The sequence below is a fragment of the Jaculus jaculus genome, chromosome 18 (assembly GCF_020740685.1).
Source record: "Jaculus jaculus isolate mJacJac1 chromosome 18, mJacJac1.mat.Y.cur, whole genome shotgun sequence".
Taxonomy (NCBI): Eukaryota; Metazoa; Chordata; class Mammalia; order Rodentia; family Dipodidae; genus Jaculus; species Jaculus jaculus.
This window is the reverse complement of record NC_059119.1, coordinates 29,589,561-29,661,649: the sequence shown is the minus strand read 5'-3', so window position 1 is coordinate 29,661,649 and position 72,089 is coordinate 29,589,561. Positions and strand designations below refer to the sequence as shown.

At 43.6% G+C, this 72,089-nt stretch overlaps 1 protein-coding gene, 1 non-coding gene and 1 pseudogene across 7 annotated transcripts in view; 2 read left to right on the top strand and 1 right to left on the bottom strand.

Annotated features, from left to right (window-relative positions):
* Washc2c (WASH complex subunit 2C) overlaps window positions 1-23,266 on the bottom strand; it is a 65,720-nt gene extending 42,454 nt beyond the window's left edge. For 3 of the 6 annotated variants that reach the window (XM_045137226.1, XM_045137229.1, XM_045137231.1), the window contains exons 1-13: window positions 23,161-23,266; window positions 22,182-22,346; window positions 14,052-14,114; window positions 12,203-12,376; window positions 9,630-9,723; window positions 8,766-8,827; window positions 7,393-7,440; window positions 5,516-5,548; window positions 4,683-4,787; window positions 3,669-3,750; window positions 2,709-2,765; window positions 862-980; window positions 216-273 (exon numbers count right to left, since the gene is read on the bottom strand). In XM_045137226.1, coding sequence (XP_044993161.1) covers window positions 216-273; window positions 862-980; window positions 2,709-2,765; window positions 3,669-3,750; window positions 4,683-4,787; window positions 5,516-5,548; window positions 7,393-7,440; window positions 8,766-8,827; window positions 9,630-9,723; window positions 12,203-12,376; window positions 14,052-14,114; window positions 22,182-22,346; window positions 23,161-23,265 — 1,165 coding nt within the window. In that variant the 5' untranslated portion in view covers window position 23,266. The remainder of the gene's footprint in view (window positions 1-215; window positions 274-861; window positions 981-2,708; window positions 2,766-3,668; window positions 3,751-4,682; window positions 4,788-5,515; window positions 5,549-7,392; window positions 7,441-8,765; window positions 8,828-9,629; window positions 9,724-12,202; window positions 12,377-14,051; window positions 14,115-22,181; window positions 22,347-23,160) is intronic. The other 3 variants (XM_045137228.1, XM_045137232.1, XM_045137227.1) reach the window with 2 other exon arrangements.
* Window positions 17,415-17,518, top strand: LOC123455849. Its single transcript, XR_006634164.1, has one exon. It is a non-coding gene; the product is annotated as a U6 spliceosomal RNA (small nuclear RNA).
* A 14,346-nt stretch (window positions 23,267-37,612) lies between the features above and the next one.
* LOC101617799 lies at window positions 37,613-66,652 on the top strand (annotated as a pseudogene).
* Window positions 66,653-72,089: the final 5,437 nt, after the last annotated feature.

Sequence of the window (72,089 nt, the reverse complement as noted above, 5' to 3'; positions counted from 1 at the left end):
ACATTCTCATGAACTCTCTCCTAAGAAAGAGTAAAATGTGATGTAGGCTTGCAGACGGGACTGCTGTTCATCCCTACGACAGGACCTGGCAAAGAGGCCTACTTTTAGCAATTACAAGGCAACACAGCTTTCAGCCTGACAAAGGCTTTGGCAGCTCTGTCTCCTAGCGGAGCCTCCAAGGAAGAAAGGAGTGGGTTCCAATCTCAACAACCTACCTGGACCAACAGTGCCTTGTGCTTGACGGTCCTGGGGAGCTTCCCTGAAGAGGTCACTCTGTGTGTGATGAGACATACAACAAAGAATTTTAACAATTAAGAGGGAGAGACCTGCATTTGAAGATTTCCGAAAAGTATCCCATAGTTTAAACCTACATATTTACTGTTTCACCAGAAAATCAGTTACAAGTGCAGACTTAGCAAAATGGAATTTCACATCTTATGAACCTTTCCAGGAATTAAACGCAGAGACAGAACATGACAATATACAAGGGAAGTTATCCGATGTTAATACTCATGGTCTAGTTGCCTAATGAAGAGTATCAGGAAATACTAGTTCTCACTCTGTGACTGAGTTAAACATGTCCCCAAATAGAAAAGAAGTGACTGTTACAAGAAGCTACTTTTCTCTAAGAATACATCTATTTCTTCTTTAAAACTGATGACATAGCCAGGTGTGGTGGTGTACACCTTTAATCCCAGCACTGGGGAGGCAGAGGTAGTCACAACACTATGAGTTCGAGGCCACCATGAGACTACACAGTGAATTCCAGGTCAGTCTGGACTAGAGTGAGAACCTACCTCAACTCCTCCGCCGCCCCCCCAAAAACTGACAATACAGACACACAGCACGCCTCCAACCCACCTCTTCATCTTCATCATCAAAAAGGCCCTGCCCTCCACTGAACAGGCCACCTCTGGAGCCAAATGGAGAGAAATCTTCATCCGTCAACTTGGGGGGAGCGAATAAGATGTCTTCTTCATCTAGCAAACAGAAAGCAGTATCGTGCAGATCATGAACAGTGGGCATGGGGCCAGGCGCGGTGGCGCACGCCTTTAATCCCAGCACTCGGGAGGCAGAGGTAGGAGGATCACCATGGGTTCGAGGCCACCCTGAGACTACATAGTGAATTCCAGGTCAGCCGGGCTACAGTGAGACCCTGCATCAAAAATAAGTAAGTAGGGCTGGAGAGATGGCTTAGTGGTTAAGCACTTGCCTGTTAAGCCTGAGGACCCCAGTTTGAAGCTCGATTCCCCAGGACCTACGTTAGCCAGATGCACAAGGGGCACACGCGTCTAGAGTTCGTTTGCAGTGGCTGGAGGCCCTGGCGCGCCCATTCTCTCTCTCTCTCTCTCTCTCTCTCTCTCTCTCTCCCCCTCCCTCCCTCCCTCCCTCCCTCCCTCTTTCTCTCTCTCTCTCTCTCTCTCTCTCTGCCTCTTTCTCTCTCTGTTGCTCTCAAATAAATAAAAATAAACAAAAACATTAAAAATAAGTAAATAAATCAAAGAACAGGCACAGGGCTGAAGAAGACGGCTCAGTGTGACGGGGTGCACGCTGTGCAAGCACGAGGACCCGCGTGAAGCCCAGCGCCCACCTAACAAGCCAGGCGTGCAGACAGAAACTTCACAGGGGCTCCCCTGGTCACCCAGGCGGACCAAACAGGGAGCTCCAGGTTCAATAAGAGACTCTGTCTCGTGAAAAAGGTGGAAGAGTGAAAAATAACACCCGACTTCTCCCTCTGGCATCTGCATGACTGCACACCAGACCCTGCCCTCTCACGCACACCACACGTACCATGCTCTCTCACATGCACACCACGCGGACCGCGCCCTCTCACGCACACCACACGTACCATGCTCTCTCACACGCACACCACGCGGACCGCGCCCTCTCACGCACACCACACGTACCATGCTCTCTCACGCACACCAAATAAACAAACAGAATTGGCCTGGGACCAGGCACTGAGGAGGCACATGCCAGGCACTCAGGAGGCTGAGGCAGGAGGATCCCATATGTGGCCAACATGGGCTACATAAGGTGTTAAAAGACCAGTTTGGACAAGATATCAAGACTTCGTCTCAAGAATCTAAGGCAGAAGGGTGGGGAGAGAACAGATGGGTTTGGAGCCAGTTCCTGGGACCTGCCTGTAACACCATATGAAATGTTGACCTAGAATTTATATCACCACAGGTAACTGGGAGTATTTGAGGGAAGCTTGATGAATTGAAGATAAAGATCCCACTGAGTGGTTCTCTTAAGTATTTCAGAACCTCACAAGGATCTCTGGGCTCTCATTTTCAAGTCAGCAATGTCTGGGGAGGATAGTGATTCCTTAAATCACACCCTCATACTTCATTTATTAAACAGGCAAAGACAGGGCTCAAGTGCTACATCCAAACCTAGAGAAGGATGGACAAGCCAAACAACAGACCTACAGACATGATCTTTATGGAAAATTTTAGCAATTCCTAGAACCTATGCCTCTAGAAAGTTCTAGACAGGCAATGCCCACCAATATACTAGTGATTTAAAGTGTATAGGCACTTTTATTCCATATCCAACTTTCCTCCATACTAGCACCTTAAAATATGCTTTAGACACGTTAAGAACTGAATGGAGACAAAGCTTACTTGCTAGCATCGGAAGGGACACTGTGTGAATTACCTAAACACGCCCAAGTCAAGGCTGCTAACAAGGGAAAGACCTACCATCGGAAGGTGTTTTCCTGTCCTTCTTCTCTTTCACTGTCTTCCGGGCTTTCGTATCTGCCAAAGACAAGGCGTGAAGAATACCTCATAGTCTGAACAACAGTCCACCCTTATCACACAGCTACTGAACTCTAAATGTTCGCATCCCTGTCACTCAGGCTACAGGCGGGACATTCAGCATTACATGTCAGTGCCACGGGAGCACCTAGCTTCCTGCTTTACCGTGGGAGTGGCTGTATGAGGCAGACAGGTAACACTTAGATACCAGGCCATATGCATACAAGGACTGTACTTAATGAGGAAGTTATTTGTCTTTCTATCTTCACAAATAACCAGTATGTCCTGGATAGTACAGTTTTATTATTTTGGGGGGGAGGGGTGTTTCTGAGGTAGGTTTTCACTCTAGCTCAGATTGACCTGGAATTCACTATGTACTCTTAGGGTGGCCTCGAACTCACAGCGATCCTCCTACCTCTGCCTCTCAGAGTGCTAGGATTAAAGGCATGCGCCACCATGCCCAGCTGCACTTTTATTAGCCAGAATACAGGATTACACATCAAGCCATAGTGAATTCCAGGTCAGCCTGGACCACAATGAGACTCTACCTCGGAAAAAAACAAAAAAAGAAAAACCATCAAGCCATGAATTCCTAGTCTGATGTCCAGGGTTCTCTGTGGTATCCACATTTAATTCAGGTAAAATGTTACACAGATGTGCACATGTGAACTTCTCCTGTGGAGTGCACAGTGTCTGGTTATCAAAGGAGTCAAATCCCCCTCCCACAAGAAAAGGAACTATGATGAAAGCCTACTGTAATGTAGCAATTAGGGAACTCCATGTTGGCCATGGTAAAGGAGAAGGAAGGAGAGAAGATAGGAGGGAAATGTTATTTTACCCTTGGTTGAGCTAGAAAAAAACTGCATGTCACTAACACCCCATTAGCTTGCTTCAAGGACTCACCTGTCTGCTCCTCTTCAGGCCGGCTTGAGGCATCACCTTTGATTCGAGCCACCAGTTCATCAGCAAAAGATGTAGGCCTTTTCTACAGGCAGAAGAGACCAAAAGAATCCTTGTCTTACAACAAACTAGTAGTACACATTGCTTCTAGACACCTAGTAAAACTATGTCACCAGTAACAAAGAAGTTGCACTGAGAATCTTCATTAAATGAATTTAAATACATGTATCCTATAGAGGTAGGTCAAGGAATAGGAACTTATAAGATGTTCCCTCAAAAGAAGATACTCTTGAGCCAGGCATGGTGGCACACGCCTTTAATCCCAGCACTCGGGAGCCACAGGTAGGAGGATTGCCGAGAGTTCGAGGCCACCCTGAGACTACATAGTGAATTCCAGGTCAGCCTGAGCCAGAGTGAGACCCTACCTCGAGGAAGAAAAAAAAAAAAAAAAAAAAAAAGGAAAAAGAAAAAAGAAAAAGAAGATACTCTTGGGCTGGAGAGATAGCTTAGAGGTTAAGGCGGTGGCTGGTAAAATCAAAGGACTCAGGTCCAATTCCCCAGGGTCCACGTAAAGCCAGATGCATAAGGCGGCACATGCATCCAGAGTTCGTTCGCAGTGGCTGGAGGCCCTGGCATGCCTAGTCTCTCCCCATCTATCTCCCCTCTCTCAAATAAATAAATAAAATACTTTTTAAAAGAAGATACTCTTATTCCCTTATTTTTTTTAACATGTTAATACTTGAAGAAGTAGATGAGAAAACATGCATAAGTGCATGGAGGGAGAGGGAGAAATTGGTCATAGAAAGTCTGCAACTGAATATATTCTTTATAATTTGACTTTAAAAACTGTAACACTGAAAGAAGAAAGTGTGAAGCAATTCGGGACATTCACCATCACGCCAATAACATTATAAACATCCCATCAATCAAATGACCAATATGACGTAGAGTGAGATGGTCAGAAATGCAGAGGACAGTCCAAGAGGGAACTGGAAGCCGCTGCTTCAGCACGCTTACAGGCTTAGCGCTTTCTTCGGCGCCCTCAAGACCCTCCTCCTTCTCAGAGTCGGCAAAAAGGTCCCCATCCTCATCCTCTTCTTCATCACTCATTTGTGTGGTGTGCTGAGGGTGGAAAACAGAATGACTAGGTGCAAGGACTCAAGCTGAAAAGAGGCACTGTCACGGCCCTTTGAGTCTCCCCTTTCAAACAGCAAACCACAATTAGAAAGGAGGACAGAAACGAGCAAGTGCTGAGGCATTGGTGAGCTGCCTCACTCCACAGGATACCTCAAACCTAAAGACAGGCTCTACTTCTTAGCAAGGAGGTGACACCAGAACGCTCGTCACTATGGGGTGTACACGAGTCTTATCCCAGCAAGTTAAAAGAAGGACACTGTAACAACTGGACAGCCAGCCAAACAGTGCAGAATGAAAACTCCATGATACTGTGCCCTGGCCTCCACCTCCCTGCAAAGCATCTGCATGGAAACAGATATATTTGCAAAAGCAAAGAAAAAGCTGTGGAAAGAGACACTACCAGATCACGACATCAATCACCATGGGAGAATCTGCACAGCAGATGAGAACTGCAGGGCTCCAACTCAGTCTTGTTTGTTAAGTTCTCTTTTTCCTTCACTCAATAGTTTGCATGTTAAAAGTATTCTATTATCTAATTTAATCCTTTTAACTCTGAGGTTAGCTGTGGCAGGCAAAACTAGTCTCTCTTTAACAATAAAAATAGATTAGTACCCCGGTGCTTTTAACCACTATATTGTAATTGTACTGTAATACAGATAATACTGTATTGTAATACTCTCTGTAACAGAGACAGATTTAGCTGCATTACAGACCTTGACAGTTGATTCCACATAAGGAAAAACCTGCTAAAGAAAAATTATAAAAATTAAAAAAACAATTATATTCATGAAAACAAACAAGAAAAAACAAATACCCAAGAAAAAATTTTTTTAAAAAAATTCTTCATTTGATAGATGAAAGCTTTGTGAAAAAAATATTTCCATTTGAAATGGAAATGCAAATTGGGAATATTTCAATACACCATAGTACACATCTACTGAGGCAAAAATTTAGTTTAGACCACTATCCCAGTGCTGATGAAGTCGTAGGAAAATCAATATAAGTAACCTGAAACTTTGAATATCCATCATACAGTAGTATCAGAAGCCATTAATGAAATTCCACATCACCTCAATCTCCTATCTCTTAAAGTATTGCAGTATCACATACCAGCATTCTTAAAAACAAGTAAGACTTAACATGCGTAAGGCCCTAGGTTCAATCCTTGGTACTGTAAAACCAAAATAATAATAGAAAAAAGAACTACAAACTAAAATAAAAATACAGAAGTCCATAAGACAAATTATAAAAACTAGTTAAGTAAAATACAGGCTGGGAGATTGCTCAGTGGTTAGAGATATTTGCTTATAAAGCCTGCCAGCCCAGGTTCAATTCCTTAGTACCCATGTAAAGCCAGACACACAAAGAGGTGCATTCATCTGCAGTTCATGTGCAGTAGAGAGTCCCAGGCATGCCCATACACACGCGTGCTCTCGCTCTCTCTCATATACACACAAATAAATAAAAATATTTTAAGTAAGAAAAACACTATTAGCATGAAAGTGCCTAAAAATGTCTATTATAAAAAGAAAATGCCATTTGAGTGAGATGCAAAAATAAAGATAACTAGTCGAATAGTAAGATGGTTTTCATTTTATCAGTATTCATTAATGTTTCTGCTATAGTGTCTCAAATTTTTAAATGGGGGGGGGGAGAGTCATGGATGTGGTGGTTTGAATGTAAATGTCCCCCATAGCTTCAAGTGTTTGTGATTAAACTTCCCACTTTAGTCCCCTGCTGGAGGAGGTGTGTTACTCAGCATGGATCTGACTCTAACCCACTGTGTGTTCACAGCCAGTGTGTGCCTGCTGGTCTCTCTCGGCTGCACATGTGCAATGATATGAGCTGGTTGCCTTGCTCCACTACGTGAAGCTTCCCTCAAAAGTGTAAGTCTGACACAAACACTTTCCTCCCACAGACTGCTTCTGGTCAGGTGTTTTGTCCCAGCAAAGAAAAAATAACTGTTACAATGTGCAACTGTTACAGTTGTTTGGGTGATTTAGTATTTTTGTTGGGGCCCTGTCTCCTAATTTTGCTTTAAAAAAAAAAATCAAGATCATTTATAAAGCAAAATTGGGAAAAAAATAATACACAAAGGAGAAAATTTAGCCTAAATACATGGCATGCTTAAAGAAAACTAGTTATAAACATGAAAAAAAAAATCCTTAATACGTCTTTCAAAAGTAATTGTTGGGCTGTAGAGTTGGTTTAGCCATTAAGGCATTTGCCTGTGAAGCCTAAGGGCCCAGGTTCAATTCCCCAGTACCCACATAAGCTAGTTGCACAAAGTGGTGCATGTGTCTGGAGTTCTTCTGCAGTGGCTGGAGGCCCTGGCACACCCATTCTTGTATTCTCTCTCTCTCCTCTCCCTCCCTCTCTCCCTTCTTCGTTCCATCTCAAATAAATAAAGATTAAAAAAAAATTCAAACTAATCTTAGGGGCTTTGGGATATGGCTGTGGTAGAACATTTGCTTACATGCATGAAGCCATAGGCCCACCTACTCAAACTGGGGGTGGACCAAGAATTTTAGTGTATGTATGCCATCAATTAAAGTTTAAAAGTAAATTCACTTCAATACACAAGCCTTACCTGGTGTTGATCATTGTCACTATGATTGGCAAAATCTTCATCTGAATCCTGTGGGTGAAATAGCTTTGCTGTTAACATAGACAAGACTTCAGGTCTGTCTCTGAAGCAAGCTGACTCACACCAAGCGGAGCAAAAACTCTGAAACTTGGTCTCCTATCATGACCACTAGTCACCTTTAGCGTCAAGGTGCGATGAGGGGATGATTAGCAATACAAAAGAGCTGTCTAACTCACATAGCTTTTGCGGTTCATCCCAACAGCTCTAAAGATTTGTTCATGTCATTTGCACTTTTTCACTCTAACCTTCAGATTTAAAGAAACAGCAGCACATTTAATCCAACTAATAAAAAGTCGGTTTCTTATTTTGTAGTTTGATTCTGATCTCTGTCTTCCCTCTATGTAGGATAACTGCATCATCAGGCTCAGGAGGGGAACACCAGCATTTGCTACCAGCAATTTGGTAAGGAGCGCTTCAACGACTGACGGCTCTAACGGGCTTACTCAGGGCAAGTTTATTTCGTACTGCCATGGTTTTGTTTGCAGGGCTGGAGGAAGGAGGACTGGAGAGAAGAGCTGCACAGAGGGGAACAGTTCTGAAATGAGAACCAGGCAAAATAGTCTCCCCCAGGGCTGGAGAGATGGCTTAGCAGTTAGGCGCTTGCCTGTGAAGCCTAAGGACCCCAGTTCAAGGCTCGGTTCCCCAGGTCCCACGTTAGCCAGAGGCACAAGGGGGCGCACGCATCTGGAGTTCGTTTGCAGAGGCTGGAAGCCCTGGCGTGCCCATTCTCTCTCTCTCCCTCTCTCTCTCTATCTCTATCTGTCTTTCTCTCTGTGTCTGTCGCTCTCAAATAAATAAATAAAAAATTTAAAAAAAAAATAGTCTCCCCCAAAAAACTCATACTCAAGGACTCTCCTTCAAGAAGTCTCCACCTTTTGCAATAATGAATATTCCATTCAAGGGGGAGCAGTGACACTAATACAGAAAGTGGATGCTTTTAGGATCCTCTGGTCTAGAAGATTAAAAGAAAAGAAAGAGAAAAAGAAAAAAAAAAAAAAAAGAATTTCACTGCAGCTTGGTTTAGGAAGTTCTTCACACACAACGACGAAGTTTCAGCAGAGATCTGCCACAGCACCTAAGTGGCCCTCTCCTGAAAACACACTGGGAAGAAAGGCAATGGCAAAGGAAGCCAAAGCCAGCTCCCTTGCTCCTACCTATTCACACGACGGAAAGGAACTGCAGTCTCCAGAAAAACCCTGCACCTCTGTTAAGAGTCTCATGAAAGCAGACCGCTAATCCATGCAGGTGTTACTTAGCCTGCTGAGCACATCCCATGTTTCCTGCTCACTGTGGCCTGGTCACCCCACAGTCCTTACCTCCTCTCCTTTCTCTTCTTCACTGTCCACAATACTGCCACGGTCACTGCCTACGGAGCCTTCTGTCGTGAAGAGGTTAAGAGTGAGCACCAAATTTACCAAATGACCTTAGCTCCTTCTCAAAGCCACAAACCACCACCAGAGACTGCAATAAAGCCACCTATTCCTAATGGAATTCAAAGCATTTTTATAATGTATACAAAGCACCTCCCCACAAAATTGAAAAAAAAAAATTCTCATAAACTGGCCTGTATTCTTCTAGCATGTCATGGAAAGTTTAAAAAAATTTGTATTAGACTAAAAAAATCAGAGATTTTTACCAGAGAAGGCAGACACAATAAAGGACATGAATGGAGTTAAAACCTTAATGTGACAAAAGATTAGATAGTGAGTCGTATTACATTCTATAAAGCATCTTTACTTTAATCATTTTACGGTGGCCACATAACAAAATGTCCTTGTTCTTAGAAAATAAGCCAGGACTTTAAAATATTAGAACTCACGATGTCTCAAACAGGCTCAAAAAAATCATACAGAGTGACCAAAACAAGGAGTGAAATGCTAACAGGGTGAAGAGCTTATGTGAGCTCTTTGTACTATTCTTACAGTGTCAAGTCACACAAAAATCTAAGACATGGATAGTGCTGGGAAGGTGGCTTAGTTAAAGTGCTCGCCACACAAGCACAAGGACTTGAATTAGGATTGCCAGCACTCACGTAAAAATGCCAGGCATGGTGACGGGCACCTGTAATCCTCAAGCCTCCACATGCATCCACACACACGCGCACCCCCAAATACATACAAAAATGCAAAATAAAAACATTACACTAAGAAAACTGAATTAAGATATCTTTTAATATTTACCTTCACTGGACAGTTCTCCAAGCCCCACGTCTTCCTGTTCCATAAAGAGCTTCGACCCGATGAGATAGGGTAGAGGACGATCAATGTAGAGATCCTTCCAGGAAGGAAAGGGAGTATGCATTACACACGGGGTTAAAAATAAAGTCAAGTACTCTACTGGACATCCTCTTCCACCTGACTACCCGATAAACTACATACTTAAAGGAGAGAATGCAAAACGTGGCAGGAAAAAACTAAAAACCACTGAACTTACAAGCATGTGCCATCAAACCTGGTTTTACGTAGTGCTGGGGACTGCACACAGGCTAGGCAGGCACTCTCATCACTGAGTGTGGCGGTTTGAGTCAGGTGTCCCCCATAAACTTAGGTGTTCTGAATGCTAGGCTCCCCAGCTGATGGCAATTGGAAATTAAAGCCTCCTGGAGTCAGTGTATTGTTGGGGATGGGCTTAGGCAGTTTCCCCATACCAGTGTTTGGCACACTTTCCTGTTGCTATTGTCCACCTTATGTTGGCCAGGGGGTGATGTCCACCCTCTGCTCATGCCATCATTTTCCTCTGCCATTAGGGAGCTTCCCCTTGAGTCTATAAGCTAAAATAAACCCTTTTTTCCATAAGCTACTCTTGGTCACGTAATTTCTGCCAGCAATGAGAACCTGACTGGAACACTGAGTAAGGGCTAGAGATGTGACTTAGCTGGTATAGTACTTGCCTAACATGCACACAGCCCTGAGTTTGATCTCCAGCACTGCATAAACTGGGGATGGTGGTGAACGTCTGTATGTGAGTGGAACAGAAGTTCAAGGTTATCCTCTGCTACATAAAGAGTTTGAGGTCAGCCTAAGCTACATGAGGCACTGGTTCAAAGCCTCTTCAAAAAAAAAAAAAAAATCACTGGGCTGGAGAGATGGCTTAGCAATTAAGGAGCTTACCTGTGAAGCCTAAGAACACAGGTTCGATTCTCCAGTACCCACGTAAGTCAGATGCACATGGTGGCATATGTGTCTGGAGCTCATTTGCAGTGGTTAGAGGCCCTGGCACATCCATTCATTCATTTATTCATTCTCCTCTTTACCTCTGCCTTTTCCTCTCTCAAATAAATAAAATATTTTTTAAAAGTCACTTCAGGGCTGAAGAGAGGGCTTAGTGGTTAAGGTGCTTGCCTGTGATACCTAAGGACCCTCCAAATCCCATATAAGCCAGATGCACAAGGTGATGCAAATGCACAAGGGCACACATATGCATGAGGTGGCACACATGTCTGGCATTCAACTTCAGTGGCTGGAGGCCCTGACTCGCCAATTCTCTCTCTCATTCAGTTGCTCTCTCTCATTAAAAAAACTGACAAAAATAAAATAAAAGTTCATAGGTTTTAGGTGTTCTCACCACAAAGTAAGTATGAAGGCATATACAAGTTAGCTTAAGTTAAGTTATTCCACAATGTATACATACTTCAAAACATGTACAAGATAAATATATACAAAGTTTTGTCAATTAAAAAATTAAAGATAAAGCTGGGCATGGTGATGCACAACTTTAATCCCAGCACTTGGGAGGCAGAAATAGGTGGGCTGTTGTGAGTTCAAGGCCACCCTGAGACTATAAGTGAATTCCAGGTCAGCCTGTACTAGAGCAAGACCCTACTTTGAAAAACCAAAGTAAAATAAAATAAAAATGAGGGTCCAGTTTAAAAACCAAACTGGTCGAGGAATAAGGGTAATTTGGGGGGAATAATATCAAAATGCATTCTGTGTGTATATATATGTGTGGGTGTGTGTAAAAATGTGCAAAGTGGAAAACTTTTTGGTGTTTATTTTTATTTATTTATTTGAAAGTGACAGACAGAGAAAGAGGCAGATAGAGAGAAAGAGAGAGAATGGGTGCACCAGGGCCTCCAGCCACTACATACGAACTCCAGACACATGCGCTCCCTTGTACATCTGGCTAATGTGGGTCCTGGGGAGTTGAGCCTCGAACCAGGGTCCTTAGGCTTCACAGGCAAGTGCTTAACCAATAAGCCATCTCTCCAGCCTCCCCAAAATTTTTGAAATGAATTTTTAAAAACCTCTAAACTCAACTCAACTCGAGAGATGGCTGAGCAGTTGAGAGTGTGATCACTGAGGCCTGTAACCCCAGCCCTGCAGGGAGCAGAGATCGGAGCATTGCTGGGGCTAATGAAGCCACCAAAAGCTCCAGAATCAGGAAAGCAGCAGATGAGCCTTGGAGGGGACGCTCAATGTTTTCCTCTGGTCATACACATGGGTCACATCTGCACGTACATGTGCGTGCACCACACACACACACACAAGGCGCTCGAGTCCAATCTCACCTTCCCCTACCACCTCGGCTCTAGTCAGCTCTGCCGAACAGTACTGACCCAGGGCTTGTGGTCAGCTGGTCTGACGTTTGTGTGTGGTATGACAGTCTATCAGCTGCAGCAAGGGAGCCAGTCTCAGAGAAGATGGAGCACAGACACCTCAAAGTTGTCCTCTGACCTTTATCCACATATGTGCAGTGGCCCACATGTCCCCTTTCCCCCCCACACTACATATCTACCTGAACTGAACACCTTTACCTTTGGCTCGAGGATCAGTTCCACCCGCTCGTTGGCATCTTCTTCCTCAGAGTCCGAGTTCCCAGCTTTGATGTCAAGTTGCTCAAATGCACTGTCCAGGACCTGCAGCCCATAGTTCACAGCCTCCTGAACTTTGGGGATCAGATCTACTTCTTTCTGTTCTTTGGTTTTCTCCTACAAACAGAAAGCCATCCAATATAATACCACCTCAAGAAAATAAGGTGGCTATTCCTCACTGGTTCACAGATTCTTGAGTACTATTAAAATAAAAGTATTTTCCTAAAAACGCTGGGAGTAGGCAGAACTCCAGGTGGTTTCTAATGCCCTTTCCTAACCAGCTTCCTCTTCACAAGTGATAGGTCTTGAGTTGCAACCTTTCCAAATTACTTACACCTTCTGAGTAAGTCAGAGCTGAGGTAAAGTGATGCTCACAGTAAATGTACTGAAATGCCACAACGTTTTAGGAAAAGCCTTTGCCAGAGGACAAAAGTCAATGTGGCCCATAATGTCTTGCCTAGGTTGCAGACTCCAATGTGGACACATCAGGAAGAACGCTTGTACAACTGTCACACGTGATGCCACAGGAAGAGAGGCAGGAACTGCTATTTCTCAGTACTCTGGCCTATTAAGCCTCTAGTGCATAGCCCTCATCCCCTTTCCTTCCTCCAGCCTAACTAACCACCACTACTTTATACAAACCCAGCTCACAGGGCTGGGGATGTAGCCCCATGACAGAGAGCCTGCCTCATTTGCATGAGGCCCTTTATCTAATCCCCAGTACTACAAAAAAAAAAAAATTCATAAAATAGCTAGCACCCCTTCAACTCTGAACCTTAGTTCATGGCATTCTCTCACCAGCATAGCCTCATCCCACTGCCTTTAACCTTGGCCTTCTTTCTCGATCTGGTTTATGTCTCACCCTTGAAGCTTTTCTGTGTTTCTTCCTGTGAAGAATCAGTAGCCATGCAGTCCAGATCTGCTGCAGCTTATGGCCCCACAGACTGAAACCTCTTGGGAGCAACATGCCCTAAGTCGCCAGCTCTCTGCAGTCTAACTAGTCAGTATCTGTTCACTGTACAGTCCACACTCTGTCTTAACACAAGAAACTCGCCATATGCACATACTAAGACCACATTCACCTCAACCATTTTCATCTGAAAGCAGACTTAACAGCCATGAAAGGATGGGGAAACTGGGTCTTCAAGAACCTCATCTCTGTAATATCCTATTCCATGGCCTCTGAGGTAAGAGTGGCTTCTAAAATTTTAAAGGACAAGGAAATAAAAAGAAATAGGAGGGAGAAGCAAGAGAGGAGGAAGGATGGGGAAAGGGAATAGGAAGGAGAAAGGAAAAGGGAGAGAAAGCAACCTGTGTGGTCCGTAAGCTGTATCATTTACTGACTGCTCCTGGGAGGAAACACTTGCTGAGCTTCGGGCTGGGTGTGCTGGTGTGCACCTTTCATCCCAGCACTTGGGAGGAAAAGGTAGCAGGACTTCTATGAGTTCAAGTCCAGCCTGGGACTACAGAGCGAGTTCTAGGTCAGCCTGGGCTAGAGTGAGACCTTACCTCAAAAACCAGTGATGATAGTAATAATAATAATAATAATAATTGCTCAACTTGTTCTATTCTCATGTCAGAATTCAGAAATTTCATCTATATATTACTAGTAGGTGAGACTGAAAAATAAACAAGAGTGTCCAATTGGGCCATGGTCAGGATGAGTATCTCCCACTCCCCAGCACTCACTGGCCCCCTGCCCTTTTCTCCTCGTCCCCCTTCCACCCACATTGTAATTTTCATCACTTCTCTAGCTCAGGAACTAAGCCAAGCCCTGGTTTAATCCGAGTACCTGTTCTGTTTTGTCTGCCTCAGCCTTGAGCACCGGCTCCTCCACTTCTTCATCATACACACGCTAGGAACGGAAACAAATTCATTTTTAAAAGTCAAACATCATTTGAAAGGAATCACAATATAAAAGTTCAATGCACAGTTAGGGGGAAAAAGCATAAATGGTTATCCAGAACACAATTGGGATGACTCCTAGAGGGTCAAGGACAGAGAATAAAAAACAGTGGCCATTAACTTAACAAAGTTAAACTCAAAATGAGACACGGTATCTAGGAAACATGCAGTTCTACCACTGTAGCTGACCAAAGGGCTCCAAAATTAGCAATCTCCCAATTATCACAGTCAAGGCCACTGGCATTGTCAGCTAACAACTAGGTAATATGACCTTTAACAAGTGGAACAATGGATATAATAAAGGTAAATTTACCTTCATCCGGGCTGTTTGAATTGGTGGTAACTTTTTATTATTATCCCACTTAAGTAAAAGCAGATAGGCAAAGTCCACTGAGGACTTGCCCAAGACTGAGCACTTGACTGACCTCTACCACAGGTCAGAAGTCTCTTGCAAGAAAGAGCTATGACTCTAAGAATAAGCGGTGACTTCTTTTTTCTTCTTTTCAAACTCTTTTTTAACTACAGCCATACAACAGGCTTGTTATAAAAGGTCAATATAAATGGGGAGATGTTCTGGAATCAGACAGTGGTGACTATGATTATAAAAGGTTATTGAGTACATTAAAATCCACTGAGCAGGATACTTTCTTTGGGGGGGTGGCTTCGAGTAGGGTCTCACTCTGGCCCAGGCTGACCTGGAATTCACTGTGTAGTCTCAGGGTACCCTCAACTCACAGCTGTTCTCCGACCTCTGCCTCCCAAGTGCTGGGATTAAAGTCATGAACCACCATACCCAGCCATTAGCTTCTTACAAAAGTAAACCTAATTTATTTCATTTTTTAAAAAATTTATTTATTTGACAGACACAGAAAGAAAGAGAAAGCATGGGCATACCAGAGCCTCCTGCTACTGCAAACAAACTCCAGAAGTAAGTGCCACTTTGTCCATCTGACTTTACGTGGGTACTGGGGAAATGAACCCAGGCTGACAGGCTAGGCAAGCAAGCGCCTTTAACCTGTCTTCCCAGTCCCAGTTACATATTTCTTGTAAGAAAGTCTGGGACCTTAGGCTGGAGAGATGGTTCAGTAGCTAAGGCATTTGCCTGCAAAGGCTAACAACCGGAGTTTGATTCCCCAGTACCCACGTAAAACCAGATGGACAAAGTGGCGCATGCATCTGGAGTTCATTTGCGGAGGCTGAAGGCCCTGGCACACCCATTCCTCTATCTCTCTTTCTTCTATCTCTCTCTGCTTGCAATAAATAATTGTTTTTTAAAGAAAGCTTGGAACCTAAAGTTTTCAGATCAGTTTTTTTTCTTTTAGAATTTAGAATATTTCCATAGACCTCACCATAGATAGATATATAGATGCATATGTATGAATATATAGCATGTTTTTAAAAAATAGTTTCCTCCCTATTACCAATTTAATCCTTGGAATAACTCACTGAAGCTTGGTGGACATAATCCTGTACCCTAAGGTCCATATACAAATACAAATAGACATAAGCATATTCAATGTTCTACCACTGCTCCAGTTTTAAGAAAAAATGCCCTTATACTATACTTATCTCTGTGCCCCACTTTTTACAATTCGTGTTCTCATAAACCACTTTCTAGGTCAATGCATATAGATGTGATTGGGTCCTTTTAATTAACACAATAGCTTCACATTAGTGAATGTGAAGATTTTCAGGTTTTTTTCCTATGGAAAACGAAACTGCTCTAAACACACACACACACACACACACACACACACACCCCTGTTGTTTGGTTTTTCAAGGTAGAGTTTCACTCTAGCCCAGGCTGACCTGGAATTCACCATGTAATCTCAGGGTGGCCTCATCTCAGCAATCCTCCTGCCTCTGCCTCCCGAGGGCTGGGGTTAAAGGTGTGCGCCACTAAGCACAGTAACATTTTTAAACACTAGTCCTTTTATCTCTATAGGCTTCTCAGAACCAGAACTCTCAAAGAACAAAAAGTACTGTTTAATCTTAATAGCTATTTCCAGGTTATCATGCAAAAATAGATCCCAACTCCCTGTCGCCCTGAGGATATGTGGCTACTTCCCAAGCCTTTACCAGTAACACTGGCATACAGTACAGAAAGATAACAAAGGGTAAGACTAGAAAGATTCACAATTATAGAGAAACTTGTTTATATTCACATAAATATAATGAGGAAAAGAACAATATATAAGAAAGCTTACCTGTATGTGCTTTCACACAAAGCCAGACATAAAGAAACACAAGGAAACCTTCACCCAAAAGTTTACAGTTAAGAGTTGGAGAGAAGATGGCTTAGTGGTTAAGGCACTTGCCTGTGAAGGCTAAGAACTCATGTTCGAATCTCCAGGTCCCATATAAGCCAGATGCACAGTGATGCAAGAGCACAATGTCGTATATGTGCACAGGGCGCATGCATCTGGAATTCATTTGCAGCTGATGAAGGCCCTAGCACGCCCTTTCTCTCCCTCTCTCTCTCCCTCTCCCTCTCCCTCTCCCTCTCCCTCTCTCAGAAAAAAAAAAAAATTTTTTATTTTTCAAGTATACAGTTGCCAGGCATGGTGGCGCACGCCTTTAATCCTAGCACTTGGGAGGCAGAGGTAGGAGGATCGCCATGAGCTCAAGGCCACCCTGAGAATACAGAGTGAATTCCAGGTCAGCCTGGGCTAGAGTGAGACTCTACCTCAAAAAAAAAAAAAAAAAAAAAAAAGTTTACAGTTAAGAGAAAAGTAAGGCAGCCAGGGGGCAGGGGGCAAGGTGCCTTTGAAGCAAATAGGACAAAATATTAAAATCTATTATTTAATGCTAGTTGCTGCATAGTCTTAGCATTTGTGGTTATTCTCTGTACTTTTCCATATGTATGAAGTACTTCATAAAAACTGACATTAACTGGGAGTGGTGGCACATGCCTTTAATCCCAGCACTAGGGAGGCAGAGTTAGGAGGACCACTATGAGTTCGAGGCCACCCTTAGAATACACAGTGAATTCCAGGTCAGCCTGGGTTAGAGTGAGACCCTACCTCAAAAAAATAAATTAATAAAACAAAACAAAACAAAAAAAAACCCTGACAGTAGCAGACAAAGTATGAATGATATAAGCATATAATGGAGTAAAAATAAAAATTTAAGTTCACAGGCTAGCATGGTGGAGTGCCATGGAGGGAAGGTGCTCAAGGTCATCCTCAGCTAGAAAAGTTCAAAGTCACCTTTGGCTACATGAGACCCTGTCTCAAAAATTAAAATAGGAGTGCTCGCTTCAGCAACACATATACTAAAATTGGAACAATACAGAGATCAGCATGGCCCCTGTGCAAGGATGACACACAAATTTATGAAGCGTTCTATATATATATATATATATTTAATCAAAATAAGCCGGGGGTGGTGATACACGCCTTTAATCCCAGCACTTGGGTGGCAGAGGTAGGAGGAGCGCTGTGAGTTCGAGGCCACCCTGAGACTACATAGTGAATTCCAGGTCAGCCTGAGCTACAGTGAGACCCTACCTCAAAAAAACCAAAAAACTTTATTCAAGAGAAAGGTTTAAAAAAGGAGGAGGGGGGATGATGAAAATGCAGCTTTTCTAGAATAAAATAAAAAAGAATGATGTGACAAAACAAAATTATTTTCACAAAGCTAAAAATATTGAAACAACTGACTTTCCATCAAGGTCTTTCAACAAACCAAAGTCATTAACAATGGCACTTAATATCTGGAAGGCTGCTGTGAGTTCCAGGCCAGTCTAGGCTACAGAATGAGACTGTTTAAAAACAACAACAAAAACAGATCAATGGAGCCCTGAGAACTGGGTCACTTTCTGCTCAGACATTAAGGCACTGGCCACTGTTAATTAGCGGTTCTTCAGAGTCCTCTCCTGAGCTTTGCTAAAAGCCCATACCAATTTTTCTTGCCCTTGCAAGTCCTGATAGTTCTCTCCCTAAAAAGCTCAATTTGTTTAGGTAACTCTCCAGTGTAGTTTGCAAGTGTGTGGCTGTCTCTTAGGCTAACTAATAAAACCCAAAAGTGTTTTGTTTTTCTTCCCAATGAATTACCACAAAACTAAATGGCACCATTCTAACCTGAACTGTACTACATGAGTACCAACGTCAAGAGTTTGAGGAAAACATGGAAGAGGTCAGATAATGCTGCAGGTGTTATCAGCAAGCAGACTGGTCTCAGTTTCATTAAGTATTGGTTGTTCTCTCAGCATCACCAGCTGCTCTGACACCAATGGGAAAGAGGCACCGTGCAGCATTAGAGGAGGTCTGGGAAGCACTTATATTTGGTAGTGGTCCCAGCACATCCAGGCTGTAGACTGAAAGGGAAGAGACATGAAAACTTTACACTGAGGAAAGAGTGAAATGGATGGAAACAGGGAATCCACAAAAGTGGACCAAAATAAAGAATTATCACCAAAACGAAACACAGAAACAAATTTCACAAAACCTAGGCCATGGAAAACTCAAACTCTAAGGAAATTTTACTAGGAAACACAGGACTGGAGAGATGGCTTAGTGGTTAAGGTGCTTGGCTGTGAAGCCCAAGGACCAAGGTCCGACTCTTCAGGTCCTGCTTAAGCAAGATGTACATGGTGAACCAGGCATCTGGAGTTTGCTTGCAGTGGCTAGAGGCCTTGGCATTCTCCCCGCCCCCCCGCCCCGTCTGTCTGTCTCTGTGTCTCTAATCAATACATAATTAAAAATGAATCAGAAAAAAAATATTTAGACAGAAAAAAAGAGATCATCATCTTGGGACTGGGTTTCTTGGTCAGTAAAATGCTTTCTGAGCAAGCATAAGGGCCTGAGTTCAGACTCCCCAGCACCCACATAAAATGCCAGGAATGGAGGCATGCTCCTATGATCCCAGCACTGGGAAAATGGAGACAGGAGGATGTCTGGGGCTTGCTGGCTAGCTTAACTAGCTGAATCAGTGAGTTCAAAGTTCAGTGAGGGACTCAAACTCAACACATAAGAGCCCTACCTGCTGACCAAGAAAGGACCAACTGGCAGAAGATGAAGATGATGAAGAGTTAAATATTATGAAAGATGAAACTTAATTTTAAAAAACTTCACCCTTTCATTTTCATTATAAATGACATGAAATCCAGTATTACCTTACTATAGAACTTGATACTCACTTGACAGGTTAAACTTAATGAAATCCTACTAAGAAACAAGAATTAAAAGAAAATTTAAAAAAATACTAATAAGGTGGAGAACAATAGAGGAAAACACCTGACATTAACCTTTAGCCTCCACATGTACATGCACTCACATACATGTGACCCAGACACATATGAACATGCACATGCATGCACACGTACATCCACACAAAGATGTAAAGTTGGTTACTCAAAAGCAGAAGTTTAAGGTGCCCTCTTCTCCACACTGCAGGTTTGATCCAGTATCAATCTGGAATAGGCACATCAAGTACAAAAGAAAACCCCAGGGTTCGCTGTGCAGTCTAGAGCTACAATGCCCAATGCAGGAAGAGCCAAGTATCTGATCCAGGAAGACACACTGAGAGAAGGAGTAAGAGCAGCGAATCCAATGTGCTGGAAAACTGACGCACTGCAGTCACCAGGGAAGACTAGGCCCTGACTGACTCTTCCGGGGAGGTAACTGCTCACTCAGGTTAGCCAGGCATGCCCTGGGCAGATGATTGAAAAGCTACAGGCTGCACATACCTAATTCAAAGACCTGAAATCCAAACATTTCGTTTTTGAGTGATGATATGACACTCAAAATAGTTCCGTATTTTGAGGTGTTTCACATAAGGTATGCTGGAAATATTACCAAATTTTTTTTTAAATCTGCACTTCTAGTGCCATATGTCCCAAGTAGGGAATGCTCAATCTGTACTGATTATATTTGAAAACATGTTATTTTTCAAACTTACACATTTCCATTCACCACTAAAGAAAATAACTGGCAAAAAGATCTTTAGGATCTCTTTAGAAGTAGCATTTCAGGCCAAAGGAAGGGTAGGACTATTTATAATGCAATCTTCCAGACACAAAATGGTCTGGATACCCATGACCTTGCAGTGCCTGACACTATCTACACAAGATTATCATAATAGGAAAAAAGAGGATGACATCAAAATGAAAGAGAGACTGATCAAGAGGGAGAGTGGATATAGAAAGTGGAGTTGCAAAAGGAAAGTGGAGGGGAAGGGCATTACCATAGTTTATTGTCTATGGAATGTTATGGAAGCTGTCAATTAAAAGAAAAAAAAGGCAAGCTGGGCATGGTGGCACATGCTTTTAATCCCAGCACTTGGGAGGCAGAGGTAGGAGGATCACCATGAGTTTGAGGTCACCCTGAGTGAGATTACATAGTGAATTCCAGGTCCACTCAGGCTAGAGTGAGACCCTACCTTGAATAATAGAAAGAAAGGAAGGAAGGAAGAAAGAGAGAAGTAGCATTTACACCTGAGCTATTAGACTAGGGAAACATGCTACATAACTTGCCTACATGGCATTATGGTATTGTCTTAATAAAAATCATGAATGTTTTATAATCTTGCCATTTTTAAAATTCCTCGTTAGTACTTTAACAATCCCAGAACACAGCTGATTTTTAGTAATTCACTTCACAACTGGGAACAGTATTGCACACCTATAGTCTCAGCAATGCTTCTCAGGAGGCAAAGGTGAGAGGGTCAGCACAAGTTTGAGACCAGCCTGGTCTCCACAGCAAATTCCAGGACCGTCAGAGCTACACAGTAAGTCTCAAAACAAAACAAGCAAACAAACAAACAACAACACTGTCTTTTTGGGGCTGAGAAGATGGCTTGGTGGTTAAAGGTGTTTGTTTGCAAAGCCTGTAGGCCTGGGTTCAATTTCAAACCCACTAATGTAAGAAAGATGCAAAAAGTGGTGCAAGCATTTGGTGTTTCCTTTCCGGTGCCAAGAGGCCCAGGTGCACCCATGCACACACATACACAATAATTTTTGAAAACTGTCTTTTCACGATTAGTTCAGAGAGTCAGACTTCATGTGAGAAACAGACAGGCTAAACAATGTTTCCTTCCCATTCTCATCTCTGAACAGTCTCCCTGTCACTCGCCTGTCTCCAGGTATGCATACTTCCTTTCTATTGTAGAACTGTTTACTAAGATAGAGGTTCCGATTTACCTAGGTATTCCTAGCTATGTAAGCAGAAACACAGTATGTAGACAAAAATCACATATGGCTGAAAAAGCTCAATAACATGTTCACAACTGATTCTCTACCATCGGTTCAGACATCATATGAAAACCTGTTGACAAAATTCAAATTAGACATGTACATCCCTTTACATGTAATGAACCACAACATGACAGATCCAATCAACAACTGTAGCCATAAGCCAGTGCTCAAAGGATCAGATTAGGTATATGGTTGTCCTTACACCTTGTGCATAGGATAGCTTGAGTGTTATACAATTAAGCACAATTGTTCACTACTGCTTAAGCTAAAAAGAAAGGGAAAACTTGAATGAGGAAATTTTACCATTAGGTTTTTTTTTTTAAATGTATTTATTTGAGAGCAACAGACACAGAGAGAAAGACAGATAGAAGGAGAGAGAGAGAATGGGCGCGCCAGGACTTCCAGCCTCTGCAGACGAACTCCAGACGCATGCGCGCCCTTGTGCATCTGGCTAACGTGGGACCTGGGGAACCGAGCCTCCAACCGGGGTCCTTAGGCTTCACAGGCAAGCGCTTAACCGCTAAGCCATCTCTCCAGCCCAGATTTTTTTTTAAGGCTTGAAAACCACAAACCTTACCAATAACAAAAAACAAAAAAAAAAGCAGGGTGTGGTGGGGCACACCTTTAATCCCAGCACTTGGGAGGCAGAGGTAGGATTGCTGAGCGTTCCAGGCCACCCTAAGATGACATAGTAAATTCCAAGTCAGCCTGGGCTAAACTGAGACCCTACCTCCAAAAAATGAAAGTAAATGAAATAAAACTACAATAGCTTTGGCTCCCCAAAGATACTGTATGTAAGTCAGATGTAACTGAACAACTCACATTCTCAATGAACTGGGTATTAGACAGCATGAGGAAGTCATTGAAGACATTGTGCAGGCGACAGTGGGTTGCTTTGGTCTCCCGAATTAGTCCATCCACCTGTTTCTTGATTTCATGTGTCCTAGAGATAGTCTGCTGTGAGAATTCCTGTAGAAACTGCAATAGCTAGTTTGAGAAGAAACATAAAGTACTATCAGTATGACACACGTCCGAGTCCAAGCAAAAGAAAAAGAACCCACGTCCTCTCCTGTGTTGCTAGTGAAAGGGACGATGCTTCTGACAGTAAAGGTCCTACTCGTGAAAGGTTCTATCATGAAAAGTTCTGATTATGGCTGGAGAGCTGGCTTAGCAGTTAAGGCGTTTGCCTGCAAAGCCAAAGGACCCAGGTTCAAGTCCTCAGGCCCCATGTAAGCCAGATGCACAACGTGGCGCATGCGTCTGGAGTTTGTTTACAGCCGCTATTTTCTTTCTTTCTTTCTTTCTTTCCGTTTTTTCGAGGTAGGGTCTCACTCTAGCCCAGGCTGAGCTGGAATTCACTGTGTAGTCTTAGGATGGACTCCAACTCACGGCGATCCTGCCTCTGCCTCTCGAGTGCTGGGATTAAAGGCGTGCACCACCACATTTTCCCTATCTTCCTCTTTCTCAAATAAATAAAATAAATAATATATATATTTTTAAGTTCTGAGCTGTCTAGTTCCCAAGCTTGAGGAGTCCCATTCAAGAATATGCAGGCAGTGGCTTGTCCCCTGCACCACTGAGCCCGGGTCGCAATCGCAATGGCCTCAGTAATGACAGGGCAATGCCCGAGCCCAGCAGAGAGGGATCTATCTGCCCATCCATCAGCATGGCACTGGGCGGGGGCGGGGGTGGGAGCAGGGCATCGCTAGCAGTCCGGGTGGGCAGAGCCGCTCGGGGAAGCTCAGCTGGCGCCTCCCACCCTCCCTGGCCCAGGGCCCCGGGGTGGGGGCCCGCCTCTCACGCCCGCGTCGGCCGCCAGCGACCAGTTCTGGCTGCTGCCACGGATCTCCTCCACCGACCAGGGCCGCTCCCACACGGGCTCGGCGGCGGGCGCCGGGCGGCTCATCTGCGGCGGCAGCGGCGGAGGGCGGACGCGCCGAGCCCCGGGGACCGCGACCGAGGAGGACGCGGAGGCCCGCGCACAGCGCCGTCAGCCCCGCGGAGCAGTGGAGAGCCCGCGACCTCAGCGGACGGCGCGGCCGGAGTCACGTGATTTGGGTCACGTGACGCTGTCCCGCTGGTCACGTGGCAGGCGCCCCACGTGACCTGACCCGCGGCGAGGATGGGAATGGGTGGCCGTGCGCAGGCCGGAAGCGGAAGCGATGGTGAGTGAGGCCCGCACGCCGCCAGCGATGCGGGGGGCGGAGAGAACGTCCTTCTCTGCCCCCTCGGGGATGACCGTCCTTACCCTGTAGCCCATCCCGACTCGTTGAACACGTCCCTGACCCGCGTGTTGAAGGCCTAGCTCGGCCTCAGCTCCTTGCGAAAACTGCCTAAAAGTCTTCACCCTCCCAGGCAAGGCCAAACCACATTTGGACAGGGGGACAAAAAAAGAATCCTCAATTCTTTCAGCTCCCCAGTCGCGCTCAGTGATGTGTCTTCGGATGACACTTCTTTTTTTTTTTTTTTAATTTTATTTATTTGAGAGTGACAGACAGAGAAAGAGGCACATAGAGAGAGAGAGAAAACGGGTGCGCCAGGGCCTCCAGGCACTGCAAACGAACTCCAGACGCGTGCGCCCCCTTGTGCATCTGGATAACGTGGGTCCTGGGGAATCGAGCCTGGAACCTGGGTCCTTAGGCTTCATAGGCAAGTGCTTGCCCCCTAAGTCTTCTCTCCAGCCCAAGTATGGGGTACTTCTTGGCAGTCCACTTGCTGAGTGGCTTTTCTGCCAGACCAACTTTTTTAAAATCACCCCCAAATTGCTCTTATCTTTGTGTTCCTAGGCACCTTGTGTCTAACTGCTCTGAGCTTTCTTCCTAGGAAGAAATGATGTTTGTAAAATACCTAGCAAAGTACTTGGTATATACGTGATATTATCAACCTAGATGTGACCATTTCCCCCAGGCATCTGTCCAACTTTTAATATTTGTTTTGTAGTCGACTCCATTGTCACCTAATTTAAGATGTCTCATTGTCCCAAATGCAGCTGAAGTGACATATCTTCTATATACCGAAAGAATTTAAAGTGTGGTTTGCCATTTTAATTAACCCAGTCTAGAAACTCCCTTACAGATAAGCTGAAAAACAATTTCTAGGTGATTCTAGATCCTGTCAAGTTGACACTACTAACACATCACACCCAAGTAGGAGACATTGTAACTCTCAGGAGTCTTAATTCCTGCAGTGACAACTACTATTAGAGTAACCAGCCCCACAACACTCCCATAGGAGGATTGTTTTATTAACCCATTTGCTTCACTTTTCCAGTAATAAGTCTATAACTTCGGTCCATAGCAAAAAGATTTATTACATTACGATGGAGAGATGGCTCAGTAGATAAAGCACTTTCTATGTAACTCTGAGAACACGAATTCAGCTCTCCAGACCTTGTGTAAAAGCCAGAGCTGTAGTCAGTTTCTGTAATCCCAGCATGCCTATCACAAGAAGGAAGAGTGAGAATTTCCTAAAAGCTCATAAACAGAGCACTCAATAAATTATAAAGCAATTATAATATACATTAACATATATTTAATATTTCCTCACCCTTCATGGTTTACCTTTTCAGTCTGAAATCATTTCAGATTGCAAAAATAGTACAAACATTCCCATGTATCTTTTATATTGTTCCCAAAGATGTTTATATTATACATAAATACAGAACAGTCAAAACTAGTGAGGTGGGCAGGAGAGATGGTTTAGCTGCTAAGGTGCTTGCCCAAGAAGCCTGACAACTCATGTTCCAATCTCCAGGTCCCATATAAGCCAAGCAAACAAGGCAATGCAAACACCCAAGGTCGCAAAGGTCGCACATGCCCACAAGGTGGCATACATGTCTGGCATTCAATTACAGTAGTTAGAGGGCCTGATGCACCAATTGTCTCTCCTCACTCTTGCTCTCACTCTTGTTCCCTCTCATAATAAAAAATGGGGGACAGTGTGTCGGGTTGCCTCACAAAGAAAACCAATGAAGTAAAATTGATCAATAATAGTATCTAGGGCCAAGCATGATGGTGCACACCTTTAATCCCAGTACTCGGGAGGCAGAGGTAGGAGGATCAGCATGAGTTTGAGGCTGCCCTGAGACTACAGAGTGAAGGTCAGCCTGGGCTAGAGTGAAACCTTAAAAACCAAAATAATAATAATAATTTTAAAATTATAGTATCTAACATAGAAACATCATTCAAATGTCATCACTACTCCAAGCTCTTTTATTTTTTTTTCCAAGCTCTTTTATGAACACAGACCACACAGTACATTTGTTATTTCTCCACAGTCTCCTTTAATCTGTGATGAGTCATCCATCTTTCTTTTTTGTTGTTTGTTTGTTTGTGTTTTTTCAAGGCAGGGTCTTCTTTTTCTGTTGTTGTTTTTGGGTGTTTTTTTTTTTTTTTTTTGAGGTAGGGTCTTGCTCTAGCCCAGGCTAACTTGGAATTCACTATATAATCTCAGGGTGGCCTCAAAGTCACAGCAGTTCTCCTGTCTCTGCCTCCTAAATGCTGGGATTAAAGACATGCCACAACACACCCAGCTTCAAAGTAGGGTCTCACTCTTGCCCAGGCTGACCTAGAATTTAGTATGTAGTCTCAGGTGACCTCAAACTCAAGGCAATTCTCCTACCTCTGCCTCCTGAGTGCTGGGATTAAAGGTGTGCACTATCACACCTGTCCTCATCTTTCATTTTTGTTCATGATCTTTTGCTCTTTTGAAGAGTATTAGCAAATATTTTTGTAGAATGTAACTGACTTTGGGTTTTGGGGTTTTTTGTTTGTTTGTTTGTTTGTTTTTGTAGCTATGAGAGATCAGAAACAGTCTCAATGTCCATTGAGATAAAGAAAAGCAGACCCTCATGTTCAGGAGGTAACCTGGAAGTATCAGATTGGCCTGGATACTCTCCTATTGAACATAAATTAATTCATAAAATATGAATATCAGCAAAGCCACATTCTGACCTGTGAGAATGAAGGCAAAATGGGACTTATTTTTATCATTATTTTATTTATTTGAGTGGTAAAAAGAGACAGAGAGAGGCAGATAGAGAGAATGGGCACACCAGGGCCTACAGCCACTGTAGATGAACTCCAGACACATGTGTCACCTTGTGAATCTGGCTTACGTGGGTCCTAGGGAATCAAACCTGGGTCTTTAGGCTTCGTAGGCAAGCACCTTAACCGCTAAGCCATCTCTCCAGCCCAATGGGACTGCTTTTTCTTTTCCCGATGGGACTTCTTATAATCACACTAGAATAGAGATGCAAATGTTATCCCAACCTCAAAAGTGAGAAAATCTTTCTCATGTAGTCATTATGTGTGACTTCTTCCTTCCCAGTCACCACTCTTGTCTTCTTTCCTACATAAGACTGAATGAGACATCCTGTCATGGAACTATCCCACTTCCTGTGTTAGTTAGCTTCCTGTTACTGTAACAAATACTGGGGATCATCAACCTATAGAGAGAAAGGGTTTATTTTTGCTCACAGTTTTGGAGGCTTCAGCCCTTATCATTTGGCCTTTGGCAGGGCAGGGGGGAGGGTGCTGTGCTGAAAAGTACAACTAAGAAGCAAACAGATCCCAAAGTGGCTGGACTCCCAGCGTCCCTTTTGATGCTACAACCCCAATGACTTTAAGAACTTTTACCAGGCTCACTTCTGAAAGTTGCTACCATTTTCCAGTAGTGCCAAGCCTTTAACACATGTACTTTTGGAGAACATTCAAGATCCAGACTTAAACAAAACCCTCTCCAGAAACACCCTGTCTTGGCTGTCTTCTCCTTTGTCTGTGATCTCCTAAAAAGGCCACAGGGTGGCAGCAGAATACCATGAAAAGAGATATGTATCCTTATGTAACTGACACTGACCTTGAAGTTTCTGAAAAAGAAATGATCTTCATTAAGAAAATCACCTCCATTGTAAACTGTGCAGCCAAGGAATTTTCTCGAATGGGACACAGCTGTGTTATCAGTTCTCAAGTCAAGAAACAAGCGTGCCACCAGCACAGGGGCTTCCTCCTGGCCTCATTCAGTCTATTTTCCTGTTACCCACGGGGAATCATCACCCAGCCTTCTAATGTTACAAATTAGTTTCATCTAATTTTGTGCTTTATAGAAATAGAATGAGATGTCCTGATTTGGGTTCCTGTGGGAGCTGACCCCAAGACACAGATTTTCCTGAAGATCATTATTTGGGCAGCACAAGGAGTACGGGGAGGCGGGGGAGCCACAGAGGGGTGTCAGCAACCAACAAAGGGTGTGTTGTGAGCAAGCTACCCCAGGGAGTGACTGGAGCATACTCTCTGGAAGGGAGGCTCTGGCAAGCACCCTCCTAGAATTGTCCCCACGCTGGGTGGGGAAAGGAGCTGGGTTATTTTACAACCCATCATGAGGTGTCCCACTGATGTCGCTTTTTGCTCTACCATCTCCCTCAAGGGCCTGCACCATGTTTAGTTGCCACATCTTCTTAGTCCCCTTTAATATGCCATATTCTACAAATTTGAATTTGTATGTTGATTTTTCCCTGTGTTGGTCTCCTTCCCCCTTGGGCGGGCATGGTGGCGCACACCTTTAATCCCAGCACTCCCAGAGGTAGGAGGATTGCCATGAGTTCGAGGCCACCCTGAGACTCCATAGTGAATTCCAGGTCAGTCTGACCTAGAGTGAAATCCTACCTCAGAGGGGGGAAAAAGGCTGTAGAAATGGCTTAGCAGTTAAGGTGCATGCCTGCAAAACCTAACGACCCAGGTTAGATTCTCCAGGTCCCACATTAGCCAGATACACATCATGGCACATGCACCTGGAGTCAGTTTTCAGTGGCTAGAGGCCCTGGTGCGTCCATTCTCTCTGCCTCTGTCTCTCTGCCTCTAATAAATAAGTAAATAAAAATGATAAAAACATTTAAACAAAGCGCATAACTTTAAAAAAAGAAAAACAAGGAAAGAAAGAAAGAAAGAAAGTAAACATACTGAGGCACACAGAGAGTAAGCATTTGGCTTAAGATCATAGCATATAGATTAATAGAGGAAAGACTTGAACCTAGATCATCTGGCTCCAGTGGGCTAGTTTTCAACCACAAATCCGTGGTGAATTCTTAAAATATTTAACGAGTTAGTTCATGATACAAAGTAATAGTAGCTGCTCTTACCTGGAAAAACTTTTTTTTTCTTTTTTTTCTTTTTTTTCTTTTTTTTCTTTTTATTGATAACTTCCTTAATTATGGACAACAAACTATGGTAATCCCCCCCACACTTTCCCCTTTGAAATTCCACTCTCCATCATATCCCCTCCCCCTCTCAATCAGTCTCTCTTTTATTTGGATGTCATGATCTTTTCCTCTTATGATGGTCTTGTGTAGGTAGTGTCAGGCACTGTGAGGTCATGGATATCCAGGTCATTTTATGTCTGGAGAAGCACACTATAAGGAGTCCTACCCTTTCTTTGGCTCTTACATTCTTTCTGCCACCTTTCCGCAATGGAATCTAAGCCTTGGAAGATGTGATAGAGATGTTTCAGTGCTGAGCACTCCTCTGTCACTTCTCATCACTATGGTGCCTTCTGAGTCATCCCAAGGTCACTGCCATCTGAAAAGAGAAGGTTCTCTAACTAAAAGTGAGAATAGCATTAATATATGGGTATGAACATTAAGAGAAGTGCTTACTGGGCAGTTTGGTGAGCATAATATATGCATTTAGCCAGACACCACCAGACATTACACCCCTAGGGCTCATGACTACCCCTGTTGTAGGTTTTCAGTATAAAGGATGTATTCCCTCCAGTGGAGCCAGCCTCTAGTCCAATTAGAGAGCAGCTGGTTTTTCCCATAACAGACATGCACTATTGCACAGTCTCTTTTGGCCTGGCTGGCCAAATTTAAGGCTTGCAGTGTCCATTGCTGTTTATTTCCACTGGTGACTTCTCGCTCTCCCATGGAGCTGCATGCAGCGTGGCTTTTTCCAGCTTTCTGTCAGCTGGTCTACAGGGAGGAGGTTTTCAGCTCAGCTCCAGCAAGATTTCTCAGTGATTTTGCAGTCCAAGGATGTGTAGTCTTCAGTTGTAGGACCTTGCCATCTATTCCTGGTGGGAAACCAAGAGTTTTGGCAATGACCTATAATGTTTGGGGGGCATCAGGGACCTCCCTGGCCAACAATTTACTAGAAAGTATCTCATCCTTGACACTGAAAATTTTCTAGTAATAATCTATGGCTTCTGGGTGCATCACTGTCCAAAAAAGTAGGTTTTCACATAGCTTATTCATACCCTCTTAGATTTTGATTAACCCTCTACCCACCTTTTCTTTACTTAGTCCCTTCCCCTGACCTCACTTAGGCCTTTCCACTCCCAGTAATCTGTTCTTCTACTTAAATATATACAATGCCATCCTCTTAAGTACCCCCCTCACTTCCCTCCCTTTTTATTCCCTCTCTAGCTTACTGGCCTGTGATACTGAGTTTTATTCCAACTCCACATACAAATCCAAATATTTGTAGCTAGGATCCACATATGAGAGAAAACATGTGGTGCTTGGCTTTCTAGGTGGAGAAACATTTTTTAAAATTTATTTATTTTTACTAGTTTTGCATTTAGCAAATACAGGCAGTTTGGTACCATTATTAGGGTCATCCATGACCCACCCCCTCCTTGTTGAGGTATGTGGGTCATGCATTTTGGAGTTAGCCCACAGTTATTAGTACGATAAATGTCTCTGTATATCATGATCCAACATGTGGCTCTGACATTCTTTCCTCCCCCTCTTCCGCAAAATTTCCCTGAGCCATGTTGGGTTCATTTTTGGTCTGCTTCAGTGATGAGGTGTTGGCCTCTGAGGCTCTGGCTCTCTGATTTGGTAGGAGTTGATTTTTCTCTGTGTTGGTCTCCTTCCCCCTTGTGTTGGTATCCGGTTCATCAGGAAAACAGCACACTTGCTTGTTTCAGCAGTTTTTCTTAGTTTCAGCCTGGGCCCTTTTGAGTTATGATGGGGTGGCTCTCTCCTTAGGATCTACATCTATCTGAAAAAGAGAAGCAGATTCTCTAATGGAGAGTAAGTTAGCACCAGGACAAATGAGATAACCCTTACTTTTTTTGTACAGAATTTAATAGGCCCTCTTGTAGCCCATGATTGATGGGAGCTTGATATTGGAGAGTGGGCTTATGTTTGGATATGGTTCTGACTTGTTTCCCAGCTCCAGCTATGGGTCCCATACCACTGAGGGGATCAGTTAGCCAAATCAAGAGCAGTTGGTTCCCCACCATGGCTGTGTGCCACTATTGCACTTGTATGGGCATCACAACAGGTTATTTGCTGCTGAGTAGGTTAGACCATGAGTTGCTTGGACAGATATTGGTCATTTCCCCCAGTCGCCCATGTAGCATATTCTGGCACTAGACACGCTAACTGTCTGGGGACTGACTCTCTTCTAGCTTCCAGCCATGCCATTCCATTTTACGTGTCAACTGCATATGGTGTCTTCAGCAGTAGGGTCTTACCACTAACCTTTGGTGGGTCATCAAGTACTCTGACAGAAATCTGTCATTCTTTTAGGAAACCTTGTAGGTCTTTCTGATCAAAAGCTCATTGTGGATGATAGCCCCATGCTAGTACTGGGTATTACAGGTCAGTACCCACTAAGAAAATGAGGAAAAAGATAACTAATATACAAGAGTTAGAGAGAAGAGAGAGAGGGAAAGGGAGAAGGAGGGAGGGAAGATGTAGAAGACTTAGGCATAAAAACAGGAGTATAGACCAATGGAATAGACTGGAGGACCCGGACTTTGGGTCAAGCAACTATAGCTACTTGATATTCGACAAAGGCCTGAACAATGTATGCTGGAAAAAAAGATAGCATCTTCAACAAATGGTGCTGGACAAACTGGATAACCATATGCAAGAAACTGAAACTTGATCCACACATTTCACCATGCACTACATTCAAATCCAAATGGATCAAAGACCTCAATATAAGACCAGAAACGCGAATACTACTGGAAGAAAATTTAGGAAGTACTTTCCATGATATAGAAATGGAAAAAGACTTCCTGTACAAAACCCCAGTAGCTCACGATCTTAAACAGTCACTCAACCAATGGGATCACATGAAGCTGAAGAGTTTCTTTACAGACAAGCATACAATAAGCAAAGCCAATAGATTACGCACAGAATGGGAGAAAATATTTGCACGTTATCCAACTGATAGAGGCCTAATCTCTAGAATCTACAAAGAACTCAAAAATATAAACAATAAGACGTCAAACACCCCACTCACAAAATGGGGCAAAGAGATGAACAGGCAGTTCACAGAGGAAGAAATACAAATGGCAAACACACACTTAAGAAAATGTTCATCATCCCTAATCATCAGAGAAATGCAAATTAAAACAACTATGAGATTCCACCTTACCCCAATAAGGATAACAAACATCAAAAAATCAAATGAAAATAAATGCTGGAAAGGATGTGGAGAAGTAAGAACACTCCTCCACTGTTGGTCTGAATGTAGGATGGTACAACCCCTTTGGAAAGCAATATGGAGACTCCTGAAAAAGCTGACTATAGAGATACCAACAGACCCAGTTACTCCCTTACTGGGCATTTACCCTAAAACCTTCAAACTCACAGGCCAGAGAGATTTGCTCAACCATGTTTGTAGCAGCTCAATTCGTAATAGCTAAGAGCTGGAATCAATCCAGATGTCCATCACTAGAAGAATGGATAACTAAGATGTGGCATATCTACACAATGGAATTCTATACAGTAGTAAGAAAAAAATGACACAATGAAATTTGAGGAAAAATGGTTGAACCTGGAAAAGATCATTCTTAGTGAACTTACCCAATCACAGAAAAAAAATTGCCACATAGTCTCACTCATCTACAGCACCTAACCTGAATCTATCCAAGATACCTTACATACCCAGCAAGCATCTCATGGACTAGATACTAGGATGGATGGGGAGGGAGAGGAGGGCATCAGAGGGGTGGGAAACACTAATCTAGACCCAAACAGCAATGGTACCATAAAATTCTACTTCCTAAAAGGCAGACCAGGGCTGGAGAGATGGCTTAGCGGTTAAGCGCTTGCCTGTGAAGCCTAAGGACCCCGGTTCGAGGCTCGGTTCCCCAGGTCCCACGTTAGCCAGATGCACAAGGGGGCGCACACGTCTGGAGTTCGTTTGCAGAGGCTGGAGGCCCTGGCGCACCCATTCTCTCTCTCTCCCTCTATCTGTCTTTCTCTCTGTGTCTGTCACTCTCAAATAAATAAATAAATTAAAAAAAAACATTAAAAAAAAAAGGCAGACCAAATGGCTGAACCTTCACCAGCCCCTTACAGGAAACACCTGAACCACAAGACACTGGACAGGGTAGGATCAAGTCTAACCTAAATCTGGAGAAACATTTTTAAAGACTGTTTTTGAGACAGGATCTCATGTATCCCAGGCTGGCCTCAACCACACTGTGTAGCCAACGATGGCCTTAAATTCTGATTCTCCTGTCTCCAATCTCACAAGTGTGGCATCACACGTGTGTAGTACCATGCCCAGTTTTACAGTGTTCAGTATTGAACCCAGAGCTCCATACAAGCAAGGCAAGTGCTCTGCCAACTGAGTCATATCCCTAATGCTTATGAATTTCAAATGTATTAAAAAATTGTATCAAAGTGGGTCAGCTTTTTTTAGTTGAAAAGTATTTGTTAAGTATTCAATTTTTTTTTAATTTATTAGAGAGAGGGGGCCGAGAAAGAGAGAATGGGTATGCCAGGGCCTCTAGCCACTGAAAACAAACTCCAGAAGCATGCACCACCTTGTGCATCTGCCAGGTTGAAACTTCCCCTAGAAACTGTAAGCTGAAATAAACCCTTTCCTCCCATAAATTGCTTCAGATTGGGTGTTTTGTCCCAGCAGGGAGAAATTAACTACTATAGCCACTTAGCATAACTAAACCTTCACAAATCCCAAAGGACCCAAGTTTGATTCCCCAGAATCCACGTAAGCCAGAGGCATGCCTCTGGAGTTCATTTGCAGCAGCTTGAGACCCTGGCACACCCATTCTCTCTCTCTAGAATGAAAAATTAAAAATTTAAAAATACTCCAGCAAGACATAAACAGATAATAATTGATTTTAAAAAATTGAGTTAATCTTAGTAACATAAGGTTACTTCAAATTTCACAAATCAGTGAAGTTCATTATATCAATAAAGTATAAAAGAAAAAAATTATAAGGAGAGAGAGATTAAAAAAAGAGAAAGTGAGTAGGGATGTGCCAGGGCCTCCAGTGACTACAGAACTCCAGATGCATGCACTGTTTTGTGCATCTGGCTTATGTGGGTACTGAAGAATCAAAACCCACTCATTAAGCTTTTCAGGCAAGTGTCTTAACCACTAAGCCATCTCTCCAGCCCATAAAATATATTTTTTAAATTCTTTCCATAAACTGCATTTCAATGTCTGACTTCTGTCTGTTGTACCAAGGTTTTTATTCCAGGATGTTGAGTAATCTGTAATTACTTGTCAAGACTGACTCCTCTCCTTTCCCTCCTACTGGGAGGCCGAACTCTACAGATTGCCTCAGACTAGTGGTTGTTCCCTGAGTAAAATAGAAAGACAGGATTAAATGATGAGGACATGAAAAGGGAAGGAAGCTCCTTATCCTGGGATCTAGTTTTCCTTTCCTGATGGGTGAGAGTCAAAGAGCTTCAACACAACTGATCAAATCAAGATTGTCTACAATAATGTGTGCTTTCCTAAAGATGGCTCAAGCAAGGATGTCAAAAACACGTGAACTGTGCCTACTTACAGCCAGAATATATTGGTACCCTTGATTTTTTACCATATTAGCCACTAGTCTCATCCCTAAATCTAAATAGTACACCTTGTATAAACACCTTGCAATTTCATTTACAAGGGAAAAATCTTAAGATAAAATTTTTTATAAATTTTAAACATTGATTAAATTTAGAGTATTTCTTAATATTTTTAAATATTGTTGTAAACTTTGTTCTTTTAGAAATGTAACTCAGAAGCTGGAGAGATGGCTTAGCAGTTAAGGCATGTGCCTGCAAAGCTTAAGGACCCAGGTTCAATTCTCCAGGTCCCACATAAGCCAGACTGCACAAAACAGACTCAGGTTCAATTCTCCAGGTCCCACATAAGCCAGACTGTACAAGGTGGCATATATATCTGGAATTCATTTATAGTGGTTAGAGGCCCTGGCATGCCCATTTTCTCTCTTCTCTCTTTCTGTCTCTTTCTCTGTCTCAAATAGAAATAAATAAAAAATAAAAGAAATGTAACTCAAAAAGCCACAGGATCCTATGTGTCACCATTGTAAAGGCAGATGCCCTCACCCGTGTTGTGGGATTGTGGGCTGAGCTCTTCCCTATGTGACTATGTAAGTATTTAATAAACTCACTAACTTTGCCTCATCCTGAAATTCTTTCCTGAGTAGTCACGGGTTCAGCCTTACCTGAGTGGAGATCCCTTGAGTGGACAGGGAACCTCAGGCTTCAGTGGCTGTGCTGGGCTGTGTCTCCTTACAACACAGTCCGCTCACATCCCTGGCTTCCCACTGGGTTTGACTAGTGGGGAAAACAGAAGCGATTATGTAGGAAGGAGAATTGAGGGGTCATTCCATGGCCTCCTTCCTTGCTGGGCTACAGTTTGAGCAATAGAATTCCTTACATTAGTTTATTTTGAGCCTCAGGCTGGGTAATTTATAAGGAGCATAAATGATTTGGTTTGTGGTTTGGGAATCTGGAAAGTCTATGATTAAGGGGCCACATCTGGGGAAGGCTTCCTGCTATATCTCATGGCAGAAAGCACAATACCAAGAGAGGGAAGAAAGCTGGCCAAATTGGGCTTTTATAACAATCCTACTCCTGCACTAATAGCATTAATCATTGCCTAATAAAGTCTTTTTAATTAGTTAGTTAGTTAATTTGTTAGAGAGAAAGAGAGAGGATGGATGCACTAGAGCATCTAGCCACTGCAAACAAACTCCAAAAGCATGCACCACCACGTATGTCTGGCTTATATGGGTTCTGGAGAATTGAACCTGGGACCTTAGGCTTCATAGGCAAGTGCTTTAACTGCTAAGCTATCTCTCCAGCCCATCATCTAATCAACTCCTAAAAGTTTCTATTTCTTTTTTTAAATTTTTTTTGTTTATTTATTTATTTGAGAGTGACAGAGAGAGAAAGAGGGGGAGAGAGAAAATGGGCACGTCAGGGCCTCCAGCCACTGCAAACGAACTCCAGACGCATGCGCCCCCTTGTGCATCTGGATAATGTGGGTCCTGGGGAATCTAGCCTCGCACCAACCAGGGTCCTTAGGCTTCACAGGCAAGCGCTTAACCGCTAAGCCATCTCTCCAGCCCTAAAGTCTATTTCTAACACTATTGTGTTAGAGATCAGGTTTCTATCTACGAGGGACACATTTGAGCCATCACATTTCCTGGCATCTGTTGGGCTTTTCCAGCAGCCCTTTCCCATGACCATAAACAGATTCCATCACCAGATTCAGTTACCCAGACACGAGGATGAGAATGGCTCCTGGTTCCTGTAAGTGTTGGAGAAGATTGTTTGCCTGTAACTGCTTACACCTTTGTAAACAGTCCTTATGCTAAATGTTACACTGGTGCATGGGCTGTCTCTTTTCCAGCATAACTCTGTTTGACCCACATAATGAGGAGGAGGGGGAGGAAGAAGTAGAAAAAAAAGAAAGAGGAGAAAAGGAGAGAGAGAGGAAGAGGGAGAAAGGAGAAAAAGGGTCATATGCCAGCATGGAGGATGGCAATACTATCTCTCACATACCACACACTGCCAGAGTTTCATTATTACCATCTCATGACAACCTTGCAATGAGCATCTCATTCAGTAATTAAATGAGCATCTCATTCAGTAGTTAAATAATTAAATAATGTCTCTGTATCCCTCACGTACTACATAGCAGAGTTGCTGTCTTAAATCCATGTCTTCCTGAGAAACCCACATTTTTTCCACCATATGAGCTGAAGAAATTGTGGAAAACTCATTTCCATCTGTGTTAGGCGTCACATCAAATACTATTGGCAGTGTCAAGTTATACATGAGAAATGTATTTTCAATTTTTTTGTTTGCTTTTTTGAAATAGGTTCTCACTCTAGCCCATGGTGACCTGGAATTCACTATGTAGTCTTAGGGTGGCCTCGAACTCACAGTGATCCTCCTATCTCTGCCTCCCTAGTGTTGGGATTAAAGGCGTGCACCACCACGCCTGGCTTTTCAATTTTTAAATTTTATTAACTTTTTAACATATTTTTACATTTAGAAATCTACTTAGGAGATGCAACTGTTACGAATCTGGAATGTCTCTCTTTTCAAAAACAATACATGATTTTCTATTGAGATATATTTGTTGTCTTTACTGCCCTGGGAACCAGGAACTTCCTGCCGAAGTTCTGATGAAATAGCACAGATCCATCCACACCCATGAGTTCTTCTGTCTTCTCTCCTTATCTTGACTTCCTGGACCCATGAATAGCTTCACTGCATGCCCTTTGTTTAAAAACCCTTTGGAAAAACATGAAATTGATCGTGTATATAGACACACACATACATGGATGAAACAGCAGGAACTCGGCATAGTTTCTTTACATAGAAAACACACACACAAAAAAAAGAAAACACATTCCATTATTTATGTAAACTTCAACTGCAATGAACCAATTAAGAGCCAATATGTACCTGCCACAATTTAGATCCAAAATATTTTCTCTCATGGACAGTTTACCATGCAAAGAGGAGCTTATAGGAGTCCAAAAGTTTGTATGAGTGGACAGTGTTGTAAAGAACATAGTTGTCACGTCATACCATGTTACAGCTATGCTCTTCTTAATGAGTCACAGATATCCAGACACAAAATGGCCTGGATATCCATGACCTCACAGCACCTGACACTACCTACACAAGACCATTATAATAGGAGAAAAAGATGAGACATCAAAATAAAAGAGACTGATTGAGAGGTGGAGGGGATATGATGAAGAGTGAAGTTATGAAGGGAAAATGAGGGGAGAGAATTATGGTTCATTGTCTATAATTAGGGAAGTTGTTAATAATAAAAATAATACAGTGCATTTGTGTGTATAAGATTTGTCAGTAACTGAAAGGTAACTGACCTTCATGGCCAATAAGAGAGAGCTATTGGCCTGCAATAGATACTACCAACAACACCTACAGATGAACTGGGCTTGGCTGAAGGGATGTGGGTCAGGCAGCAATACCATCTGCTACAATGATACTTCAGAAAAAGTTGACCAAAGGTAATGAATCTATTGGGAGCTTGAAAGACCCTAGGTGAACAGTTGTGGTGGATGTAGAGCTGTACTAATTATACCCATTCAAGAAAGAATTTGCTGTTCAGCTGCAGGAAGTACAGTTGTTGGATGTGCTCCAGTTGTCTGCCTCATTTTAGAATCCTTGGTCTTTCAGGGTGATGTTGGATTGGCCAATGTTGACATATTCCTGAAGCAGCCTCTTCATTCCAGTGAATACCAGGTGCTCCAGTGTGCCTACCGGGTAGACTGAGAGTTTGCCAGGCAGACACGACTGTTCAGTTTCTTCCTCTGACCTGTTTTCCCTTAATAAGTGTAGATCCCTAATAAATATCTTTATTTTTATTTTATTTTATTTATTTGAGAGAAAGAGGCAGAGAGAGAATGGGTGTGCCAGGGCCTCCAGCCACTGCAAACGAACTCCAGACGCATGATCCCCCTTGTGCATTTAGCTTACGTGGGTCCTGGGGAATCGAACCCAGGTCCTTTGGCTTTGCAGGCAAATTCCTTAACCACTAAGCCATCTCTCCAGCCCTCTCTAGTCATGTATTTCAAATTCCATCTCAGTAGTTGCTTCTGGTGAACTTAACCCTCAACAAGACCTTCCAGGTATCTTTTGTTGTTGTTGTTGTTTGTTTTATTTTTCTAGGTAGGGTCTCACTCTAGCCCAGGATGACCTAGAATTCACTCTGTAGTCTCAAGGGTAGTCTCGAACTCACAGCGACCCTCCTACCTCTGCCTCCCAAGTGCTGGGGTTAAAGGCGGGTGCCACCACACCCGCCTCTTTTCTTGTCTTAATAGAGACCAAGGAAGGGCAGCTTCCTCTCCGGCAAAGGCCTGCCTGCTGACTGCCTGTTTTAATTTTTTGGTTTATTTATTTGAGTGCGACAGACAGAGAGAGAAAGGGGCAGAGAGACAGAGAGAGAGGGAATGGGCGCGCCAGGGCCTCCAGCCACTGCAAACGAACTCCAGACGCTAGCACCCCCTTGTGCATCTGGCTAACGTGGGTCCTGGGGAACTGAGCCTCGAACTGGGGTCCTTAGGCTTCACAGGCAAGCGCTTAACCGATAAGCCGTCTCCCCAGCCCCTGAATGCCTGTTTTTCAAACAGTCAAGTGCTGACTCATGTTCTAGGGCAGGGCAGTAGGCCCTAAATTACCTCAACCACAGGTGTGGTCATCAAGCTGAGGCTTTTGGTGGTTAGGGTCCAGGCTTCTCAATGCACTACCTACACAGATGTTGAGAAGTTACCCCTCATACCCATACTCCAGAAATCTCTCTCTTGGAAGCCCAGTGCTCCAGGATAGGACAGACCCGGCACCCCCATCCAACTGGACAGTTGTCAAACTGTTTGTGGAAACTTGGCTTCAACTCAAGAACATTGCATGTGTGTGCTCACCAGAAGATCAAGGCTCCCGCTTTCTGGTCCTGATTATGCTGAACTCATTGCACAAAACGGGAATAGTCTCATTTTCAATCCGTGCAGTGTGAGAAAAAGACACACGTTTCCTACCAGAGACCCAAAGAAGCCACAGCCTCCTGGGGCCATGACTGTATGACTGTGACCCCTTGCTGCAATCTACATGGGTCTTTATCAGGGACAAAGAACAGAGAACAGAAGAAGGAATGCAAAGTTACTCTCTAGGGCCAGTAAACGTGTAAGTTTAACCAGGCCAGTTGACTCGGGCAACATGCTATTTAGCCAGGTCACTGCGGTCTGTAATAATCTGTATGTTTTCCCACAGGGCTCTGTCAGACCTCCCGCTGCAGGATGGTCTTACAGCAGCAGCTTCTTGCTTGGTGACTGTTGTTGGCTGTTAAGGAATCCCCAACGTATTCCACTTTTCTTTTGTTTGTTTTTGTGTCTTTCAAGGTAGGCTCTCACTCTAGCCCAGGCTGACCTGGAATTCACCATGTAGTCTCAGGCTGGCCTCAAGCTCATGCCGATCCTCCTACTTCTGCCTTCAGAGTGCTGGGATTAGAGGTGTGTGTCACCACACCCAGTACCCCTTTGGTTGATAAAGGATAGAGAGCAGAAGGAAAGTCAGAAGTGCATTTGGGAGGTGCTGGAGTTGAATCTGTGCCGCATGAGGATCGTGAGAGAATGAATGACGAGAATGGTAGCAGCAGAACCCATTATCCGTACATGAAATGGCAAGTCTGGAAAACCAGTTGAGTCAGTGAGCAAGGTTGTTGAGATAGTCTAGGGTTTTCTTTGGTTTCATAGTGCCTTGCAGGAAAACATACAGATCATTTCAGTTGAGTCATCTGGGATGGTACCTTATATTTCAGAGGAAGAATATCCTGGCTTAAGGGATTATGATAAGCACCTCGGAGTTGTCATTGGATTTCTGCCCATGAAGACAATAGGGTAATACACTCTGACCATGAGAGAGTGACTTCGTGCCCTGGCTTGCTTGGTGTTGGCCCAGCCAAAGGACAGATGTTTTAAGAGCATCCAGCCTGGCTAGAATTTCTTGATCAACACTAGTTTGATCAAGGCATTCAGAGATTTAAGTTACATTATATAGGTAACTGTTATCTTAACATGCACTTTGGACGGACTGGGTTAAAGCAGCAACTTCTGTGGCTGCTATAGTGGTAATAGTGGTGGCAGCTAGTGTGGAGGTCATTAAAATATCGAGAGACCTTTTGGACCAGCTAGGACAGAATTGACTTGTTCAAGGACAGTACCTTCTTCCCAGTCCCTAGTGAGGCTGCCTGGGAGCCAGGCTTCTGGCTGTTGTTTGAGCATAAAACGTGAGTTACATTAAGGGCAGAGACAAGCTAAGTGAGACAAGGGGTTAGCCATGTGTGGTTAGCAAAGAGGGTTACACTAGGAAAAGGGCTGGAGAGATGGCTTAGCAGTTAAGGCACTTGCCTGCGAAGCCTAAGGACCCATGTTGGACTCTCCAGATCCCACATTAGCCAGACGGACAAAGGTGAGGCAAACGCAAGGTGACACATGCCCACTAGCTGACACAAGCATCTGGAGTTCTACTGCAGTGGCTGAGACTCTGGCTTGCCAAGTTTCTCTCTCTCTCTCTCTTTCTGCCTCTTTCTCAAATAAATAAATATTTTTTTTATTAATTTTTTTTAATTTTTTTTTTAATTTATGAGCGACAGACACAGAGAGAAAGACAGAGAGAGGGAGAGAGAGAGAATGGGCGCGCCAGGGCTTCTAGCCTCTGCAAACGAACTCCAGATGCGTGTGCCCCCTTGTGCATCTGGCTAACGTGGGACCTGGGGAACCGAGCCTCGAACTGGGGTCCTTAGGCTTCACAGGCAAGCGCTTAACCGCTAAGCCATCTCTCCAGCCCATAAATAAATATTTAAAAAAAATAATTTTTCTCAGGATCAAGGGTCATCCTATCCTAATTGCTTGAATAAAACCTGGTATTTTATACTTTTGGCTTGAGGCTGTTGAAGAGGCGTTTTACATATGCTATTCATGTATTATTGACATTAAACTAAAGCATATTTTTGAGTTATTTACCATACTTAATGATGCAGAGTGGAAGTTCATCTGTTAGAAAAAAAACAATCATAAATTGGGTGTGGTGGCGCACACCTTTAATACCAGCACTCGGGAGGCAAAAGTAGGAAGATCACAGTGAGTTCAAGGTCACCCTGAGACTACATAGTGAATTCCAGGTCAGCATGGACCAGAGTGAGACTCTACCTTGAAAAACAAAACAATCATGATGCCACCCATTATGATACTCCTAATTTCCACATCCTTGTGTGCAGTCCTCTAAGGGACCAGAAGTTGGCACTCATTCCCCTCCAGTGGCTGCCATATCATTAGATGCTATGGATCTCAAGAGAGATCAAACATGGGATCGGGAAGTGTGTCAAGGATGTGTGCCCAGTAAGCTAATTTTGTATTTTAAGAAGAAAATAGAGGGAGAGGGGATATGATGGAGAGTAGAGTTTCAAAGGGGAAAGTAGGGTGAGGGAAGGAATTACCATGGGATATTGTTTACGCTCATGGAAGTTGTTAATAATTTTTTTTTTTAATATTAAGAAAAAGAAAATAGCTTTCACGGTCTGAGTTTAAATCGACATCTTTTTGCTGTGGTTTTGATTTTGTTGTTGTTTTTGTTTTTTTGAGGTAAGGTCTCTCTTTAGCCCAGGCTGACCTGAAAGTCACTCGGTAGTCTCAGGGTGGCCTCGAACGTACTGCAATCCTCCTACCTCCGCCTCCCAAGTGCTGGGATTAAAAACATTCACCACCACACCCTGCCCCTCTCTGGCAGATTTAGGACATTAGTTCCTGCACGAATTTGGGTGGAAGCTATCCCAGCAATTAAAAGATAATATAGCCCAAAAGTTTAGGCAGACAGAGCAAAGGTGATAAGCCTGTTTGCTTTTGAGCTTACGGGAAAGCAAACCTTTAAACCTGTAAATGTTTTTGGATCACCTGATCCACCCCACAGCTATGTGGAGGCAAGGGGGTGGAATTAAGCCTGGTCTCCAGCCTGTGAATTAGGGTTGCTGTAGATGGCTTAACAGTACTTAAAAAAAAAAATCATATTTATTTATTCTGGGTTTTTTGAGGTACGTCTAGTTCTAACCCAGGCTGACCTGGAATTCACTATGTATTCTCGAACTCACTGTGATCCTCCTCCCTCTGCCTCTTGAGTGCTGGAATTAAAGGCCCTGCCCCAAAGACGGTTTCAGCAAGTTAAGCTGCATCATCAAATTCATTTGTTTCTCTTTTGCTATACATTTTAGCTTTCCCCAACTCTGTCTCAGCTACTCTTTTTTTTTAATGAAATATTTTATTTATTTGAGAGAGGAAGAGACAGATATAGAGAGAATGGGTGTGCCAGAGCCTCTAGCCACTGCACACAAACTCCAGAGGCATGAACCACCCACCTCATGTATCTGGTTTATGTGGGACCTGGGGAATTGAACCTGGGTCTTTAGGCTTCACAGGCAAATGCCTTAACCGCTAGACCATCTCTCCAGCCCTCAGCTACTCTTTATGTAGTAGTGCAATGGGGGATCATCTACGGGAGTTTAACAAGAGCTTAGTTTATTGCTTGGGGCATTTGTCAGGCTGACTTCTTACAACCTGCTGACCTGAAACTTTGCCTCTGACTCTGGTCGGGGAGGACCTAGGAGGCAACCTAAATGAACACGGAGGTTTAGCAGAGGAGCAGGAAAAGATGTCTGTGAGTTCTTAGCAGGAAGGAAAGGGGAGTTGGCTTAGCAGCGGCAGCTGCAGAGCTGCTGTTTGGTCGGAGCCCAGAGTGCTTAAGCCTCGGGTGGCAGGAGTGCGAGGCGGGGGGAGGGGGCTGAAGATAGATATGAATCTTTTCTTTTTAATTTTTTGTTCATTTTTATTTATTTATTTGAGTGTGACAGACAAAGAGAGAGAATGGGCGCGCCAGGGCCTCCAGCCACTGCAAACGAACTCCAGACGCGTGCGCCCCCTTGTGCATCTGGCTAACGTGGGTCCTGGGGAATCGAGCCTTGAACTGGGGTCCTTAGGCTTCATAGGCAAGCACTTAACTGCTAAGCCATCTCTCCAGCCCAGATATGAATCTTTAGAGGGGTTCTGGAGGCTTCACCTATATGAGGCATAGAGCCACTCTATCCAAGTCCTAGATAGTCAAATGTAAAGTCTGTTGGTGCCAACAGTACTGTTTATTAATGACTAAGAAAGTTCCATGAGCTGTTGACCTGTGACTCTGCCCTCAGCTGTTATGACTAGTGCTTTACCTTGTTTCTTATGGTCTTGCTGAGCCTTGGTGGGGGTGGGGGGCTCCCATCATCACAAAGAGCAAGAACAATATGGAGGTAAAGACATCAGAAATCATGGGCTGGAGAGATAAAAGGCTTAGTGGTTAAGGCACTTGCCTGTGAAGTCTAAGGACCCAGGTTCAATTCCCCAGCTCCCACGTAAGCCAGATGCACAGTGTGGCACTTGTGTCTGGAGTTTGTTTGCAGTGGCAGGAGGCCATGGTGTGCCCAACTCCCTCCCTTTCCTCTCTCTCTGACTCTCTCAAATAAATAAATTAAAAAGAAATCATAACAGGAGGGCCAGGCATGGTGTCATATGCCTTTAATCCCAGCCCTCAGGTGACAGAGATAGGAGGATCGTCATGAGTTCAAGGCCAGCCTGAGACTACATAGTGAATTCAAGATAAGAGTGGGCTAGAGTAAGACCCTACCTCAAAAACCAAAAACATAACAAAAAATATAGCAGGAAAAATAAAAGGGGAAGAGGATTATCTCTGGATTGACTGCTAATCTGACCTTCCTGCAAGTGTCCCAGGCTGGTCTATGGTCTTTTGGCTCTCTATCTGTAATGAATGTCCCTTACTGAATGAATGTGGAATACATTCTATTTTCTTTTCCAGGTTCGGGGGGTCAGTCTCTCTGATCATGCACCTGCTGAGGCATTGTCATCCTCACACAAGGCACCACTTGTTTCATTTTCAGTCCGTGTGGTGTGAGAGAAAGGATTACTCAGTACATGTTTCCTTTTGTAAACCAGAGACTGAAAGAGCCTACAGCCTTTAGGGCTGTGATTGTATGACTATGAGCCCTTGCTAAAGTCTACACAGGTCTTTATTGGGGACAAAGAATAGGGATCAGAAGAAGGAATGTAAGGTCATTCTCTAAGGCCAGTAAAGGTGTAAGTTAACCAAGACAAGTGACTCGGGCAGCATGCTGTTTTGTTAGGTCACTGCGGTCTGTAATGATCTGTTGGTTTTCCTACAGGATATGATCAGGCTTCCTGTTTCAGGCTGGTCTTCCCACAATATGTGCTGCATACAGCACCAGCTTTTTGCCTGGTGGCTGTTTTCACATAGAAGGTCCATGTGGCAAGCTGGGCATGGTGGCACACGCCTTTAATCCCAGCACTCAGGAGGTAGAGGTAGGATTGCCGTGAGTTCAAAGCCACCCTGAGACTACATAGAGAATTCCAAGTCAACCTGAGTTACAATGAGACCCTACCTCGAAAAAAAAAAAAAAAAATCAATCAGGAGCCGTAGATTGTTGCTAGAAAAATTTTCAGTGCCAGGGATGGGATACCTTCCAGTGAGTTGTTGGCCAGGGAGGTCTCTGATGCTCCCAAAACATTATAGGCCATTGCCGAGGCCCTTGGTTTCCCACCAGGAATAGATGGTAAGACCCTGTTGCTCAAGACTCCACATACTTGTGCTGCAAGGCCACTGAGAAATCCTGCTGGAACTGATAACCTCCCCCATGTAGACCAGCTGACAGAAAGCTGGAAGAAGCCATTCTACATGTATGTAGTTCAATGGGAGAAAGATACCACCAGTGAAGATACTCAACAGTAGACACTGCAAGTGTTATAATTGGCCAGCCAGACCAAATGAGCCAACAGGTGCAATAGTGGCACGTCTGTCATGGTGGAAACCAACTGCCCTCCAATTGGACTGAAGGCCCACTCCATGGGGGGGGGGGATATATCCATGATACTAAAAACTTAAAACAGGGGTAGTCATGAGCCCTAGGGGTGTAACATATGCTGATGTCTGAGAAATGTATATACTATGCTTATCAAACTGCCCAGTAAGCACCTCTCTTAATATTTATACCCTTATATTAACACTACTTTCACTTTGGGTAGAGAATCTTCTCTTTTCAGATGGCAGTGACCTTGGGATGACTCAGAAGGTATCATAGTGCTGGAAAGAAGTGACTGGAGTACTGAGTAACATCTTGATCACACCTTCCAAGGCTCAAGGTCTAATGTGGAAGAGGTGGTGGAAAGAATGTAAGAGCCAAAGGAAGGGTATGACTCCTTACAATGTGCTCTCTCCAGACATAAAATGGCCTGATATCCATGACCTCATAGTGCCTGACACTACCTACACAAGACCATCATAAGAGGAGGAAAAGATCATGACATCAAAATAAAAGAGAGACTGATTGAGATGGGAAGGGGATATGATGAAGAATGGAATTTCAAAGGGAAAAGTAAGGAGGGAAGGGAGGGTATTACCATGGGATATTTTTTATAATCATGGAAAATGTTAATAAAAATTGAGAAAAAAATAAAAATAAATAAATAAACAAAAAATAATGCTGGGCTGGAGAGATGGCTTAGCGGTTAAGCGCTTGCCTGGGAAGCCTAAGGACCCTGGTTTGAGGCTCGATTCCCCAGGATCCATGTTAGCCAGATGCACAAGGGGGCACATGCGTCTGGAGTTCATTTTCAGTGGCTGGGGGCCCTGACGCACCCATTCTCCCTCTCTGTGTCTTTCTCTCTCTGTGTCTGTCGCTATCAAGTAAATAAATAAACAACAAAAACTTTATTTAATGCTACATAGCACATATCTTTAATCCCAGCACTTGAGAGGCAGAGGTAGGATCACCATGAGCTTGAGACCACCCTGGGACTACATAGTGAATTCCAGGTCATCCCAGGCTAGAGTGAGACCCTACCTTGAGAAACCAAAAAAAAAGGAAAGGCCACATAAGGGCTGAGGGTATATCTTAGAAATAGTATGTGCTTAGTATGTACAAGGTCCTGGGTCTGATGACCAACACCCCTTTTCCCCCAAAAGTAAATAAATAAATTGCCAGTGAAACTTAACTGCCTTTCTCCTAACATTGAGTACAGCTGAGACAAGTTCACCCTTTATATTCCTCCTGCACGGCAAGGTGGCTATTGAACTGGGCTCTAAACCTAGAACAGGGTCCATTGTCTCCAAGACACAAGATAATGTAGACAATGTAAGCAAAGGCAGGTCAACATTACCAACAAGCTAGATCACAAAGGAGACTTATGAAAATGCAGTGTAGGGAGACAAAAAGTCAAGGGGTCAAACAAACAATGCTCCCCACGTTAGGCATTATGCCATTGAACACCTGAAGAGCAAACACATTCCCCAACTAGGCAACTGCAGTTTGATGCTTGGGAGCCACTATGGTTCACCGCTGGTTGTCAAGTTGACAGGATTAAGAATCACCATGTAGGGCTGGAGAGATGGCTTAGTAGTTAAGGTGCTTGCCTGAGAAGCCTAAGGACTCATGTTCTACTCTCCAGGTCCCATGTAAGCCAGATGCTCAGAGATGCAAGCATGCAAGGTCACACATGTGCACAGGGAGGCACACATGTCTGGAGTGTGTCTGCAGTGGCTGAAGGTCCTGGCACACCAATTCTTTCTTTCTCTCTCGCTCTCTTACACACACACACACATTAAAAAAAAAAAATCATAAACTGGTGGTGGTGCACGCCTTTAATCCCAGCACTTGGGAGGCAGAGGTAGGAGGATTGCTGTGAGTTCAAGGCCAACCTGAGATTCCATAGTGAATTCCAGGTCAGCCTGGGCTAGAGTGAGACCCTACCTTGAAAAAACAAACAACAACAACAACAAAAAAGATCACAAAGTAAACCAATCTCTGTTCATGTCTCTGAGGGATTTTTCTAGATCAAATTAGTTGACATGGGAGGACTCATTGTAACCACGGGCAGCACCATATTATGGGCTGTGTTCCTGGACTATATGAAGAAGAAAAAGCTAGCTGAGCATTCAGAGTTCATATCTGGGCTACTTCCTCCATGTTGTTGTGACAATGTGACTCCTTCCTTCTTCCGCCTCCCCCGTGCTTCCCCTGCCATAATGGACTTCCCCTAGAAAGAGGAAACTGAAAACAAGCCCTTTCCTTTCTCAAGCTTAGGTCAGATACTTTGCTCCAGCAATGAGAAAGTCACTGATACCAGAGTATTTACGTTGATTCCATTTTAGCAACTACTTGTTTTTGTTTTGTTTCTTTCGAGGTAGGGTTTCACTCTATTCCAGGCTGACCTGGATTTCACTATGTAGTCTTAGGGTGGCCTCCAACTCATCCTGATCCTCCTACCTCTGCCTCCTGAGTGCTGGGATTAAAAGTGTGTGCTTCCATGCCTGGCTAGCATCTCCTTTTTTTTTTTAATGCACATACATCAGTGATCATGTTCCATTGCCTGCACCCTTTCCTCCAACACATACCCCAGGAGGAGTGCCAGGTAGGGGTCTCTTCCTGCTAGGAACTCATTTCAGTGCTCCAACTTTCTTTTTCCTACTGGACTGTTGTTTCTTCATCCTGTCTGGGTGAGCATCACATGGTCCCCATGCCTCTCATGGAGGCTAAGAACCAGATTACCCAATGTCTCTATAGCCTCTCTCTCCTAAAGCTGTTGTTTGTGACATGAAGCAGGGGAGCTCATCTTGCAACAAACAAGGAAGTATAAACCCTTTCTCTCTGAATCACTGCAGGAAGCATCCTCCCCTGAGCCCAGGGCACCAGAAACTGGGTGGGAGGGGGGGGAGAAAGGAACAAACATCAGTAAGTAATGCTTATAAATGGCATCTACCTTTGGCCAGTTAGTCTGGAGATAATAAATAGAGCATGTTTACCTGCCTTAAATAGTATTATTAGTTCATCAATCTCAAATATTCATATTATTTACCTTAAATATTAATATCTACTACAATCATTTCTTATTTATTTATTTATTTAAGAAAAAGAGAGAGAAAAAAAAAGAGATGAAGAGGCAGATAGAGAAAATGGACATGCCAGGGCCTCCAGACACTGCAAATGAACTCCAGACACATATGCCATCTTGTGCATCTGGCTTATGTGGATCCTAGGGAACGGAAGCTGGATCTGCAGGCAGGTGCCTTACCACTACAAGCCCTATAATCATTTCTTTAAATATAGTACAAATCAAATATTTATCTACCTTAGTCCTTCCCTCTTCTGACTTTAAGACAAATGAGATAAGGAAATATCTTTAGTGACTTTGCATTCTTTTTTTTTTTTTTTCCTGGTTGTAGGGCAAGCAGGAAGGAACACAAAGATGAAATAAAGATAGCTAGAACCTTTTGGTAGTCTGAGTGAAATGTCCCCCATAGCCTCATGTGTGTTTTGAATGCTTAGTCCCCATCTGATGCCAGTTTGGGAGGTGGAGCCTTAATGGAGGAGGCGCGCCCTGAGGGTGGGCTTTGGGGTGTTATAGCTCAGCTTCCTTCTTGCCAAAGCTCAGCTCACTCTTGCTTTCTGACAGCTCCGATGGCAAGATGCGATATGCAGCCTCTTCCCTACCACCCTTTCCCTTTCATGATCAATCTTCCTCTGGAGAGGGAGGAGAGGGGGATTAAGAGGAAAGTACAATAGATATGTAAGTAGGGGCAGAGTACTTTAGGCGTGGAATGGTCTAAGTGGGGCCAGGGGATATAGAGGAGAGGAGGGAAGGGTTAGTCAATGTTAAAGATGTTATTAATAAGACATATGAAAAGCCATATATAGGCTTTGTTAGCCAAAAACATACATGTTTAAAGAGAGAAAGAGAGAGAGCATCTAAGAAACTTTCAGTGCCAGAGACAGGATACCTTCTAGTGCACTGTTGGTGGGGAAGGCCTCTGATGCCCCCATAACATTACAGGCTATTGCCAACGCTCTTGGATGTCCATCACAACTAGGTGGTAAGACCCTATTTCTGAATCTACCACAGCTTGGGCTGGAGGACACACTGAGAAATTAATCTGGAACTGAACTGGAAGCCTCCTCCATGTTGGCTAGTTGTCATGAAAACAGCTGTGCAGCTTTTATTGGGGGGAGAAAGGTCATCAGTGGTCTTAACCAGGAGTGGACCCTGCAAATATTACAGGTGGCCAGTCAGGCCAAATATACCAACTGGTACAATTAGTGGCATGTCTGTTATGGGGGATACCAACTGATTAGATTTGAGGCCTGGTTCATGGGAAGGAATTCATGCCTGATACCGAAAATCTGATCAACAGTCCATAGCTGGGGAGGTCATATGTCCTAAGAAAGAAACTTCTACTGTTGTTTGGAAAATGGATATAGTATGCCCACCAAACTGCCCTCTAGTCACTTATGTTTATGACCATGTATTTATGCTACTCTCATTTTTGATTAGAAAAGCTTCTCTTTTATTTTATTTTTTATTTATTTATTTATTATTTTTGGTTTTTCAAGGTAGGGTCTCACTCTGGTCCAGGCTGACCTAGAATTAATTCTGTAGTCTCAGGGTGGCCTCAAACTCATGGTCATCCTCCTACCTCTGCCTCCCGAGTGCTGGGATTAAAGGCGTGCGCCACCACGCCCGGCAAGCTTCTCTTTTAAAATGGCCATGACCACTGGAAATACTCAAAACTCATTAGAGTGCTAAGAAGAGACAGTGGGGTGTTCAGCACTGTGACACCTCTATCACACCCTCCAAAGCTCAGGGACCACAGTGGAAGAGGTTACAGAAGAATATGAGTCAAAAGAAGAGAGGGAGTGCTTACAATTCTGTTTTCCAGACACAAAGTGGGTAGCACATCATCTGCATAACTAGGAGGGGAAAATGATGACATCAGAATAGAAAAGAGACTAGTTGGAAAGAAGGGATTCAGTGGAGGGGGAACTTGGGAGGGCTGAAAAGGTAAGGTTTTGGGAGGGGATTATTATGGTATATTGGCTATACATATGAAAGTTGTCAATAAAAAGTTTAAAATGGAAAAAAAACACCCTCCTCTCAAAAATGTAAGCCAAAATAAATATTTTCTTCAGATAAAATGCTTTTGGTTAGGTGTTTTGTCCCGGCAACATAAAGGTAACTACAGCAGATCTTATTCACACCCACTGGTCTCTGGTTATACTGCTCCAGGCTTGTCATAGCCATCCCACCACAGTTGATGCCCCCACCTCCTAGTGACTGCACCCACTGTCTCTTCACTTTGCTCCCCACCACCCACAACTACTGATGCCATGTCAAGTGATTTGAGTGACCAAGACCACAGCTGGACTCTAGCACTTGGTGCACCTCAATTTAGATAGGATAACACAGCACCACTATCTGGAGAGAAGTATGGTAATCCTGGCAAGAAACTAGTTAAAAGGAAGCAGAATCTTCTGAAAAATCATTTCAGAACTGAGCTGGAAGCCTTCTTCCTGCTGCCTGTATGTCACAGTGCTGGAATATGCAGCCTGCTGGGGGAGAAAAGTCACCAACAGTCTTAACCAGCAGTGGACCCTGTGAGCTACACAGCCGACCAACAAGGTCAGATCTGTCAGTGATAAAATAGTGGCATGACTATTAGGGGCATGGCTGCTCTCTGATTAGGTCCGAGGCCTGCTTCATGGGAGGGATGCCTGCCTGGTACTGAAAACCTAGTCAAAGCCTTTAGTCGGGAAGGTGATAGGTCCTAGGAAGGAAGTTAGTACTATTCAGTTAAATGGATATTGTTGTTGCCATCAAAGTTGTCCTCTACATATTTGTTTATGCCAATACATTAGTGCATCTCTCACTCTTGGTCAGAGAAGCTTCATTTTACAGTTTGCAGTGACTACTGGGGAGACACAAAATTTGTGAACATACTGATAAAAAGTCATGAAAGTGACTATTGAGTAGTCAGTGTTAAATGAGGTATCTGTATCACTCTCCCTAAGGCTTGGAGAACATTGTGAAAGACTAGTGGAAAAGAGCCAGAGGATGAGGGAAAGTGCTTTGGAACACTGTCTTTCAGACATGAAGTGGCCATTGTATTCGTGTTCTTATAGTGACTGTTACTACCTATCCAAGACCTGCACAAGGGCTGGAGAGATGGCTTAGCGGTTAAAGCGCTTGCCTGCAAAGCCTAAAGACCCATGTTCAACTCTCCAGATCCCACATAAGCCAGATGCACAAAGGTGAGGCAAGTTCAAGGTCATATATGACCACTAGGTGGCACAAATGTCTGGAATTAGATTTCAGTGGCTGAGGCCCTGATATGCTAATTCTCTCTCTCTCTCTCTCTCTCAAAAATGAAAAAATAAAGGGGCTGGAGAGATGGTTTAGCAGTTAAGGCACTTGCCTGCAAAGCCAAAGGACCCAGGATCAATTAACCAGGACCCATGTAAGCCAGATGCACAAGGTGGCGCATGCGTCTGGAGTTCATTTGCAGTGGCTGGATGCCCTTGTGTGCCCATTCTCTCTTGTTCTTTTTTCCTCTCTCTGCCTCGTTCTCTCTCTCTCAAATAAATAAATTATAAAAATTTATAAAAACTTAAAAAAAAACTCGCACACTATTGGGCCCATTAACATTAAACCTTTGATAGTGGAGAGGGGGAAAGTAAAAGAAGAAAAGACATCACAATAGAAGAGTAACTGGTTGGGAAGAAGAAGGGGTTCAGTGAAAAATGTTTTGGTAGAAAAAAACACAAGAAGGTGATAGGAGAGAATTGTGAACAAAATGGATTATTGTATACGTATATGAAAATTGCCAGTAAAGAGTTTAAAAGGACATCAGAATCTTGATGGGCTGTTACCAGGAACATTCTGATTGGCTAGGCACACAGCATGAGCAGTAGTCACTTCTCAAAGAGGAAATCACAGGTAGAGGTCAGACCTTCCAAAGGCGGCTCTGGATGTCGGTGGGAGCTAACCTTCCTGCAGATGTCATGGATATGATTGTGAAGCATTTTCCACTTTAATATTAGTACCACTCCATCTTGCCAAACCACTTCAAAATATTATGTGTGGGCAGGAAATATGGCTAACTGGCTAAAGGTGCATGTTTGTAAGCCCTGACAGCCTTAGTTCAATTTCCAATCCTCCCACATAAGGCAGGTACCCAAAAGTGTCACAAGGGTCTGGTATTCATTCGTTTGCAGAGGCAAGAACATCTAGTGTTCCCATACACATACACTTAGTGCAAACAAATGGAATCACACCTTTCCTAATCCTAAAAGTAATTAAGGCAGAGTCTTCAAGCCAAAACCATGATGAGCATTTGCTTCCACACACGGGGTAGTGTTCTCATGGGTTTGTTCTGTGATGGGGTCATCAGGATAGCGGGTACAATGCCCTGCTCCACCATACACTGCCTTTTTTTTTCTCCTGCTGAAAACTTCTTGAACAAAGAGGGTGGCAAACACAGTGCTAAGAAAATATTTTCATGGTCTAGCATAGCCCAGACCTACCCCTTTGCCTGTAAGAATTACCCACTGTTCTTCTATGTCCGACATAGGCAGGGCCCTGGGTTAAAGCAAACCTAAGCTGTCTGACGCGAAAGCCCCAGGCTAGGGAGGGGTCACAGCGTCCTGAACCGCTGCTGCTGGTCCTATCTCGGGATCTGACTAGTGGGGAGCTCCTTCCCCCATTTTTGGGGGTTGCAGTGAACCAGGATCCTCCCTCCAATCTTGGGGGTGTCATCTCGGGATCTGACTAGTGGGGAGCTCCTTCCCCCATTTTTGGGGGTTGCAGTGAACCAGGATCCTCCCTCCAATCTTGGGGGTGTCAGTGAGCCTGGACCCCTGGACAAAATCTCGGACCCCGAGATCAGCAGGGAGTAAGGCCACTCCCTCTCCAAGCACAGGATACCTGGACATTCAGATAAGATTTAGGATTTGCCCATAACCTTGTGGCCTTTGGCCAGTTGCCTAGGAAACTCCTTATCAGCCAGCAGCCTTCACACAGCCCTGCGACCCTCTGTAGATCACCTGACTCTCTCCCTACGTGCTGGAATGAACATCCCTAGGCATAGGCTAGCAACCTTTAAACCCAACAATCCCCTTAGGGTCTTCTTCCCGCATTCAACTGATTATAAACCCATTTCCCTGACAATAAACTGAGAGCTGTTCACAGAAACTGTCTCCTGAAAGTCTCTACTTTTGCCCCGGTTGCCTGGGCACCTTTGGGGGGACCATAACCGGCCCCAGAGTGAGGATTTAGGACCCATGTTAGGGGTGATCCATGTGGCTATGACATAAGTTCAGATGCCTACAGTCTATGCTTTAAGGATGTGGGTTGAGGGGAGATTGATGAGAGCTCTAGGAGCTGGAATGTGGGCTGCTGTGGCGGTTTGATTCAGGTGTCTCCCATAAACTTAGGTGTTCTGATTGCCATGTCTCCAGCTGATGGCAATTTAGGAAATGACACCTTCTAGAGGCAGTGTATTGTTGGGGGCAGGCTCATGGGTGTCATAACCAGCTTCCCCTTGCCTATGTTTGGCACACTCTCCTGTTGCTATGGTCCATCTGATGTTGCCCAGGAGGTGATGTCCACCCTCTGCTCATGTCGTCGTTTTCCCCTGCCATTATGGAGCTTCCCCTTGAGTCTATAAGCCAAAATAAACGTTTTTATTTATTAGACTCTACAAGCTGCTCTTGGGCACGTGATTTCTGCCAGAAATGCAAACCTGACTGCAACAGCTGTTTACTGCACACACCAGATCCGAGAAGGGAGGGTGGATAAATGTCCTTTTTGCTTCTAACATGCATTGTCTTATCTCAGTAACACACCTTGTAGAACCAGAGACTGTGACAGAGGAAAGTGCAGGAGAGCATTCCACCCAAAGAACTGCCCTACACTGTGGCGGAATGGAGGAGCCCAGCAAAGGCCAGTGCTGTAATTAACTGGATAATGGGAACGTATTTCTATTGGCCCCAATACTCCCTGTCTGAACAGCCCAGGTCCTCTTTGGCCTGACATCATTATCCTGTGGCTTCTATTGGTCTATGGTTTTATGGCCTTACCTATAAGTAAAAAAATAATAATAATAATTTCAGCAAGCACTTAAATAGGTGTATGTTTGAAATTTACCAAATGCATTTTTTTCACTGATGTAATGTATGTGATAAACCAAACAAACCTTTGAAGAGGGAAACAAAAATAAACTCGAATAAAAAATGGCAATATTTCCCCCACACTCCAGTAGTCATCATGCATGCATTATCCCTTAGGGGACCACTTCAATATGTTAGGATACTTCTCTCTGTGATCCACTTTCTGGTGGACAGTGAAAAAAAAAAAAAGTGTACTTTCACAATGAAATTAGATCCCTTGTTTTAGCTGGAAAGGGTTGTGTCTATCTCCTTTCTTTAGGATGTTTTCACACATCCTTCTGTGTTTGCCTGAGATCAGGAAGTCAGCCAGAGCAGGTCACACCTGAAAAAGTGTCCTCAAGACGTCTTGTAGGAGCTGAGGATTGCGCTCAGTGGAAGACCTCATGCAGCCCAACAAGGAACACAAAGGCCAGGGCTCCCTCTGCTATGGATCCATCTATGGCTGCACACAGACCGCCCAAATGGAGCTCCTAGAAACTGTAATACTGATTCTCACTTTACATTTCTGTGGGAGAGAACAGTTTGCTCAGTACTGTGCTGAGGGCGGGGCCAGGAGCAAAGAGCAGTGGACCAGAGAGGTTGGGCCCTGCTTCCCAGGCTTAGAGTGAGCTCTGCCTTAACCACTAAGCCATTTCCCCAACCAACCCCCCCCCCCCGGCTTTTTTTGATTGTAAACTTTACTCTATGTCTATCAGTCGGATACCTTCCAGTGAATTGTTGTCCCCAGAACATTACAGGCTTTTGTCAGTTCTTGGTTGCCCACCAGAGCTAGATGATAAGACACTATTGCTGAGGACTGCATCTTGGGCTGCAGGTCACTGAGAAATCAAGCTGGAGCTGAGCTGGAAACCTCCTCCCTGCTGACTGGCTGTCAGAATGCTGGGAATAACATCTTTTGGGGGAAGAGCAGTCATCAACAGTGTTACAGAGCAGTGACCCTGAAAACCTTAAGATTGGCCAGCCAGGCCAGATGTGCCAACTGGTACAACAGTGGCATGTTTATTATAGGGAAAGTGAACTGCTCTCTAAATGGACATGAGGTCTGCTCCACAGAGGGAATACATACATGCTGGTACTGAAAACCTAGTCAAAAGCCTATGGTTGGGGAGGTCATGAGCCCTAGAGGTATAATGCCTGCTGGTGTCTGGCTAAATGCATATCTTATGCCCACCAAACTGCCCTCTGAGCACTTTTGGTTAGAGTAGTTTCTTTTTTTCAGATGGCAGTGACCACTGGGGTGACTCAACACTCACCGTACTGCTGAGCAGAAGAGACAGTAGAGTCTTCAGTGTTGAGACATCTCGCTCACACCCTCCAATGCTCAGGGTCCATTGTGGAAGAGGTGGCGTCCTTGATATTCATGACCTCACGTGCCTGACACTACCTACACAAGAGAATGGAGACTAATTGGAAAGAAGAAGGGATTCAATAGAGAGTGGATTTGAGAGGGAGAGGATAAGGGTGGGAAAGGGAACTATCATGGTTTATTGTCTACAATTATAGAAGCTACCAATAAAAATTTTTTTAAAGGAGGGGCTGGGGACATAGCTCAGTGGTTAAAAGCACTTGCTTGCAAAGCCTAACAGCTGGGTTTTATTCCCCAGTACCCACATAGAGCTAAGTGTACAAAGTGCCACATACATTTGGAGTTCATTTGCAGTGGCAGGAGGCCCTGGCTCACTCATTCATTCTCTCTCTCCCTCAAATAAATAAATATTTTTTTTAAAGTAAAAAGAGGCCTGAGGGTGTAGCTCAGTTATAGTGGTGGAGTGCTTTCCTAGCATGTGTGAGGTCCTAAGTTTAATCCACAGTACACCTAAGTAAACAAATGTAAAACAAATACCTGAGAATTTGTATTTTTTGAAGAGGTTCATGTTTCTCAAAGCTGGGAAATCGAAAAGCACTTCCTTTCCCTGCATAATAATGCAGCAGACTGAAAACCATAGGAAAGAGTACAACCTTGCCAAATAAAGCTCACTTTTTTTTTTAATTTAGAGCCAGGTGTGGTGGCACATATTTTTTAAAATTTTTTTTTTTACTTATTCATTTGAGAGAGACAGAAAGAGAAAGAGAGAGAGAGAGAATGGACATGCCAGGGCGTCCAGCCACTGCAAATGAACTCTAGATGCATGCACCTCTTGTGCATCTGGTTAACGTGGGTCCTGGGGCATCGAGCCTCAAACCGGGGTCCTTAGGCTTCACAGGCAAGCACTTAATCGCTAAGCCATCTCTCCAGCCCTAAAGATCACTTTTAAAATGAATCCATTTCCACAATAAACCATTAATCCCCTTGTGATGGTAGACCCTCATGATGTAATCATCTCCCAAAACTCCCAGCTCTCCACATAACCACACTGGGATCAAGTTGGCAATCCATGAAATTCATAGGGCACCTTCAAACCACAGATGTCCACTTGTGAAAAGGGAGTGAAATGGGCTGATAGCCAGGTTTGATTCCCCAGTACCCACATAAAGCCAGATGCACAAGAGTGGTGCGTTTGTCTGAAGTTTGTTTGCAGTGGCAGGAGGCCTTGGTGCACCTCTCTCTCTCTCTCTTTTCTTTCTCTCTTTTCTCTCCCTCTCTCTCTCTCTCTCATTCTCCCTCTTTCTCAAATAAATAAATAATAATAACTATTTTTTGGAAAGTCAGTGAGTGACTGGCTGTTTCGTGGTGTGGCCACATTTCCTTTCCGGGAGGTCAGAGAAAAGTGGTAATGTCGATACACATCAGCTCAGACACAATGGTGGTTACATGGTTGCTTCATGAGCTCCCTAAAGACCCTCCACCACCACCATATTGGATCTTCTGGACCTGCCAGACCTTCCCAGGAGCAAGAAACAGAAGGGGGACCAAAAGGTGCCCTAGAGTGACTGTTGATGGTTAAATATGGGTCAATGGTTGAGCCATATTGGGTGTCCAATACTTGGAATATTACCTCCAGAAGAAAATGATCTGCTGCCCGAATATCATTGTCATTGCTTATATTCAAAAGTAGTGAGACATTTGCCCAGAGTGGTGGTTCACACCTGTAACCCCAGCACTCAGGGGGCTGAAAGAGGAGGATTGCCAATGTGAGGCTAGCCTGTGCTAGCCTCTAGAGACCCTGCCTCCCAAAATAACAGAAGAAAACAACAACCAAAAAAAAAAAGCCAACAGCACAACTAAAACCAAAAAGGTCAGATCGTGGCTTCACAAACGGTCTTTGGGACAACCCCTGCCAACGTCAGGGAGGAGGGTAGTTCCTGAGTTCTCTGCACTGTTGCTCTAAGCAGTAAACACAAGCTCCTTGATCAAATAGCTTTTAATCCACTTGATAAGAAAGGAACTTCTCCAAGAAAATGCCCAGACTTCCCCTTTCTCTGAGACAAAGCTCAGTTTGATTTCGTAGGGTTTTGTATTGGTCAATCGTGGATGTGTTTGCATCATCATTCCATTTCTCTATGCCAGTGTTTCATCAGTTCTTTTCATGAGCTTTCCAGAAAATAAGAAAAGATTTTCCTAGCAAATTTCCTGGTTCCTGTAGATTTTCCAAGTGCATTCTACCCAGAGTAGATATGGATCATGGTGTTTTCAGTGCCACTAGATACCCAGGAACCTGCATGTATGACATTTCCTGCTTTTTTTTTTCCTTCATTTTTTTTTTATTAGTTATGTACTCAGTGAATACAGTCATGTTGGTACCATCGTTAGCCTCCTTCCTGTCCTCCCCCCTCTGTAGGGACCCTCCTTGTTGTGGAATATGGGTTGTGCACTGTGGGTTAGCCATCAGTTATGGGTAAGAGGCAATGTGCATAATAATAATAATAATAATAATGTGCATAATGACCCAGCATGAGGCTCTAATATTCTTTCTGCCCCCTCTTCCGCAAATTTCCCTTAGCCATGTGGGGTTCATTTTAGGTCTGCTTCAGTGATGAGGTCTTGGGAGCCTCTGTGTCTCTGGATATCTGGTTTGGTAGGAGTTGAGTGTTCTCTGTGTCTATCTCCTTCACCCTTGTGCTGGTAGCAGGTTCACCAAGAAAGCAGCACTCTTGCTCATTTCCCCAATTACTCTTGGTTTCAGCTGGGGCTCTTTTGAGGTGTGATGGGCTGGTTCTCTCACCATGCTCACCAGTCAAGTCCAAATGGATCAAAGACCTCAATATAAGACCGGAAACTTGGTCACTACTGGAAGAAAAAATAGGAGGAAGTTTCCACGATATAGGAATAGGAAAAGACTTCCTGAACAAAACCCCAGTAGCACAGGATCTAACCAATCACTTAACCATTGGTACCTCATGAAGCTGAAAAGTTTGTTTTTCTTATTTTTTTATTTTTAAATTTTTATTAACATTTTCCATGATTATAAAAAATATCCCATGGTAATTCCCTCCCTCCCCCCCACACTTTCCCCTTTGAAATTCCATTCTCTATCATATTACCTCCCCAACTCAATCACTGTACTTACATATATACAATATCAACCTATTAAGTACCCTTCTACCTTCCTGAAAAGTTTCTTTACAGACAAACATACAATAAGCAGAGCCAATAGATTTCCTGCTATTTTACAAGTCACTTCTGCTACCTCTATTCATTGTCCAGAATAGTGGCTCTCTGTCCCAGCACCAGTGGAGGACCCTCTGCTGCGCCTTTTGGAATTTAGAGGTTAATTTGTCCTGTTGTAGTTCATCAGTAAACGGACATGCTAATTAGGCAGAAAATAACATGTGGATGGGGGTGTCTTCATTATCTCTAGACTGATTGGAAGGGCTGTCATCATGCCTGGCATACTCTGAATCCCTAAACCCAGAAGTTTCTTTACCTCTGAATTTAACTTGAGCTGAAATCTCTTCCTTTGGCCTATGTTTGTTTGCGGTTTAGTTTCCAACACAGTTGATGGAATTCTGACAAACAGAAACTTCCTGCCACAGAGTATTACAAAGATCAAGTTCAATGGAGGAAAGGCTGCCAGAGGCACTGGCCCTTCTGGGGACATCACCTCTCCCCTGGTTTGGGACTTAGCAGTTCTCCCAATCAGAAGACTTGTCATTTGTCCTTTATACCAGAAATGCTTATCACTAGGAGGCTGGCTTTTGTGGAGAGAGCCTAAGAAGTTTGGGGTGGGACTCATATTACATGGTGGGAACAGGAAAGGGAACCAGACGGTAAATTGAAAGAAGAGGACTGTAGGGTGAGCTGAGGGTTTCTCACCACTCTCTCCCTCATCTCTCTGTGAGATAAGAAGTGAGATTATCTTCAGGATGAGAAGGAGGCTCCATTTGACCTCTGTAAAAAAGATGTGGCAGAGGTTTAGGAATCACAATAACATGACTCATACTACCTGAGCCCACAATGAGCTGAGACAAGAATTGAATCTTGGGCTGAAGAGATGGTTTAGCAGTTAAGCGCTTGCTTGTGAAGCCTAAAGACCCCGGTTCGAGGCTCGATTCTTCAGGATCCACGTTAGCCAGATGCACAAAGGGGCACATGCGTCTGGAGTTCGCTTGCAGTGGCTGGAGGCCCTGGCGCGCCCATTCTCTCTTTGTCTGCCTCTTTCTCTCTCTGTCTGTTCGCTCTCAAATAAAAATAAATAAATAAATGAACAAAAATTTTTTTAAAAAAAGAATTTAATCTTCTCTGATGACAGCAAAATAAAAGAGAGAGGGATTGAGAGGTGGAAGGGATATGATGGAGAGCAGAGTTTCAAAGGAGAAAGTGGGGGGATGGGAGGGAGGGAATTACCATGGGTTATTGTCTACAACTATGGAAGTTGTCAATAAAAAGAAATAAATTACAGGCTGGAGGGATGGCTTAGTGGTTAAGGCATTTGCCTGCAAAGCCAGAGGACTCAAGTTTGATTCACCGGGACTCACATTAGCCAGATGCACAAGGGGATGCACACATCTGGAGGTCGTTTGCAGTGGCTGGAGTCCCTGGTGTACCCATTCTCTCTCTCTTTCTCCCTCCGTATCTGTCAAAGAAATAAATAAAATAAATTACAAAAAAATGAGGGGCTGGCAAGATGGCCTACTGGTTATGGCATTTGCCTGCAAAGCCATAGGATCATGGTTCGATTCTCCAATACCCAGCTGCACAAGTGGGTACATACATCTGGAGTTCCTTTGCAGTGGCTAGAGGCCCTGGCATGCCCATCCTCTCTCCCTTTCTCTTTCTCTCTCTTAAATAAATAAAATAAAATAAAATAATTTTAAAAAAATAATTGAATCTTTTCAAGTTGAGCTTTATTTAGAGGGCTGCAACCTAAGAAAGCAGCAAGTTAACCCCCAAGGAAATTCCTCCTGAACATCTCATCTTCAGCCAGCAGGATTTACGGGGAAGGGAAGGAAGGCTCGGCCTTGCTCTTCTAGCCAGGTGGTCAGCTGCACTCCTGAGATGTGTGAGAGCTGCGCCTCACATTGTTTTCACCCTTGTACTTCCCCTTTGCTGCTGTCTCTGTGGACATGTGGGCTCAGTCAGGCACTTCTTGATACCCGGAGTCTGGTTAGTGTGCACTGGTCTCAGCTCTGCTCCTGTGACGGGCACCGTGAGCAGTGTGCTTGCGCTACAGGTCCTTTATTATAGCATGGAGGACAGTGTCCCTGTAGAATAAAATTCAGAAATACCCCTAAGGCCCACCATTCCTCTTGAAGTCCCATCATCCCTCGCTGTTAACCGTACTCTCACATCTATATGATCTGTCTCATGTGAAGGATCTGTCCTGCCTTGTGTATCTAGGGGACTTTCATCGCGACCCCTTACGCAGAGGAAATTCACCGGCACATTCTCGTGCTCATGAGGGCACACCATATGCAAGAACAGGCCATCACGCTGAAAAGGATAAAGAGCAGGAGGCCGAGGAAAGCTTCCCTGAGGCCCGTAAGGTTCAGGAACCAGGAGGTAAGAAAAGATGGCTCAATCAGTCCCCAGACAGTTAGCTCTTCTAGTGCCAGAAGGTGCTACATGAGCGACTGGGGGAAAGTGGCCAACATCTGTCCAAGCAACTTAAAGTCTCAGAAGCAAACAACCTGATGTGATGCTCACACAAGTGTAATAGTAGCACGCACCCATGGTGGGTAACCAAGTGCTTTTGATTTGGCTAACAGATCTGCTCAGTGGAACGGAACCCATAGCTGGAGCTGGAAACAAATCAGAACCATATCCAAAAATGAGCCCATTCTCCATTATCAAGCTCCTACCAATCATGCGCTATAAGAGGGCCTACCCCTATTAAATTCTCTCTCTAAAAAAAAAAAAATGGTTATCCCATTTATCTGGCACTAACTTCACTCTCCGTTGGAGAATTTGCTTCTCTTTTTCAGGTGATGCAGATCCTAAGGAGAGAACCAGCCCATCACACCTCAAAAGGGCCCCAGCTGAAATCAAGAGTAATTGGGAAAATGAGCATCAGTGCTGTTTTCTTGGTGAACCTGGTACCAGCACAAGGGTGAAGGAGATAGACACAGAGAACACTCAACTCCTACCAAAACAGATATCCAGAGACATAGAAGCTCCCAAGACCTCAGCACTGAAGCAAACCTAAAATGAACCCAACATAGCTCAGGGAATTTCACAGAAAAGGGGGTGGAAAGATTGTTAGGGCTACATGCTGGGTCATTATGCAGACATTGCCTCTTACCCATAACTGATGGCTAACCCCACAATGCACAACCCATATTCCCCAATGAGGAGGGTCCCTGTGGAGAAGGGAGGACAGGAAGGAGGCTAACGATGGTACCAACATGACTGTATACACTGTGTACATAATTTTAAAAAATAAAATAAAATAAGAACTATGTAAAAATAAATTTTAAAAAAGGAGGGAAAAGATAGAAAAGACAGCTCAAAACTGAAGAAGCCCAGAAATACCTGGACTACGTTCTCTCCTGCCAGAGTGGTTACATACAACACCAGTTATGTTCTCTTTCATTTAGATTTCAATCTTGAGGGATTGGGGCATACTGAACTTGATGTGAACAAACACGAACATATTTACTAGCAGGAGCTAAGGTTTGAAGACATGCAGTTGGTGGCAGGCAACCAAACTTGAGAACCATTTCTCCACTACCTTTTGTCTTCAGTCACTTCTGGAAGGGCTAGCACAAGTCACTCCATTTTCACTGTTAATTTTAAGATAGGTTCTCACTATGAAACTAAGGCTGGCCTCCAACTCATAATCCTCCTGCTTCAGCCTCCCACGTGCTGAGATCGCACATGTGTGCCGCCATGCCCAGGGTGACTCCATTTCCATTCTGAAAACGTCTTCCTTTGTCTCTGGACACTGTGTCTCATGACATCACTGATTAGCCATCTGGTGATCTGATCTCGACTCTCCATCATGGGAATTAGGTTTGTCCTCATTAGTCTGATCTGTCCTGTTTTTGTGTGTGTTTGTGTCTGGAGGGGGGAGATGGAGTTTGGTGACAGCTGCTAAGGAATCAGTACCAATAAAATCCTTTTTTTGTGTATCAAAGTCAAGCAACTAGGAGATGTAGAAAGAGTAGCTATAGGTGTGACTCCACCTAGAGTCAGTCCCCAAGTTTAATTCTGCCCGTGGGTGATGGCCTATCACCTGAATAAAACACAGCTCAGTTATGTTGGTAGAAGTGCTGCTTCTGCATGACAACAATTAGAACCATCTACAAGGAGACTACAAAACACAACCAACAAGAACAAATATTTAACAGAAACTAGTTTTAAAAATAAGTACTTGCTCAAGTCATTTTTCAAGAGTTTGGCCAGGCCGGGCATGGTAGCACACGCCTTTAATCCCAGCACTTGGGAGGCAGAGTTAGGAGAATCGCCTTGAGTTCAAGGCCACCCTGAGACTACATAGTGAATTCTAGGTCAGCCTGAGCTACAGTGAGACACTGCCTCGAACCCCCCCACCAAAAAAAAAAGTTTGGCCAAGCATGGTGACACATGCTTTTAGTCCCAGCACTTGGGAGGCAAAGGCAAGGGATTGCCATGAGTTCATGGCTAGCTTGGGACTACAGAGTAAGTTCCAGGTCAGCCTGGGATAAAATGAGACCCTACCTTGGAAAAACAACAATAACAAAAAGAATTTGATTGTGGGCTGGGGAGATGGCTCAACAGTTAAAGGAACTTGCTTACAAAGTCTGCTGACCCCAGGTTCAATTCCCCAATACCCAGATACACAAAGTAGCCCATGGGCAAAAATGCACCTAAGAAAAGACAATAGTCATGCTTGAAGTTGTACAAAAGTCAAGTTATTGGCCAGACAGTCTAGTCATCTTCACTTAATGGTTCAGTCACAATTCGATGGGAACACATGAACGTTGGCCTGGAAAAAGCCTAGCATCACAGACAATTCTAGTGTGGAGGACAACTTGGTTAAGCATTTTCTTTAGCTTTGCACTATTAAATCCACATGCATTTAGCTCTGAAAACTTTTGCAGAATATGTAGTTTACACACACATACATCTCTACATATTTCTACTCACAGATACATAGGATACAAGATGTAGTAGAAACAGTTTAAAATGACAATTGAAATTATCATTTAAAGGACTAACATGGGGGCTGGAGAGATGGCTCAGTGGTTAAGGTGCTTACCTGAAGATCCTAACAACCTAAGTTCAATTCCCCGGTACCCACATAAAGCCAGATGTGCAAGGTGGCGCACACATCTGGTGTTCCATTTGCAGCAGCTGGAGGCCCTGGTGCACCCATTCTTCCTTTTTGTCTGTCTCACTCTGCTTGCAAATAAATAAAGAATTTTAAAAATTACTAACATGAACAGACACATAAATGAAACTTGACTTTTTTAAGACTCAATTTCCAATGTAACGAGATGATTAACAAACAGCAGAAACTTAAGTAATGATCTTGATTAAACAAAAATTGCTTTTTTTCCCCCCTGCCAAGTGTGCTAGTGTATGCCTTTAATCCCAGCACATAGGAGGCTGAGGTAGGAGTTCAAGTCCAGCTTGGAACTACATAGTGAATTCCAGGTCAGCCTGGACTAGAGCAAGACCCTACCTCAAAAAACAAAAAAATTATATATATATGCATTATATATATATACATACACACACACACACACACATATATATATATAATTTGTTTTTATAAATATTACCAAGAGCACATCAGTATCTTAAGAGAACTTTATCAATTTAAACAAAGGACTAGGGGCTAGAGAGATTGCTCAGTGGTTAAAAGTCCTTGCTTGAGCTGGGCGTGGTGGCGCACGCCTTTAATCCCAGCACTCAGGAGGCAGAGGTAGGAGGATTGCCATGAGTTCAAGGCCACCCTGAGATGACAGAGTTAATTCCAGGTCAGCCTGGACGAGAGTGAGACCCTACCTCAACCCCCCCGCCAAAAAGTCCTTATTTCAATTCCCCAGGGCCCATATACAGCCAGATGCACAAAGTATAGCATGCATCTGAAGTTCTTTTGCAGTGGCAGAAAACCCTGGTGTGCCCAGATTTTGTTTTTATATCAGTGTCCTGAATCTTGAGCTTAGGAATTTAAAAAAAATATTCTACTTATTTCCGAGAGACAGATGTGGGAAGTATTTTATGATTGATCCATAATGCTCTGGATTAAGGTACTACGTATTTGTTTACTTTTATTTTCTTTTTTATTTATTTGAGAGAGAGACAGAGACAGAGAGAAAGAGGCAGGCAGAGAAAGAGTGTGGATGTGAACATGTCAGGGCCTCTAGCCACTGCAAAATAACTCCAGACACATGTGCCACTTAGTGCATCTGGGGAATCGAACCCTGGTCATTAGGCATTGCAGGCAAGCACTTTAATTGCTGAGCTATCTCTCCAGCTCAACCTTAGGAATTTTAATAACCATCAATCATCACACATATATCAGCTGTAAGGTTTTTTGTTTTGTTTTTTAACCGAGGTAGAGTCTCACTCTAGCCCAGGCTGACCTGGAATTCACTATGTAGTCTCAAGGTGGCCTCGAACTCATGGCGATCCTTCTACCTCTGCCTCCCAGGTGCTGGGACTAAAGGTGTGCGCCACCACGCCTGGCTCAGCTGTAAATTTTATTCTCCCCAAATCATGAGTAATTTACTCAGACTACCTTCTTGATTTAATCCTCATCTCTCTTTGGGGTGGGGGAGAAGAATCATTTGCTCTTAAATAAAATCTTATTTTTCCATAAAAGCGTACTTTTCCTGGGCTGGAGACATGACGATTGTTGCAAAGCCTAGTGGCTCAGGTTCGATTCCCTAGGACCCACGTAAAGCCAGATGCACAAAGTGGCACATGTGTCGGGAGTTCTTTCGCAGTGGCTGAAGGTCATGGTGTGCCCATACTAACATTCTCTCTCTCTGGCAAATAAATAAATATATAAAAGTAAACAAGCAGAACCATAATCAAGAGGCATTGCGACACAATCATTAAAAAATAACTTCCTCCTACTTACTCTTGGGCCCGCTGGCGCTGATCTGGCTCAAGACTGATGGCCCAGCCTGACATCACATCCATCAGAGTCCCAACCCCCGCTAAAGGGCATCTGATTGGAGACTAGACCAGACTGATTGAACTGGTCGCCTCTGAGTCACTTTGAAAGGGAAGATATTAAACTCAAAGATAAAGTCTCAGGGGAGATTTTTGCTCAGGCACCAGTAGACCAGGATCCAGGTATTGCTGTGGAGACAGTGGTAGATTCTAGCACACCCAAGCATGGCTCTGGGCATAGTGCATCCATTGGCATGGGCTTCACAGGTGGGGAGATGCTTTCGACCTGAATGTTTCCTTGCCGGATCACTTCAAGTGGGTCAGACAGGAATCTGAGATTTCCTAAGAATCTCAGGACATGGATAATCGTCCCAAGTTGGATCAAGGCTTCAAGAAAGGATAGAGTATCAAACTGAGTACTGGGGGTGCTGGAGGGATGGCTTAATGGTCAAGGCATTTGCCTGCAAAGCCAAAGGACCCAGGTTCTATTCCTCAGGACCCACCTTAGTCAGATGCACAAGGTGGTGCATGTGTCTGGAGTTCATTTACAGTGGCTGGAGGCCCTAGTGTGCCCATTCTTTCTGTCAAATAAATAAATAAAAATAAAAATTTGAGAATTGGGAACATTACAGCCAAGAACAGAGATGCTTTTAAACCCAGGACTCCAGGGCCAGAGGACTAAGATTACTCCCACCACGGCCTGGAGGCAAAGTTACTATCCCCCACCATCCTCCTCAGCTCCCCTCAGCAATCATGTCACCCCACCACCCATTCCAAAATCTCACCGCGGAGGTAGTGATGCAGGTAACCTGTTCGATTTGGATTCTTCTGCCCCTGTCACGACTCCAGCACCAGCTCGGGTTTCTGCAAGCAGTGATTTGAGGGAACAATTCAGCACTGCATCCAGCTCTATTCCAAATCAGGCACCTCAACCATCCAATTGGTCCATGTTTGGATTTCATTGGCAGGACATGAAGGACAGACTTGAATAAAAGTGACCCTGAGCCAGGCATGGTGGTGCACGCCTTTAATCCCAGCACTTGGGAGGCAGAGGTAGGAGGATTGCCATGAATTCGAGGCCACCCTGAGACTCCATAGTGAATTCCAGGTCAGCCTGGGCTAGAGCCAGACCCTACCTCGAAAAACCAAAAAAAAAAAAAAAAAGACCCTGAGGGCACCATGCTATGAGGGGGGAAGTTAGGAACCCTTCACTCCCCAGAACCAACACTAACGGACAATCTTTTTCTTAGCTTCTGTACTGCATTCAAGCTGATTTTTGTCACCTCTGATGTTACTTACTGTACAGCCAAGGGAGTATCTGTTATTTCCTGCTCACAAGCAAGTTGGGGTCTTATCACACTGTGGCTGCCCATGCAGAGTTCAAAAAGGCCAATGACTGCTGATACCTGTAAAAAAAATTCTGCATCCTTTTCAGTTCTTGAACAATCATCTCATGACTTGTGTGCCTCTTGGTGAAGCAATATTTGGCAATTTCATGGGAGACAAAAGCTTTGAAGCATCTCCACTAATCCAAAATTTCAAAACTAGACAGGCTGACGTCAGACAAATTCAGAGTTTTGAGGGTAGGTTTGGAGAAGGGCTTGTCCTAGGTGTCTTTTGTAAGACCCCCATCAGGCTCAAGTCCTCTTTAGCTTACGACTAGCGCTGAATGCGGCTCTATTGCCCTCTGTGTGTTCCCATGTCTCTTCCTATGATAAGAGGGTAGTCTGTGGTGCAGCCACCATTCTATTTGTTGAATAGTTCATCATCTTAGACATAGCAGGCGTTTCTGGGATGAAGGAATCTCAAGGGGCTGTGCTTTCTACATTACAGTCTACAGAAGTATTTAATTTCTTGCAATTCCACATAGTTGCTGTATTTGAAGCACAGCATTGATTTGTATTATCCTTTTATTTATTTATTTTGATTTTTCGAGGTAGGGTCTCCCTCTGGCCCAGGCTGACCTGGAATTTACTATGTAGTCTCAGGGTGGCCTCGAACTCACTGCAATCCTCCTACCTCTGCCTCCCCGGTGCCGGGATTCAAGGCGTGTGCCACCACATCCGGCTATTGCATCATGCTTTTATTTGACCTAAAATGGAAGAGTTTTTAACCCGGTCTGTAGAACACAGAGGTTGAAAGCACTTAACTCATTCAGTGCCCACACTGCCTTGCTATCTGACTATCTGATGCCTTTTGGCAAACATTGTACTTTCAGTCCATCTTGCTCTTCACAAACTGCTCTGATGTATTTGTCATGTACACAGGAAGCTGGAGAGCCACAGCTTTACTGTGACAGATTTTGTCCCCAGGCCTTTATCCATCAGCTAGGATATCTTCACCTAAGTTGTCTCACTCTGTTCCATGCTGTGAAGAGCCCCCTCCTCAGATGAATGGGCACTGTCTGTTCTGTTTGTTAATGGGCAGGTTTCAGGATGAAATGGGAAGATACACATTCTTATCTATTTGGATATGTACATTCTGGCTGAAGAGGGCCTATATTTAGTTTCAAATATGTTATTTCCCCTAGATTTCTTTCTGACTTTTTCTAACTTTGGGTCCATTTTTTTGCTCCCATTGCCTTCCTTTACAGGCAGCTCTATTATTGCAGAGCCATGGTAGAACATTTCAAAGTTCCAATTAAAACACTAAAAGGGGCTGGAGGGATGTCTTAGCAGTTTGGGCATTTGCCTGTGAAGCCTATGGATCCAGGTTCAGTTCTCCAGTACCCATGTAAAGCCAGATGCACAAGAGGGTGCATGTGTCTGAAGGTAATTTGCAGGGACTACAGGTCCCGGTGGGCCCATTCTCTGTCTGTCTGTCTCTCTCTCTCAAATAAATAAATAAAAACATTTTTAAAAGTTATTTATTCATTTAGTTATTTGACAGAGAAAGAGGGAGAGTAAGAGAGAGAGAGAGAGAGAATGTGCATGCCAGGGCCACCAGCCACTGCATATGAACTCCAGACACATGCACCCTCTTGTGCATCTGGCTCACGTGGGTCTTGGGGAATGGAACCCGGGTCCTTTGCCTTTAAACTGCTAAGCCATCTCTGCAGCCCAAGGCAAAATAAGTTTTTTTAATGTTTTTATTGGGCTGGAGGGATGACTTAGCAGTTAAGGCATTTGTCTGCAAATCTAAAGGATCCAGATGCACAAGACGGTGCATGTGTCTGGAGTTCATTTGCAGTGGCTGGAGGTCCTGGCTTGCCCATTCTCTCCCTCCCTCTCTCTCTGTCTCTCTCTCTAAAATAAATAAAAAAAAATTTTACCTTTTTAACCTTCATTACCAAAAATATGTCTTCATATTTATATCCTTCTTTATACTTCTTTTTTTCTACTTACTTATTCCTTTTACTTCACTTCCTTTGTTAATATCATGAGACAGAGAAACATAAAGAAAATTTACCAACCTATTAAAAAGTTGAATCCAATTTATAATTATAGTATAAAGTAACAACTTGAGATAAACTGTCTACATACTGTTAAATGATAAAATTTTTGCTAATTACAGGTCCTACACAGACATTATTGCCACTTGGACTTCGTGTGTATATGTGTGTGTTTCTGTGCATGTGTGTGCAGTTGTACATGCATGTGTATGCCCATGTATGTGGGGGCTAGAGGACAACCTCACATGCCATTTCTTGGCACCTTCCACTTGGTTTTGAGATAAGGTCTCTCACTGGGCTAGAACTTCCCTAATTAGGCTAGCTTGGCTGGCCAGCCAGCTGGCCCACTGCTGGTTAAGACTGTTGATGACTCTACTTGCCCAACAGCCATGACAGCACTTTCTAGCACTTTCTAGCACTATGGCTGCTAGTCAGCAGGAAGAAGGATTTCTGCTCAGTTCCTGCTTGATTTCCCAGTTACCTTGCAACTGGAGCATCCCATTTAGATTTTCAAAAGTTACTTTTACACATTTTACCTTGGTTTCCCAGAAGTCAGAGAGTTACAGAAAGTTAAGTTCCAGTAAGAACTGGCCAAGCTAACAAAGCTTTCAATAACATTGTACAGTGAAATTAGCAAGAAAAGACAGGAGAGAAAATGCAAGCAAAAGCAATAAGTCTTTATATGTTAACCATGACATTGCACTTCTGCATAGAAAAAGCATCTGTTGCCTTGCAGAATGAGAGGAGTTATAGCAAATGCTATTTGCCCTTGAGGACCAACGTAAGAAAGTGTGTCCAGCAGGGCAAGCTGACTTGTTGGGAACAGCGATGACAGGACCTAGAACACTTGCATATCCATTAAAAATACTATATGCAGGCTGTAGGGATGGCTTAGTGGTTAAGGCATTTGCCTGAAAAGCCAAAGGACCCAGGTTTGATTCCCCAGGACCCACATTAACCAGATGCACAAGGGGGTGCACATGTCTGGAGTTCATTTGCAGAGGCTGGAGGTCCTGGTGAGCCCATTCTCTCCCTCTCTTTCCCTCTTTCTCTCTTAAATAAATAAATAAAAATAAAAATATTAAAAAAATAGTATATGTGAGAGGTAGGAGGATCATTGTGAGTTTGAGGCTGGCTTGAGAATACATAGTGAATTCCAGATTAACCTATGCTAGGCGGGACCCTACCTTGGAAAACTAAACACAAAAACAAACAAAATATGTGAGAAACATAAAATATTAGCAAAATGTCTCATAATTTTTGTCATGTTGCAATTGTCAAACATCTGTTTTATAGCAATATATATATATATATATATATATATATATATATATATATATATATATCTCACAGGAGTAATTTTAATTACTAACATAAATATTGAATCTAATGAGTCAGTGAACATAGAGACCATAGTCTAATATTACCTTTCTTTGAACAATACTGGTTTTTAATCTTGATAACTTTATTATGTATGTTCATACCAAATCTGATATTAAAGTGTCTAATCTTGGGCTGAAGAGATGGCTTGGTGGTTAAGGCACCTGCAAAGCAAAATGATCCAGATTCATTTATTCAGGATCCACGTAAAGCCAGATGCACAAGGTGGTGCATGCGCCTGGAGTTCATTTGCAGTGGCTAGATACCCTGGCATGCCAATTCTCCCGATCTGCCTGTCTCTCTCTCATAAATGAATAAATAAAATATTTTTTAAATGTCTACTCTTTTTTCTTTTTTATTTTTATTTATTTGAGAGCGATAGACACAGAGAGAAAGACAGATAGAGGGAGAGAGAGAGAGTGGGCGCGCCAGGGCTTCCAGCCTCTGCAAACGAACTCCAGACGCGTGCGCCCCCTTGTACATCTGGCTAACGTGGGTCCTGGGGAACCGAGCCTCGAACCAGGGTCCTTAGGCTTCACAGGCAAGCGCTTAACCGCTAAGCCATCTCTCCAGCCCTTAAATGTCTACTCTTTAGACATTATTTATAATAGATTATATTGTCTATTATCAATGAAATACTCTGAGTGACAACTTTATCTTAAATGATAGCAAATAAAGCTCTTATCATTGATAAGACATATGGATATTTTATATGAAGCACATCTCAGAAACCATAGTTGTTTTAGATGTAAAACCAAATATATATATATACACATACACACATATATGCCAGTACTTTAGTCTTTAGATTTAGATTAATTCTCAGTGCATTCTTAGTAAAAACAAGGAAGAAAATTTGCATCTTTTGGAGCTTCCATAAAGGAAAACAGCAGGTTAGAAGGTGAAGCTAATTACAAAGCTTAAAGTGATATCTTTATTTCCCCAATTCTTTTTTTTTGTTTGTTTGTTTTGGTTTTTTTGTTTTCTAAGGTAGGGTCTCACTCTAGCTCAGGCTGACCTGGAATTCACTATGTATTCACAGGGTGGCCTCGAACTCTCAGCGATCCTCCTACCTCTGCCTCCCGAGTGCTGGGATTAAAGGCGTGCGCCACCACACCCGACTATTTTCCCAATTCTTTCATAGTAACTCTAATTGTAAAATAGTATAATCACTTAGAGATCCACTAAATGGCCATTTTCCCTAGAACCCAACATACAGTGGCCAAACTGTATTCCAGTGAAACATCATTTTCTTCTTTTTCATAGGGTCATAACTATAGTCACATCAATATGCAGGATCTGCCCTAAGGGGCTGTTGTAAGGGATGGAAGTTATGCTATCCATTCTAAGACACAGAGGCCTGAAGCAGACCAGGCAGAGCTGAACAGAAAGGTGCCGTCAGCCCAGAGTTCAAACAGGACAGGACCCAGGAATGTGAGGGGAGGAAATAAAAGTGGGAAAAAAAGAAAAGTAAGTGCTTTTTTTTTTCTTTTTAAATTTTATATATTTATTTGAGAGGGAGAGAGAAATACAGATAGAGAATGGGTGTGCCAAAGCTGTCCCAGGAGAGTTGCAAAACCATATAACTGAAATACTGGAGTTTATGCTGCCTATCACCATGGCAATGGGCAGACACAGGAAATAAATCTTTTTGTCTG